We start from the raw sequence: 60,948 nt of genomic DNA on the forward strand, positions 1-60,948 counted from the left end.
CGGCTGGCTCTATGCAGCCATTCTCAAGCATAGAGCCAGCCGAAACTGTTGCTGTATCCACTTGTGAAATAAAAAATACTTATTCACCGGAGTGCTGCCCGCTTGCCTTCTTCCTTTGGACTTCTTGGGTCGTGGAGTCAGACCCACCGAGCCTGCACCCATTTTAGGATTTCAATCCGTCATCTCACTGTGCCGCCCTTCCCTGCTTGAGAATCTCAATGATAAAGAACATTTGAATCAGCCTCACATTTTCTTTCTTTTCATACTGTCTTTATTCACTCAAAACTTCCCAGATAACTTATATAATATAATCAAAACAATGTAAAACAGAATCACACTGCTAGGCTAAAAGTCTAAATGCCCAAGAGACAGTAAAAATCTTGTGTACAAAGAAAATGAAGAGTGTGAAATTTGTCTGCCATGCCAAATATCAAGGAATTGTATTCAAGGCTTTCAGTGTAGCTGTTCCTTAACCTTCAGCTGAACCAGCAGATCTTAAAAACATGGCTAGCCAAAACAAATTCCTATAGCAAATAAAATCTTATGAATTTTGATTTCATTTTGACAGACCAAAACTATTTGTACTATTCAACATGTTAACTTTTCCTAAATGGGCCAGGAAGAGGATTAAGCATGACAACATAACTTATGTCATTGCCTACTTGGAAGATAAGATTCTAGGTATTGCTCATATTCATCAGGCAGAAGTGATCAATAAATGACAACCTGTCTGGCAACATCTGAAGAGATACAACTGGCTGGAGGTGTAAAAATGTGATACAGAATAAGAAGTATTAGTATAGAGTTAATTCTTAGAGTGATTCTCCTTGTTTCCCCTGTTTGCGTGGTTTACCTGTGATTTGTGTACCTATGATTCTGGAACCAGTTTATCAGTTTTAACTCAATTCAGCTTTAGATGGGGTAAAAACTAGCTGCCATGTTAATGTCCCAAAAAGTACAACAAGCAAGAGTAGAAGTCCTTCTACTCACTCTCCAAATCAGCAGCATAGAAGACATTATAGAGCAGTAATTAGAATTGTTACTGTAGATCTGGGTTGAGAGGTTCTTTCTAGAAGCAGCAGTGTCCATGTCACTCTCTCTCTCTGTAGTTGATCCTTATAGTCATCCTTCTCCACTCTTCATTAGCTGTAATTTTTCCTTACAGCTAAAACATTCTGCTCCCTGTGATTTGTTTTTTTTTTACCAGCAGAGTTGATGACAAGAGGGGAGGGAGTACAAAACAATTACTCTTTAATTCCTTAGCACTTTGGACTTCCTGGTCATTAATATGAGCTCTGGGCTTTGATTGGTCCCTATATGCAATGAGTAAAAGACAGCTTATGTGTGAGGTAAGATGGATAGTATTCAAGAACATCCGAATGGGGTGCGTTGATCCTCTCCTCAAATTTTGGGACATGAAACAGGCGCTGGCTTGCTCGGAAAATTTTTCTTAAAAAAACTTTTTTATTTAAGCCACAAATGGCAATAAAACAATAAAAGGTTATTAAAATAAATAAACTGGAATAATGTGTTTCGCGCTAGGACAGTGGGACCGGGCAGCGGCTTAGAGTATCGTTACAGGCTTCAAAAGGAGTTGTGCCCTTGATGCACAACTCTTAGAGGTGAGTGGAATACCACAACATTGATATCCACATTACCAAGGGTAATACGCCATAAGAACGCTCTCTGTCTCCTCTTGTCTCCTCACCCTACTTCTATATCAGGTAAGGTGGATAGGGATACAGAGAAAGGGGAAGATTTATCAGCAATGCCTGGGGTAAAACTAGTCCAGTTGCCAATGGAAACCAATCAGAGATCAGCTGTCATTTTAAAAACAGCTGTGGGAAAATGAAAAATGAAACTTGCCAGAGACAGTCACTGAGAGAGACGGTCAAAGACAGAGAATGTCAGAGACAACCATAAGCTAAGGAACAGCACATAAATGGGTGAGTAACAAAATGCATCAAAGAACCATAAGCATACAACAAGAGAATGCAATGCAAATATATGGCAACAAGTAAACTTTATTAAACAAAATCAAATAATACGAATGAATATGAATGAAGAGACACAGTACAAATATGTGCTACACTTAAGCACAACAGCCCCCCAATGGGTAGTGGAACAAGGTCCCAAACCCAGGGGCAACCCACAACGACCCAGCAGCCTCCTTGTATTAACCCCTAATCCTGCAAAAATAAAGAAAGGTGTCCAAGCACAGCTGGATCAGCTGTGTGTGAGGAACCCCACACGTTACGTCACGTCTTTGTGACTTCCTCAGGGGTCTGAGGGTGCTGGTCCGTTGTGGTTTGCCCCTGGGTTTTGGACCTTGTTCCCTTACCCATTGGGGGGCTGTTGTGCTTAAGTGTAGCACATTTTAATTGCTTTTATTTTGTAATGTGTCTCTTCATTCATGTATTATTTGATTTTGTTTAATAAACTTTACTTGTTGCCATATATTTGCATCGCTTTCTCTTGTTGTATGCTTAATGTCAAAGACAGTCACTGAAAGAGACGGTTAGAGACAAAGATGGTCAGAGACAGTCATAAACTGTCACTTTAAGAAACAGTCAGAGACAGAGAAGGTCAGAGACAGAGACGGTCAGTGACAGTCAGAGGGGTTTAACCCCTTAAAGGACACCTGTCATCAGGTCTCTGCCACTAGTCCTGTCACTACTACCTGTTGGAGCAGCTCACAAGGATCCCATCCCAGCCTTTATCTAGTTATTTCATACATTATTCATTGTAAAATCATCTATTTTTTATCATGTAAATGAGGCTGGTCACATGATTAGAGGCAGTGATGTCACCCCTGTTACCCCTCCCCTCTCCTCCCCCTGCTCATGTCTGTGTGTAATGTATAGTAAAGCATGGCTAGTGTGTGTGTGCTGCATCTGCTGACATGCTGCATCCTCCTAATATACAGGTGAGAGACACAGACATCAGCTACACTGATCTACTACTCTGACATGTTCTGCTGTAACATGGCTGCCTGGAGCTGCTGTATCTCTCCTATACACATACACTCATGCACACACAGGCTGCAGGGGGCGTGGCCACCAGCACCAGGAAGCACATCATTATACAGCCTCACATCATTATACAGGCTGTCAGTCAAGCACTGGGGGTGTGGCTGTGCCTCCCACTCATGAATAGAGTGGACAGCTTGAATATGCTAATGCTTCATTGGACATTTCACAGGTCATTTGCATACAGCTTTATGACCTCATTGCTTAGGTTTACAGGCATGTAGAGGGACAATGAAGGGATAGAGGCAATGCTCTCTAATGGCAGTTTATGAAAATATATTTAGTTTAGGGGGGTTATTTTGCATGACGGGTTCTCTTTAAGGACGCAGGGTTTTTCCGCTCATTTCTCGCTCTCCAACTTCAAAAATCCAAAACTTTTTAATTTTTACGTGTACAGACCTGTGTGAGGGCTTATTTTGTGCGTAACAAATTTTACTTTCCCATAATGTTATTTATTTTAACATGCCGTGTACTGCGAAGCTGAAAAAAAATTCCAAATGTGGAAAAATTGAAAAAAAAACGTTCTTGTGGGCTCAGTTTTTTTCGACTTTGACTGTCCACTCAAAATAACACCTCAGCTTTATTCTTTGGTTCGGTGCGATCGCGGTGATACCAAATTTATATAGGTTTTATTGTGTTTTAATACATTTTCAAAAATGAAACGAATGTGTACAAAAAAGAAAAAAAAAATTTTGCCATCTTCTGACGCTAATAACTTTTTCAAACTTTGGTGCACGGAGATGTGTGAGGTGTCATTTTTTGCGAAATGAGGCGACGTTTTCATTGCTACCATTTTGAGGTCTGTGCGACATTTTGATAATTTTTTTTTCATTTTTTATGTGATGTAAAAAGGTGTAAAAGTCGCATTTCGGACATTTGGGCGCCATTTCCTGCCTCGGAGGTCACCGCCGGCCGTAATCGTTTTTATATTTTGATAGAGCGGGCATTTTGGGATGCGGTGATACCTAATATGTTTGTGATTTTTACTGTTTATTATGTTTTATATCAGTTCTAGGGAAAGGGGGGTGATTTGAATTTTTAATATTTTATTAATTTTTTTTATTTTTTAAACTTTTTTTTTTCTTTTTTTTCCACTATTTCTTAGACCATCTAGGGTACATTAACCCTAGATGGTCACATCGCCAGTGAGCCACTGGCTCATTGTAACGAATCTCCAGAAGCCATGTAGCCTCGTGTCAAAAGAAGACCCGAGACTACCATGGCAACCAATCGCCGCCCCCCGATGACTTTTAAATGCCGCCGGCGACTTTGCCGGCGGCAATGACAGGGCTAATAGCCGCGATCGGTGCAAGCACCGACCGCGGTTATTAGCGGTGGGGGTTTTCTGCAAAATGCAAAAACCCCCACCTTTGTATGAAGAGGACTCAGACCGTGAGCCCTCTTCATACACTCCTTATACCTCTGCTCCGTAGAGCTACGGCGCAGAGCGTTAAGGGGTTAAGAGAGTGAGATATGTATAAAATATTTTTTGTTAACTAAGATCAGTCACTTCCTATCCCGGGCAGCGCCGGAATCTACAGCTAGTATATAATAAATTGTGGGTGCTGTACATACTTTAATTTATTCAGCGGGTTATATATAGGATGTTTTATTTGTGTTGTTAGTTGTGTTGTTAGGGGTATATATTATTCAGGTGACATCATACCGTAATTGACTGTGGTATATATGGGTCTACAGTGCGGAAATGTGCTGCACGGCGCTAAAGACAACTGGTGGTTATTTCAGCAGTGATAAACCATAGGGAGGAGAAATTGTAAGGATCATATCGTGTAAAGGTACTAGATGCCACTGATCTCTTTGTCAATGAATTTGGTGACGTGAATATAGCAGGGGATCAGGGGGGTCTGTTGCCGGGAAGGGGGGAGCGCCACTTCCATTTTCTTTTCAGGCAGTAGAAAGGCTAGAATCGGCCCTGCCTGTGACCATAGAATTTACATCATTTTGGGCTGGCTGTCGTGAGAACACGATTAACAATAAAGCTTAATTGCAGACACCTCTGATAACTATATGGTGACCACTGGGGCATAGGGCTAAAGTTAAGTAAAGAGGTCAGGAGAGATACACAAAAGCATGTGTCAAGTAGCAAAAGAATGAATCTTTATTGATCATAAATAGAAATACATGAAAAAAACACACTGATTGGACAAAACAACAATAAAAGCACTTAAAAAAAAGGGGATACAGCCTAACTGAACCCCAATTACAAAGACACAAGGGGGGACAGTGGCACCTGATAATGCCAAAACACTATCGCCCCACACAAACCTGCTCTAGACACTGTCCAGTAGATGCTAGAGTAAATACAATACAGGAGGCAGAAAACAACCTAATGGCAGATAATCAGAGCAAGACCTAAGCCATACACCTCTAGATGACAAAAAAGGAATGAATATACTGCCATACCTGGTCAGGCAAGAGATACTAAGCCTGCAGTAGGTAAAGGAAAGCAATAATTACCATGGAGTCTGGACAGTGAGAAGAGACAGGGCCGCAAAGCGCCCCCACACGTATCGCTATGAACCGTGGCTTCCTCAGGGGTGCCCGACTAGTGCAGTGTCCACATATAAATACCTGTGTATGCTAACTAAGGCTGATCTACAGCTGTGTCATATCAAAGATGGCGGCGCCCATGTCGGCGTGTGTGCTTGAAAACCATGGAGAAGAATGACGACACATCACTTCCAGGATGGCTGGCTGGGGAAAACCGCGCATGCGCACTAGCGCATGATGACTTCGTAGCAGACGCAGCACAATATAAGGTACCATACGTGAGCTGGGACCATATCTAAATTACCGCTTTGCGCCGAATTGCCCCGGGTTTTTGGTGCATATGATCGGATTGTGGCGCATCGGCGCCGGCATGCACGTGACGGAAATCGGGGGCGTTGCCGTAGGAAAACCCGATGGATTCGGAAAAAACACCTTATTTAAAAAAATTAAAAATGGATGGTGAACTCCAGCGGACTCTGGCAGACTTCAGCGCAGCAGCGACACATGGTGGACATCGGGTGCACTACCTTAGTGAATCACCGGAAGACCCGAATCCTTGACTGAGAACGCGCCGTTGGATCGTGGACCGGTAAGTAAATCTGCCCCAATGTGCAATATAAAGTGCAAGTGCTGCTTTGTAGAGCTGTGCAAAAATGGGCCAATAAATAAAGTGCTAATTTACAAGAAATAACAATATTAAATTAATATAGAAATGCAAAAAAATGATAAAGAATAAATATATAAAATGAATAAAATATGTGTTGTCCATAGAACGACGATAATATACAATAATTCACTTACAGTAATAACCCATCGTGATCGTTTTGCTGTGGTGAACATAAACATAATGACTAACATAGAGAGAAATAGTGCACAAGGTGTCCATGGTGAGGCGACCCTGCAACTTCCATCCAGCAAAAAGATGCATAAGGAGGATGCAGCGGGGAAGCCCCACCACAGACACATCAAAAGCCACAAAGAAACTATCAATGGCGATGCAGAGAGTATACAGGCAGTCCCCGGGTTACATACAAGATAGGGTCTGTAGGTTTGTTCTTAAGTTGAATTTGTATGTAAGTCGGAACTATGTATTTTATCATTGTAATCCCAGACAGAACTTTTTTGGTCTCTGTGACAATTGGATTTTAAAAATGTTGGGTTGTCATAAGAATCAGGATTAACACTAAAGCTTCATTACAGACACCTGTGATAACTGTTACATCTGATTATTGTAGCCTAGGACTAAAGTACAATAAATTACCAATATCCAGGGGTCTGTTTGTAACTATGGGTCGTATGTAAGTCGAGTGTTCTTAAGTAGGGGACCGCCTGTATAACAAAACCAAAAAATGATAATAATAAAAATTGTAAACATAATTAACAACCCAAGAGAGATATGTCTCATGATTGTTCACATACGTCCACACACATACACACACACATGGGCCCATGTACCAACATACACACTTACATCCATGTACAATAAGATCTCAAAATACCAGCATACATATATGCCTACACTCTAGACATGCAAAATACATCAATACATCAATAAAGAGGTCAGAGGCTCACAGTAGCCAAAGAGGTCCCTTTGTAAGTTTGGGTTGTCTGCAAGTTGGGTGTACAGGCAGTCCCCGGGTTACATACAAGATAGGGTCTGTAGGTTTGTTCTTAAGTTGAATTTGTATGTAAGTCGGAACTGTATATTTTATCATTGTAATCCTAGCCAGAACTTTTTTGGTCTCTGTGACAATTGGATTTTAAAAATATTGGGTTGGCATAAGAATCAATATTAACACTAAAGCTTCATTACAGACACCTGTGATAACTGTTACAGCTGTTTATTGTAGCCTAGGACTAAAGTACAATAAATTATCAATATCCAGAGGGCCGTTTGTAACTAGGGGTTGTATGTAAGTCGAGTGTTCTTAAGTAGGGGACCGCCTATACTTTTTTTTGGGGACTGCATGTACTGATATATCAGTGTCTTCATTATTTCAGCACACGATTGGGTCAGATTTATCAAAATGTCTGCAAAAAAATTCTGTCAAACTTTGCACCAAAAACTGTCTGAAATGACCTGTCACACGTTTGTTTGTTAAGCGTTTTAGACTATTTTATCTTATTCTTTTACTAAGACATCACTGTATATGGCAGTGGTGGCGAACCTATGGCACGGGTGCCAGAGGTGGCACTCAGAGCCATTTCTGTGGGCACTCAGACCATCCCTCCAGGACAGAGTTCACTAAATAGGACCAAATCCACCTGCAGTCCCAGGCAACTTAAGAGATGCTGTTTTAAAGCAACATTTCATTTGCTGTTTGGAACTGCGGGAAAAATGAGAAGGCGTTGACAGAAGTGTAATGTGTCTGTAGGTCATCCTGCTGGACCCACTATTCTTTCTCTACAGAGGTACCCTGGAGAGAAGCTACAACGAAGGTCTGCATCTGTGTTCCTTCTTTCAACTGTATTGGTTACTGCTTAAAATGTTGTGCACTTCATGGTAAATAAGTGGATTTTGGATGTAGTTTGGGCACTCGGTCTCTAGAAGGTTCGCCATCACTGGTATATGGTATTCCTGTATGGTGACTATGTGCATTACCTCTGTACTATGATTATCCTTGTACTGTGACAATACTGTGTGTATTTTCTCTTTACTAAGGCATCAGTTTATATTTCCCTTACTGTGACATGAATGTATTCTCTGTGCTATGATTTCTCTGTTTAATATCCCTGTACGATAAGATCACTATCCATGTTATGTATGTACTATAACATCACCACAATGTTTATCTCTGTACTGTGACATCACATTTTATTATCCAAGTTTTGCTGCTCAACGGTCATGTTGCAACAGGGGTCCCATTCCAAATTTTGCAAGGGGCCTGATAGTTAATGGTAAGGTATATTCTTGAGGGTTTGGACTTGACAGTTCTCCCCAACATTTGCCTTCTGCATCAGCTCCATGTTGTCTCTGAAGAGATCAGCTTAGGTTGCAGAGAATGGATGTTTTCTCTACTGACATTTTACTCCTGCCAAATATTTTATCTGGCTAATGGGAGCGCAGAGTGACCTCAAGGCACAATTTAAGGTACACAAGGTTTTATTTCCACAGCTGCATCAAAAATAGACACAGTTATAGAACTAGATTTGCTTGGTTCTATCATGTAACATTTAAAGGGATATTTTCATCTTATCACGTGATGGTATAGTACAGATATCACTTCATGATATGCAGTAGTTCCAAACTCTGAGACGCTCACAAGCCATAGATTACAAAATACATAGTACTACAAGTCAGCTAAGCTGAGTCACTCCAGTGGAGGTAAAAGAAATAAGTAGGACCTACACCAATAATAAAATCATCAGTGTTATGACACACTAAGTAGAAAGAAATGCATGAAAGCAGCACTCCTGAAGGCGATATTGGTTATTGCCATGGTCAAGTGTACAAAATAGACATTTTAGACTCTAAAAAGAGCCATTTTTGTTGTTGAAACAGTGTATTTTGTACTTGGATTGCTACAGACTGACGAGCTAGGACTGCTTAAAGGCGTTCGCCCTCCCTCGGGACTCGTTCCAGCATTCACACAGTGCTTCTCCGCCATTTTCTTTTTGGCTGTTATGACACACTGTTATAAGCTGGTTCTGTTATGGAGAACTCTTTCTGGTTGATTCTGTTACGGGGCACATGTATAATAAGACAGCTTGTGTTATTGTGTTGTTTGTGTTAATTTTATGTTTTAAGTTAATTGTATTGTTGGGCACTGTTACAAAGGTTTGCTGTTGTGGGTCATTGTGTTAAGAGTGTTCTGTAAAGAAAGATTTGGATTTATTATAGGACATTTATAAGGTTGACTCACTTATAGGTAACACATAGATCCGAACACAGTGGTAATCTTCTTATGTTTGTTATCATGGCCTCCTTCCCCCTTAAATCAACTTTATGAGCATGAGGGGCAACCCTCACCCCTCTGCGATGTGGCTCTACATGGTGTTACACTGCTCCTTGGAACTGAGATTACGGCAGGAAGTGCTCACTACACAAATGCTGAGGGAGCAGGGGGGATGATGCGACAGTGTAACAGTCTGCAAAGCCACATCACAGAAGAGCTAATGTGGCCCCTCAGACCTGCTTGCAGAATGTTTTTGCTACACCTTCCATTAAAAAATCTCAAATGAAAAAGAACTGAACTTTCTTGTCTCGTAAAAGTACAGCCCAAACAGAATTCTGCACATGATACATTCTGTAACCATTCTGAAACAGTTGTAATTCAGCAGCTATTTCACAAAAACAGAAACCTGCTGTAATGTGTTGGTATCTGTTGCATTTTTCAGACAAGAGAGAAGCTCAACTTTTTAATTGCAAGAGTGGAATTCTGCACTAGAATACGCAGTATGTTGATTCTAAATGACTTACCCCTAAGAAGCCCAATATGGTAATTCAGTTGACTCTTAGTTCACTAGCCTCCATGCGATACAAATTAGGGGGCGTTCCAGTGCTCAGTCAGACCAAGCACTGTATTTAACAGTCTGTCGCACTCCCTATGTTAAAGGTGCACTGCAAAAAAGTTGGTGAACTCTGTCGGACCAGTGCAGCAAAGCGATAGATTCATGATTTCTGGCGCACGTTCTTAATGAATCTGTCACACCCAGCAATATACACGGGCAGAGCACTTTAGTGAAATTTCCAACAATCTTAGTAAATGTCCCCCATTATGTTTTATTTGTTGTTCATGGACCTGATGAAGCCTACACTAGTCAGGTATTGGCTGCAGCAGTCTCATAGTGTATATGATGAACATGACAATATGACTCCAGGACTAATAGCAGCACTACTAGAATGCAGGGCATCTGAAGAGTAAGGCAGATTTATCAAAAGCGTCTCAAACAAGATAGCATCTGATGCTAATTTATAAGCCTGGCACAGAATAAAGGCTCTTTCACATTGGCATTGGTGCTCAGCTTCAGTTGTGCATCCGTTGTGTTTTGTCTCTGTTGTGACATTGCTTTGAAAACATCACACCTGGTTTTTCAGCCTCATCAGTGAAAAAAAACAGATGTTTCATCTGTATTTTTTGCAGACCCATAGACTTCTATTGCCTACCGTGATACGCATAGATGACGAAATATAGGACACGTTTCATAATTGTTTTCCACAGTTTTCTGTTATGTTTTCTTTTGTTTGTATATGTACCTGTAAAGTGCTGTGGAATATGATGGTGTTACATAAATAAAGATTTTTGAAATATCTATAGCTTTTATTTCCTAGGCATCCCTTTTGTGATACAGGAATATTACATTGTTGGTGTCAGGCTCAGTGATAGTGGATTCTCTGTACCACCATGGGCGATGACGTAAGCCTACACCTTGTAAGCAGAGTCTAAGTGGTACTTTGGCTTCACCAGAGCATGCTGCAAAGCGTGTTGGACCTGCTGCCGCGTGTTACCACCAGGTCACTCCACAAGTGCTACTTTGTACGCAGTGGTGACCAAGGCAAAGTACAGAGTCGTAGAGCAAAAACGTAGTCAGTGAGAGGCAGGAGGTCAGGACAGGCAGCATTGGATTGTAGTCTGTAGCGGAGCAGAAGGTCAGGGCTGACAGCAGAGTCACTAGGTCCTTTAAATCTCGTAACGCCGGTGCGGCCTAGGTGGTGGGGACGTCCGCACCGGATCGTGGGAGACAACGCTGGAACACAGACAGGTGAGTGACCCTGCCACATGGTGGAGGGGGCACAGGGAGGCACACAGGAATGCCTGTGACCCAAGAGGAGGGTCGCAGGAGCACCCATGACAGTCGCTTTCCATAGCATTTACCCAAAGGCAGAAGAGATTACATAAATAGTGCTTAAACTGCTTAGTATTTTATTGAAAATTAGCAAATTTTTCTGTTTTAAATATTAGATATGATAGCGCATCATTACAGGATCACATTTTCCAAACAGCGTGTGTTCTTTGTAAAAGAGAAGCTATTGCCAGACATGAGAATTGTTTCCAAATTCTACAGGTGTTTTTGCTCTGCTTACTTCTCGATAACATATACTGAACATGTGCCATGAACTTACAAGATGAGGATGGGGCCCATACAAACATAAAACATAACCCCTTCTTGCCCTTCAATAGCACATCATAGTAGAGAATAGAGTCTTTCCATCAAAATAACTTAAAGAGAACTTGTCATGCAAATTAACCCACCCAAAATAAAGACTTCATTAAAAACTGTTTAAAAGTATTGCCTTATCCCATTAAGGACATCTATCACCATATTACTGGTGATAGAGTATCCTACTTAGACTGCTTGTTCGGTATAGAGGATGTTTTTTAGACATTTTCTTGCATCTTTATTAACGAAATACAGTAGTATTGCAGTATATAGTATTAGGAATTAGGCCCTTCAGGGTTAAAGTACCCTAGAGGGTCTGAAATAATGGTAAAAAAAAAGTTAAAAATCTCAAAAAAGTTTAAATCACCCCCTTTCCCTAGAACACATATCAAAATAAATAAACAGTTAAAATCATAAACATTATAATGGCAGTGGATGAGAATCGTCGCTCTCCTATTCACTGCTCCAGCTCCAGATCTTGTGTTCACAGGGGCGCTGGTGGACTCGACCTTGGCCACCGGCCAGTTGCGTTGCAGCACAGGAGACAGCGCTGACTGATTTCCTGTCTGTGATAGTGGTGTTTCCTAGAATCCATTTCAGAGTTTACGGCAAGTCTGCTCTACTCTAGTTTCTGCAGAACTTACGATGACATCACTTCCTGTAATGTAAGAGAACTGTTCACGTGACCTGAGCAACCAATCCTGTCCCTTCAGCAGGTATTTATTGGACCCTGCCCTTTCCTTCAATGCCTGAGGGTCAAGTACCTTTAGACTTGCCTGTAGTGCTCTGCTGATTTACTTTTTAAGCTGTATTGCCTCTTTCCCTGTACCTGTACTGCTGTACCTGTGCTCTCTTCAGTGCCTCTCTCTGGTAATGGGTTTGGAGGGCAGCTCTGCAGAGAGTTTCACAGTGGACATGCTTCTCTATCTACTGACTGGTATCCAAAACAAGCCCTCTCACCCACCAGGGGTTTATGTACTCCCTTGGTCAGGTGGTAGCACTTCTCCAATCAGCTTCCAGTTTGCTTTACAAGAACATAATTGAACAATATCATTATATGTTGTTAACTCTTGCCTTACCAGGCAGTGGCTACAGCTGCAATTGCTAAGTTGTCCAGTACTTAGAGACCTCCTAGAGAGGTGATCAGTCTCCTAACAGCTCCTGACATGGAGAGGGCACTATTCGCAACTACCACTTTGCCTATTCATTGGCAGGGGTGTTGTATAATCTTATATGCAACTCACCTGATATGAGTCCATCACACTACCTGAGTCCAATGAAGCTCTGCATATCCATGAGTTACGTGCACTGTTCTGCCTCCTTGTTCTTAATTGACAGGTCTCAAGGCTATGATATTCTTCTGCATGGAACATTGAAAAATAGCACATTGGGCAATTAAAGTCAAGTGACCAGAGTGACATAATCTCAGGTACTCTTACATCTGCAATATTTAACCCATGTATGTATCTGATCACATAAAATCACAGCAGCCTTTATGGAGGATGGGGAGGAGGGGAAGTCCAAGGAGGCTGCTATGATTTCATGTGATTAGATATATGCATGTTGTACAGATTGCTAATGTTAGGATGCTAAACAACCTGTGATGATGTCACCCTGGTCACATGACATGCTGAGAAGAGGAATGGGACATGAGGCCAAGTAGATAGGAGTGGCTGGTGGAGCTGGACAAGTCTTCTCTGATGCCAGGGAATATAATATAAAATTGACTTATGTGGATGCAAGGGAAACAATTTTTATTTAAAAGAAGGATATCAGTTAGGTTCTGATAAAGTCCTATCAACTAATATGTGGTGACATGTTCTCTTTCACTAATACAAAATTGTGTATCCAAAAAGGTGCCAAAACTAGAACTCCTAAATAGGCTGGGCCTAATTTTCTGGCTCTAATTTCTTAGTAGTTCAGAAAGCAATCTCCATCAGGTCAAATCAGCTTAGACCACGCCTGGCCTGGCTGCTAAAGTAGACAAGCACTTTATGTAGTCAAATTTCAGTCATCAAATAATGGGTGTGTTGTTTGCAGGTTGAGTTTAATTTTTTAATGGCACCATTTTAAGTTACATAAAAGTAATTAACTTGTATTCCTAGTTAATTAGGTGGAAATTGGAGAATAAAATTCAATTCTAAGGCTTTTTTATTGTATGAAATTGATGGTGTTCCCAAGGCAAACATGATAACTTTATTGTCCAAGTCAGTATAATAATATAGATATCAAATTTGTATAGTTTTTTTTAATGTCTTTTGTATGATGAAAACATTCCATGAATTTGTCTATCAAATGTTTAAAATAGTGGTGAACATGTATGAGCAAAATGGAGCTAAATATTTAATACTGCTGAAAATCTAGAAATGAATTAGCTTCTTTTGATATATAGATTTAAAAAAAAACTACTATGAGTATGAAAAGAACTACATAGTGTTCCGGGAGGACACCATCAAGATTTCTGAAGAAACAAAGAGTTCCTGAATTGGCACCCACAGTGCCCAGACCTCAAGCCAATGTAAGAGTTCCTGAGAGCCGGGTGACATCAACAGCTCTCAGAAGCTGTAGAATGGAAGGGAGTGGATTACATAACACGCAGGAGGCATGCATAATTGACATCAGCAAAAGCCATGGGTGACATGCCAGCAGCATCCTGCCTTAACTAGCATATTTAAACACATTTTTGCAGAATTTACAAAGTTTAATGACTAAACAGATAATATCTTTGCTTTAAATTGTGGTTTCCAAGTGGTAGATTTCCTTTAAACCTTCATTTGTGCTCTGATTCACTTTTGTCTCAACTACTATTATTCTTCTACATAGTATCCTATGCATTCTTTATGCAACAGCCAGCTTTTTAATGCACACCCTATATGGTTAATCCTGTCAAAATGTAATGTAAACTAATCACCCTCATCACCAAAGCTCTCCAAAGTGCTGCCATTCCTTTCCTCTCTCTACTTATCTCCAACTATCGCCCCTCCCCATTCTTTTGGATAAGCCAATTATTTAAGATTGGTCTCTCCTTTAATCTGAGTTTCCCACTCATGTATCCAGGACTTCTCCCAAGTTTCACCGATTCTCTGGAATACCCTACCCAGTGCTACCAGACTAACACACAAGTTTCTAAGTTCGAACATGCCCTGAAAACCCATTTCTTCAGGTAGACCAATCACATTCTCTAACTGCCTGCCACTTTAATTCTCTTTAACCCCTTCTCACACCTTAACGTAATCGTACGTCATGGGATGCGGGTCGTTTACGCACCTTAACGTACAATTTCATAATGGTGATTGCCTGGGCTCGGAAGCTGTGGGAGCTTGGTGGGTGACTCCAAATCCAGGCCTCCATTAGTTAATAAATTTGATTTCCTGTGATGATTTTTTTGTTGTCAGCACATTCATTATTTGAGTGTTCCCTTTATTTTTTACTTTTATGGTAAGGCAAACGGCCAGCAAAAAAAAGATAAAAACCATAAACCAGAATTAATGATTTTCTTAATCCCTCAAAGAAAGACTTAAAATCTCATCAATCAGCTATTGAATCCTCCTAAACGATGTGTCTGAAGAGTGGATCTCATCTCGCAAAAAATAAGACCCCATATGTCCAAATAAAAAAAAAAGTATGCAAATCTGCTCCGAATGGTACTCTATTCCATTCTATGCCTGTCTGTGTGCCCATTCACCATATCAACATACTCGGGAGAAATTGGATATCAAACTTTGTGGAGCATTTCATCATTTAATCCTTTCCGAATGGTTAATTTTTAGCCAAAATGAATGTATTGTCTTAAAAGAATACAGTTTGTAAATTCTACCTCTATTTTGTTTCAAGCCCTGTGAAACACCTAAAGGGTTAACAAACTTTTTTGTTGAGGGGTTTAGTTTCTATAATGGGCTAATTTACTGGGTCTTACTATTATTTAGGTCTCTCTATGCCTTCTATGAGCTATTTTGGTTAATTCGAACTAAATTCTATTCTATTTTTCCTAGAATTTAATATTAAATTGAAGCTGTACAAATCCCTGTACAGTGAACACCACCTAGAGGTGGTTGCTTACACTTTCCATCTTATATGACATGCCTCTTTAGTAAATTTACTCTGGTTGTGGATGGACTGGCAGTAATACTACTACAGCTGACACCTGCTGGTAGAAAAAAATCCCATAACAGCCAGTTAAACACTAAGATGCTACAAAAGGTTTCAGAGATAGACTACCGTCCTTTCTCAATTTTACATATAAGCAAACACAAAACATAATTACTATTACACAAGTGTCTGACCTATTAAAATACAAAAAAAATTATACTGCTTATTGGGAGGTGATTAAATGTGTAATTTAAGTCGTATATATCCAAAATTGTACCAATATAAAGTACAACTTGCCCTAACAGTAGGTTGTTATTGTTTTTACAAAAAAAAACAATTCAGGCTCACCTTAAACTTTCCTTCCATTTTTTAAAAACTCAATTTAGTAATTTTAATGGATCCTTTAAAAATACTTCTACTGCACAGAAAAAGCCCTGACACAAATGAAAATAACATGGGAAAAATATTAAATTCTAGCTCAAGAAACTACCAGGAATATTTGTCAGGCTAGAGGGATATTTCTTTTGTTTTAAAACTCCCATATTTTTATGGTCGTAGTGTTAAAGGTAATCTACCATTTGATTTCATGCATTATGAAGCAAACATACCTTGAGAATGCTGTAGCTACACCGATGCAGAATTATATCTTGTTTAATCCTCGTGGTTTTGCTGAAAAAACAATTATAACATTCTGGACCTTGGGAAAGCTGGGTTACCTCAGCCTGCCGTTGATAAACACATTACACAGTTTTTTGAACAGCCTAGACAGGAATAATCAACCTGAGCTGAATGACACATACACAGCAGCTGGAGCAGTGATTGATTACTTCTGCATCTCAGGGATAACACTATTATTACATAATTCTCTGGTGCAGTGCATAACTAATGTGACAGGAAAACCGCTGAGCCCAGGCAAAGAAGTGGTAGCTTCATTATCATAATTTTATAATTGTTTTTTTCAGCAAAACCACTCAGCACAGGGATTAACCAAGATATGTGTCTCCATCATTGTAGCTACACCATTCTTAAGGTATGTTTGGTTCATAATGCATGGTAGATTTTCTTTAGTGTCCTAAATGCAACTGCCTTCAAACAATAAGGCTGCACATGTGCTAAAAGTGAGACAGTTGGTGCCTCTCTGATAGGAGGTAACAGGTGGGTCCTCAAGACACTCCATTAGGATTGGTAACTTCATATAGAGATTTATCTTTAAAAACTCCATAAGCAGCAGCCTCTTTATAGATTGGTCAAAAAAGTGGGCAGTGTCTGGAGAAACAATATGATTGGCTATTCTGTTTTTTTGAACTACAATTCAATATTTCATAGTCCGTAGGCTTAATGCTGATTGGTTTAGGCGTCCGGGTCCATAATTCTGATTGGATGCTAGTTTATGTTTTAACATTAAGAATCCCATAGAGAGTTGGTATCTTTCCGATTGGTTGAAAAAAAAACTGTGTCCAGTTTAACACTTTAAGGACCTGGCCCTTTTTTGTTTTTTCATTTTCATTTTTCACTCCCCACAATCAAAAATCTATAACTTTTTTTTTTTACATGTAAAGAGCTCTGTGACAGCTTGTTTTCTGTGTAACAGATTGCACTTCATAGTGATGGCATCTATTCTTCCATGCCGTTTACTGGGAAGCAGGAAAAAAATTCCAAATGCTGTGAAATTGGTGAAAAAACACATTTGTGGCTCGGATTTTACAGCTTTCACTGTGCGCCCCAAATGACATGTCCACTTTATTCTTTGGGTCGGTGCGATCAAGGGGATAAAAATTTTGTAAAGGTTTTATAATGTTTTCATACATTTACAAAAATCAAAACCTCCCGTACAAAAATGTTTTTTTTAGATTAGACAAGATAGGGTCTGTAGGTTTGTTCTTAAGTTGAGTTTGTATCTAAGTCGGAACTGTATATTTTATCATTGTAATCCCAACCAGAACTTTTTTGGTCTCTGTGACAATTGGATTTTAAAAATGTTGGGTTGTCATAAGAATCAATATTAACACTAAAGCTTCATTACAGACACCTGTGATAATTGTTACAGCTGATCATTGTAGCCTAGGACTAAAGTACAATAAATTACCAATATCCAGGAGGTCCGTTTGTAACTATGGGTCGTATGTAAGTCGAGTGTTCTTAAGTAGGGGACCGCCTGTATATTGTACTACTACTGAATGGCAGTATATGGGTATTTTTATCCTCATATATTAGATACGCAAAGAGCACATAGAAATGAACGGGTTAAATCTAGACAGCCTTCTGGAAGAAGCCTTTGGAAGACCCAAGGCTGTCATGGCAACCGATCGCCGCTCCCCGATGACGTAGATTAAGTTTTAAGCCACCGGCAATGTGCGGTTAACACCTGCGTTCAGTACCACCGATCACGGGTGTACTTACTGGCTATAGAGAGAGCCCTGTCCATGCACCCGCAGCCGACCCGTGACGTGCTATTACGTCACGGGTCGTTAAGAGGTTAAAGAGAAGAGATTGGCTCCTTTATGTTAGGAGGTAGGACAATAACTTTTACTGGGTTTTTACAACTCTATAACAAACAGATTCAAGGATGAATAAATATATTCTTATAATTTCTTATCCTATTATTTAACAGTTGTTAAAAGGGGCTGGCCACTTAACCTCATGTTTTTGTAATGTGTGTGTATGTGTGTGGGGGCAGGATATTAGGTCATTTACTAACATACATCTATTAATACTTGTGCTCTGCTTTTTTGATCTGTAAAGTGATGCCTCCTGTCTTTTACCTCACCACCCAGACATTCCTGTCCATAATATGGTCGGAGATGGAGGGTCATGTGATCTCTGTAGCACTTGTTCATGGATGATTAGAGATCACATGACCCTCCATCTGCTCTCTAAGCAGACACATTATGATCCAACTAGTTCTGTGAGCCGAGTTAATTTACCTTCTGAACATTGTACTAGTACCTGACACATAGAAAGATGAGACAGATCAGAGATGATGAGATGCCTAATACACACAATGAGTCAGCTCTCCTACATACCTGCTATTCCACAACACACTAGATCAGCTGTGCCTCCCCAGATAAATCTGTTTGTGGCTTGTAGCCATCTTCTTGCTGCCGGCAGGAACGCAGCGTCTGTGAGCTCAGTCCTGGACGCACTGTTTCCCTGCTGCAAAGTAGAGGAGATGAGGGGCAATTTTTGCATACTTAAAATTTCACAATATTTTATATGTTGATTGGAACTTTAAACTAGCTGTAGATCCCGGTGCTGCCCAGGAGAGAAAATAACTGCTCTTGGCTATAACAAAATAGAATGGGTTAACAAAATGTATTTTATAAGTATCTATATCTCTCTCTGATTGTCTCAGTGTCTTTCTCCATCTCTTTCATTGTCTGTCTCTTTCAGTGCCAGTCAGTGACTGTCTCTTTCAGTGATTTTCTATGTCATTTTGTCTATGGGGAGATTTATTAGAAGTGTCTGAGAGCAGAACTTTTTGCACAGCTGTTTATAAAATTTAGCTAATCTCTGATTGGTTTCCATGGGCAACTGGAACAGTTTTTCCCCAGACACTTCTGCTAAATCTCCTCTATTTCTGCATCCCTATCCATATTACCTCACACATAAGCTTTATTATACTCATTGCCTATAGTAACCAATCAGAGCTCATATTAATGACCTGTGGCAGAATACCAACCAATCACGGTCAGTTTCTAACTGCCACAGCAGCAGCATACATACACTGGGGTTTATATATTATATTAAAAAAAGGAGGAATAAGAGTAACAGCACAGATTTATAGGAAAATATTCTCCAGAAAGGTTTCATAATTAAGATTATTTTCCAAACCATTTGTAAAAAAACATCCAGATAACATAGTTTTTTATTCTTATGCTCTGTATTTTTTTGTAAAGGAAGATAATGGCTGGAAATGCTGGAGCTCTGATTCCAGTACTGGATTACCTTTTAACACTTGTCAAGGTTTCATATGATGTCCTGTCTTTGAAAGGCACAAATCAACAGAGATTCTAATCTTTTAGAGATCAGCAATTTGAATACTCTTATTCACATCAAAGACGTCAAACAACAATGTGGAAATGTAACACTCATTACAAAGAAGCAATGATTAGGGTTTAAGGTAGATGAAAGTCTTGGTTTGGAAAATAGGGATTTTCATTTTACTGAAACGTGACCCTGGTGCTGGCACAAACAACAAAGAGATTGAACTGTATCTCCTATATTTAGCTGAAAGAGACTCACTTTCTGTTACACACTGCAAGGTCTGATGCTCTTAATTAGCCGCGTTGCAAGTTATGGAGACTTAGCGGAAGGTATTACATTTTTCTTAGACCTTTTCTAAGTATTTTACAAGGAAGTAATTACGAAAATGATTGAACTTTATCCATGGTGAAGAAATCTGGAATTATTTTGGTGCTGTTCATTTAGAGCTGAGCACTTTTTGTTTTAATAATCTATAATAAGCTAATATAAAGTGAAGATAAAGACTTTAACCCTATTGTATACTGTATAGTATTACTTGCTTGAGCAAACCAATCTACATGCATGATACAGTAGCATTAAAGTTAATGTGATTTGGAAAAAGTAATGTAGATGCATTTTTTTCCGTACAGAAACTGTTGCTCACTGTGGAAAATAAAATAGTGATCATGCTACCTTTCTTGTGTGTCCTCATGGAATTTTTGGTGTGTTTTTTTACATTGAAGTCTATCAGAGAGTGTCAGTTTTATCTTTTTGAAAACTAATAAAATACAATAACAAAAATAGTGAATACAAATACAAAAAGACTAAAAGCAGTGTTCCCATTTGAGAACATAGATATTATTGATAGTATTATGAAAAATTAAACAATGTTCCAATGGAGTTTCTGTATCAATTGCATCTAGATCTCTGCTTGCTTCTATAAGAAGCTTCTATGTTCAATTCTTGCAAATAAAAAAAACGGTCCCTTGTTATGTGATGTCACACAGGTGCACTGCTCATTATGACACCCTGCTCTGATTACTCTCTGTGATATAATGAGCCAGGCACCTGTGTGACATCACATGACCATGGACTGATTTGTATCCACTGGAAGTAAACATAGAGGGGGTGCATTTATCCCACACTGGCACTCATGCACTGATGTATGAAGTAAGCCTTGCCGGATAGATCAAGAGGCTTAGGCCTTTTGATGTAACATTTGGCTTGTATGGAAAGGTTGGTACAAAAAGGCCTATTCTTCCTGGAAAGAACATGGCAGCATAGCTAAGGTTTGCAAGGTTGTTTCTGAACAAACCTCAAGACTTGGATTGTTTTCAGGCCTTGTCTATTCAAAGGACATTACGAATATGTCTGCCCATATTGCAAAGCGCCATATTTATAAGAAAACTGAAAAACACCAAATAGCAGCAAAAGTACATCAATATGGTGGTGAAGGTATGATTTCAGGGCAACTTGAGAACGATCATGAACTCCTTTGTATACTAAAGTATTCTTTGATACAACAGGACAATGATACTATTTGCAAATCTACAGAATGCCTAGAAAAAACTGCCATATGTTAGCCCAATTGCAATGTCGTGGTGGGAGCTTAAGAATATCAGAAATAATATTAAGAAATAAATGCCCACAAAACTAAATGAAGTAATGCAATGTTGTAAAGAATAGTGGCCAAAATTCCAGGAAACTATAAGGCCCCTTCCACACTAGCGTTGCATTTCACGTCAGGGTGCAATGCGTGAAAAACTGACGTTTTTGTTCCATTTTTCCTTGGAGTCATTAGCATGTTTGCGTTTTTCACGCGCGTGTTGTTCGAGTTTTTTTGCGTTTTCGGTGCATTTTTCACGTGCGTTTTTTAAGTCAATTTGACATTTTCAAAGGGACCATGGTTCGGGAATAAAATGTTTTATTTAATTGAAAAAGAACGTCTTCTGATAAGATAGCAGATGTATGCAAACATCTACAATCTTTTCTTCACTGTTCCGCCCGTATATTATCTCCCGACAAGTTAGCAGATGTGAAGAACAGTGAAGAATAGAATAAAAACAGTGAACACAGGATCATTTAAGTGAAAAACACAGTGCAGAACACAGTGAAGAATAGATTACAGATGTTCGGCACATCTGCTTACTTGTTGGGAGATACGCGCGGAACGGTGCGAACAAAATAGCATGTGAAGAACAATATATATGTGTGAAGAACACATTGCAGATGTATGGAAACATCTGCAATGTGTTCTTTACACACATATATATTGTTCTTCACATGCTATTTTGTTTGCACCGTTCCGCGCGTATCTCCCAACAAGTAAGCAGATGTGCCGAACATCTGTAATCTATTCTTCACTGTGTTTTTCACTTAAATGATCCTGTGTTCACTGTTTTTATTCTATTCTTCACTGTTTTTTAAATTAAATGCGCAATCTCGAGCAGGGGAATTATTCATGTCACCGAGCAACCCATCCATTTAAAACGCATTGCACTTGCAATGCTTGCGAGTGCAATGCATTTTTGATGCGTCTCCATAGACTTGAATGGGGCAGGAATAACGCGCGTGAAACGCAAAAGTAGAGCATGCTGCGATTTTGATAAGCGTCAAAACAAACGCAAGCACGCACGTGCAAAACAACGCAAATGAGGAAAGGCCCATTGGAAACAATGGGACAGAGTGCAATGCAAAAAGAACTCGCGCGTGAAAAACGCTAGTGTGGAAGGGGCCTAACTCTTACTTTATTTTACCCGATTAGCTACTAGTAGCCACACAGCAATGTCAGTTTAAACTCCCCTAGATTTGGTTCTGTAGTACCTAGAAACATGCTTTTAGGTGTCATATTAAAGATAAGAATCTCTCAGATCACATCAGGCTTGTGGTTCTATTATTTACAGAAAGAAAAAGGCAGGAGCTGGATCTTTATCTGTAGATAGCATTTTCAACTATGTATTTAGCTGTCCATATATTGCCAGTTCTGTAACTCTCAGGACCACAAGTATTTAATATGACACTAGAGCATTTTTCTTGGTACTATAGATCCAAATATGGGGGCATCTGAAGTGCACCCAAATTATTTATGTCTGTAGGGGAGGACCCTATGATATTTTCTATAGAGGCGTTATCATCTATTTCAATCACATCTTTGATGTGAACGAGGTACCCATTGCAAAGAAAACCCATACAGAATTAGCAAGCATCAATATATTATTGAGCCTCCTGTCCAGAGGTTAAATTGTAGTATATTTTACTTATTACATTTATTGTACCAGAATGTCAAAATAAAAAATTATCAATAAATTTTTTACACAAGGTTGAAACAGTCGTTTTGTTGTTCATCTGAGAATGTATTTACCGGATTTTACCAAAGACTTGTTAAAGGGGTATTCCCATGAAGACAAGTTTCTTATATGTACTTAGGATAACAAAATAACACATTCTGTAATTCACTGTTATTAACAAAAATATAGGATTTCACAGATATAAGTCCAACCTGTCTCTATCAGTCCTGCTGTACACAATTTAAATTGCCCCTAGACACGACCCAGTAACTTCTGACTTAGGGTTGGGCCGCCATCTTGGATTTCTGTGTGAGAGTTGGAGATGAGATTTCTGTCTCTCTCTGGTTTGTGCCGGTAGCCACTCCCCCTGCACGGAGCTCAGACCCACACCCTGGGATTTTCCACTGAGCAGCCGAAGGAGTGATAGGAGCTAAAACAGCAATAACACTGAGTAAAATTGTAAAGTAAAGGGGTAAAATGATCTTTATTGTGTAAAAGGATTGAAATGTGAGAATTTTTTTTCGTGGGAAAACCCCTTTAAAGGTCCAGATGTTTTCTTTTATAATGACAGGATTTGTATAACCATAGGATTTAAAGATTTTATTACATTATTTCCTTTTTATGTATTTTGCAACAAATGCAGCCAGAAGGTCTGTATAAGGAGTATCAGAATCCGACTTTGTGTGGGGAATCCGGAAAAGGCGGCGTACAGCTGGAGAACGGAGAAACAGATTATGTACAAGACCCACAAGACTGGATGAAGCCCAGTACAATGCCATACTCTGCAAAAAAAATAACAAATACAGTGAAATTCTAGAAATTTGTAACATCAACCTAGGATACCTCAAGAAATCTTGTATTTGCATTGATTAATTTCTTATACATAGAAATAAAGGCTACATTACAAAACGTTCTTTAAGACTTTATTAATTCTTTTTCCAAGGGAATTTCAGCTTTTATAATTTAGAAAAATTTTTAATTTATAATTAATGGAAATCGGTCACCAGTTTCACTAATAAACCTAATTAATAAGTTTCCAAAGCACTACACTAACTTGTGCCAACACTGTTTTTAGCTAGTTCCTAGCCTTAGAAAATTAAGTTTGTAATCTTACCTGGCACCCTGCCTGAAGGAGCAGGGTGTCCTAAAGGCGTGTGCTATCATGCAAGGCAGTGTTTCTCTCAACTCATGTCTGCTGGCAAGTCCCTCCTCCCCCTCCCTTGGACTGATGAGTCATCAGCCTCACATGAATACAATATGCCCTTGGGACTCTATGCTCCTTCAGGCATGGCACAAGATAGGCTTATGAACTTCATTTTCTGTGGATAGGAACTATCCACAGAAAAACAGGGTAGCTAAAAACAGGGTGTAGTTATTATAGTGCTATGGGAACTTGTTATTAGGCCTATTAGTGAAAATCTGTAGACAGGTTCCCTTTAATATTATTAATCCCCATATTCACATGATAAGGAACAAACAGCCAAGATACCACTGTGATAAGAGGAACAGGATATAAAAAGCTCCCCTCATCCACTGTTTTAAGCCATTCTATAAGCTGATTCTATGTCAAAGTATTAACCTCTTAATGCCACAGCCAGTTTACAGAGATGTATGATGGCTTGTTAGTCGCAAGACAAATACCCTGTTTCCCCTAAAATAGGACATCCCCCAAAAATAAGACCTAGTAAAATTTTGTTAAATCTTAGAAATATAAGGCCTCCCCTGAAAATAAGACCTAGTGGCAGACATTGCTAAATCTCCCCCCGAGCCGTACATTAGTACAGGCGGTCCCCTACTTAACACTCGACTTACATACGACCCCTAGTTACAAACGGACCTCTGGATATTGGTAATTTATTGTACTTTAGCCCTATGCTAGAATAAAGAGCTGTAACAGATATCACAGGTGTCTGTAATGAAGCTTTAGTGTTACTCCTGGTTCTTATGTCAATCCAACATTTTTAAAATCCAATTGTCACAGAGACCAAAAAAGTACTGTCTGAGATTACAATGATAAAATATACAGTTCTGACTTACATACAAATTCAACTTAAGAACAAATCTACAGACCCTATCTTGTATGTAACCCGGGGACTGCCTGTATTAGTAGATCTTTTAAATGCTGCAATAGCTTGTGACATGAGGGAATAATTTCCGGAATAAAATCACTGACTGTTAGGGCGCGTTCACACGTTGTGTTTTGACCTGCGTTTTCATTGCGTTTGAAACGCATATACAACAGCTGAAGAGGGGCGATTTGCCTAATTACATCACTGTTAACATTTCCGTTTACAAAACGCATCATAAACGCGATGTTAACATTGCGTTTACAAACGTAAACGGTAATGTAATTAGGCAAATCACCTCATATCAGCTGTTGTATATGCGTTTCAAACGCAATTAAAAGGCGACCAAAACGCAACGTGTGAACGCACCCTTACAGGACAAATGTGCTACAAGAAGTAACATGGCCATGAAGTGGTAATTTAAGGAAACTCCCATTGCTAAGCAGAGCCAAAGATTCCACTGTTACAGGGTTTGTGGAGTTATAAGGATGTTTGAGAAGTTGATTTCTTGTTCACCAATAAATGTAAATTCTTGGAAAAATAAGACATCCCCTGAAAATAAGACCTAGAGCCTCTTTAAGAGCAAAAATTAATATAAGACGCTGTCTTATTTTCATGGAAACAGGGTAGTTTGGCCTGGTGACAGTATTTAATATTCGGTTTAATGTACTAAGAAGCAGGGAAAAAAATCCAGTAAATGTGCAGTTGTGCTATTTACACAGTTGCACCATTTTATTGGGGGCTTCATATTCACGGTTTTAACTTTGCACTCCAAATGACATCTCAACCAAATAGTCACGTCATCATCTCTGGTGCTGGAATTGGAAGCAGAGTCCGGAGTATTTACACTGGAGATCAAAATTAGAGAACACGGTCTGATCATTGGACTTTTTTGAGTTTTTCAGCACCAGGTAGCAGATTAACATCAATAACTTGTAGGTATCTGAAAGTGTTCTCTAATTTTGATCAGTTAATCTTTTACATATTTATTCTGTGCTCCACAAATTTGTTAAAAAATAAATAATGCACATATAAGTAATAAGCTCCAATATTATGATTTTTTTTCTAGAAAGCACAACCTACCATTGATAAAAATATAACTTTATAATTATGTGGTGAGGCCGCTCTGTTTCTATGGGCATGGATAGGGAGCCCATGTTTACCTGTGCAATAATAATGACACTTTCTAGGCGTATTGTGCAATAGAATTCATACACAGATTTATGTAGAAAATGCAACATGTTAGACACTTTTCCAAAATGTGCGCTAGAAAGGGCATGGCCTCAAATAAGTTAGGCTGGGAATAGGGATGGGTGGACGTGGCCAGCCACTTCACCCGGCCGTAAGCCAAACTCAGTAGAGCTTCCGTGTCCCTATAAACAAACAGAGGCATGGCGGGAAGAGATGGCGGTGCGGGAAGTCTGGAGCGACTTAGCAGGTGAGTACAGGTTTGTTTTTTAAAAATGCCTCACCAGCCTGCCCCCAGAATTTTACAAACACTCGGATAACCCCTTTTGAGAAATATGCCGGATTCTGTTGATCTTTTGCCTTTAGATTCTGTTGCACGCTTTACGGGCAGTGTAACAGAAAGCGCAGACGCAGACCTTGAATCCCAAAATCAATAAGTATTATGGCATAAAAGTGGCCTACAAAAGAAGGTGGCCCTCTGACACTTTTAAATAGCCACTTAAATATTGTGAGCTATATGATTCTTATGGAATGTCACACTATTCAAGCAATGCGATGGTATTATAACATGGTTGGATCTGATTAAAAACACATAAGACTTACCGAGGGAACACTGGCAGCAATAGGGATCATTAGAATAGAAATTCCTCTAACAAAGTTGGTTAGGTATTTCTGAAATCTAGACAGCTCCATAGACCGTAATGCAAACATCTGTTTGTGAGTGAAGATTTTAAAATTATCATTATGCATTATAAATTACAAACTGTATGTCAAGTGTTTAAAGGAAATGAAAAATGATCATCCAAACAGCTAGAGAGTATAATCAACCCAAAAGTTCTAAGCTCCCAACCCAAAATATTCTTAGAGAATTGTGGTTGAAGTTTTACAACCAGCTTTACTTAGGCGAAGCACAAAGTCGGGAAGGGGGAGGGGAGTGGCACTATATATTTTGTGGTGTGACAATGCCAGGTGGTTGCTGTGTGGAGACACTTTATGCTCATTGCACCATGACCAGGTATACAAGACCTCTATGGGGGCTGTGAACCAGCTGTAATTTGTGCCAATATGGTTGTAAGCATGGGGCCTTAGGCAAAAAATAAAAAAAAAATAGGGATATGCTTTTGTATTGATTTATTATAGTGTGCGCAGTGAGCTCCTGCATCATTTGAAAAACGGAGCGGATCATTACTACCAATATAGATTTTCCACTGGACAAAAGACAGTAATGTAAAAAATTTGCACTAAAAGTTTCTTATTTTATCCAGAACAAACACCCCTTTTCCCATGGATAGGGCCTAACTTGCTGATCAGTGCTGAGACCCCCGCAAATCGCAAGAACGAGGGGTCCAACTGACCCCTCACTGCTCCTCAGACTAATGGAGCAGACAGCCACGCATGACCGTTCTGCTCCATTGATCTATATGAAGCTGGCCGAATCCCGGATCCCTTGTTCTCGCGATCTGCGGCGGTCTCAGCACTGAGACCCCCACTGATCAGCAAGTTAGGTCCTAACCACGGCATAGGGCCTAACTTTGATTTGTGGGAAAACCCCTTTAAGTAGTGTGTGTAGTGTCTGGTATAGCAGTTTGCATGCAACAATACTAGAGGTAACCCATGGAGAAAAATGATGCAGGACATCTTCCACCAGGATGAAAGAATGTGAACCAAGCACACTGACATACTGGTGTGTGCCCCTCTAGCAGGATCTACTCTTCTTTTAGCTTCTAATGCCCTGATTTTTACAAAAAAATGAGCCCGAGGGGCTCACGGCTCCAAAGGTGTGAATGGAGCCTCGAGAACCTCAGGCTCATACTTCCCAGCCCGAGTCAAAAGCCTCTCACTAAGCCAAACTAGTTCCCTACTTTATGCTAAAAAGTTGCAAAGACATTGAATTGGTGCTGTCTACAGTTGGGACATCTGTTTCTTCTGGAATAGATATACTAGTTTGGCTTTAATCCCACATCATGTCATCAGGGTTCTTGAAAGTCACGCTTGATGTTAAAGGGGCTGCTTTACAAGGAAGCGAGAAGTCTCCACATGCCTGCAAGGTGGCCTTAATTGGCAAATTCTCTTACATCCCGATCCTAGTCTAACTCTGCACATTCTTACCTTGCATGCCAGAATCTCAAAACCAAGCCAACTATCTGTAATATACACCTGTATCTAGCTTAATTTTTCTCATAGTTGTCATGTCCCCTCCAGTGTATCCCATCTCCTTAGTAAATGAAGAAAAACAGTAGAAAGTTGATATATTTTCTCAGAAAACTGGTGTATGCACTAAAGTTGTAACTTTATGTAAGAAAACTGTCCTAGTGGCCAAGATAAGTCCCCACCAATGCTATGGTGTCTGATGCGGAATGATTAATCTGGGGTAGTTTAAAGGGAACCTGTCATCAGGATTTCATATTTTCACCTAATGATAATATTAGAAAGTCTATGGAAACCTATTTCCCAATCTGCTATTATCATTAACATTAATTATTCCATTCCATTTTAAAAGTATATAAAAGTATACCCGGCTCCCTGCAAGCAAACTGCATTGAGTGATGGGTATGTCTGTTAATAGGCTGTAATCCCTGTGAAATCATTATTACCTCCCCTCTACCCTGCCAGCTCCCTTCCTCTCTCAGCCCTCCCTCATGCAGCCATTAGCTGACCCCGTGCTCCAAGCAATTCTCAGCTCACGTCACTTCTTACATAGACACATAAATCGATGCAGTTTGCTGGCAGGGAACCAGGTATACATTTATATACTTTTAAAAGAGAGTGGAACCAATAATGCTATTAAAGCAGAGTGGAAATTACCCTGTTTCCCCTAAAATAAGACATCCCTCAAAAGTAAGACCTAGTACAATTTTGTTCAGGCTTAGAAATATACGGCCTTCCCTGAAAATAAGACCTAGTGGCAGCCATTGCAGCAGCTCCCCCCACGCCATACATTAGTATTAGGAAATATTTTAGATGCTGCAGAAGGTTGTGACATGGAGAAGAATTCATGGAAGTAAATTACTGGATGTTGTGCTGCAAATGTCATACCAGCAGCTTCCAGGACAAGAAGTGTCATTTATTGAAAGTGCTTTTACTAAACATGAGAGTTTGGGTCCAGGTGAAAAAAATGTAATCCTGATGATAGGTTCCCTTGAAAACTTGTCTAGTCTAACCTTGCACCTCTGATTTATTGGCTTAGTTTATGCCAGAAAAATTCCTCAAAACTTTTACGTATCTGCTTACAATTTTTGGCACAAAAAAAAGGGTCATGACCACATCCCACAAAATCATTACATAAAAGCAAACCCCTTTTGATGTTGTTTGAAAAAAAAATGAACATACCCCTGCATTTTACACAATTATGTGGCCCATGTAAACAGATTTTCTCTGTAAACCAATTTATAAATCTGTCCCAGTAATGTGTTAATCGTACCTCTACAAGAAGCAAGTTGATGGAACCCAAAAATACTGGAAGAATCCAAGTGGAATCTGGCATTGTGAGGTCCGGGAACCACAGTGCTCCGCCATTCTGCAGCTGCTTGTGAACCAACTCATCTGTAAAGAAGGTTTAATAGTGAAATAAAAAGAATGGTAATATAGGCTATATCTCTAATGAAGAAGAAAAGAAAACTGGAGCATAAGGAGAAGTGTCATGTCATGTGTGACATTCAATATCCACACTGTGGAAGGGACCTAGCTGATATTTATGGCATATCCTGTCAATAAGAGAATGGCACTACCATTTTCATGAACAGTTCTCTTGGCTATAGTTTTATAGTTGTCATGCCAACAACACTTAACTTCATTGTATACTCAGAGAAGAAGGAAGACATAATTTAACTGAACACTTCAGTAGTATTGTTATATGGTCAGTGAGGGGTCTGAACATCTGGACTATCATCAATCTCTCTATGGTCTCTATTACACAGGGTTTCTAGTAACTTCTACTACTAATGGCCTTACAATAGGATAGGACAGTAGCAATTTATGGGATGGGGTGTAACTGCAGTCCCTCGCTGATCAGCTGAATGCAAAGGTGCCAGCGCAACCCCACAATCAGAGCAGGAAGCAGACATATCTGTTCATATATATATGTCAGATGGCATAACCGCAGCAAATTTCTAATGGAAGTGAGTACATTGGTGAATACACTATGGTTATATGTATGGAGAGATCATTAATAGTTAAAGTACCCAGAATACCCCTTTATTTTTTACTACTTTATTAATTTGGCCGCATGAGGGAGACCTTCCCTCCTGTGAAATAGCAAGGGTATAAAACACACAGAAACCATTGCATAGTACAAAACACCACCTGGTGGTCACAAAGCCAACTGCAGTGTAATAAACTTCAAATGAATGCACAAAAAGTAGCAAGAGCCAAGAATCAACTAGATACTTTGTATACAGTTTCATACTTCACTTACAATACCTCAATGATAAGCATATCATTTTTGTTTCTTGGTTTTGTATTGTTTTTCAGTTTTTAAGATGCGGTTTAGAGACTACACACAAGCCAATAGACTGCTGTTCCAATTTTTATTCTCTACTTTTATTGTAATAACTTAGAAAACCATTTCTACAAATAATAAAGAAATTGTATTTGTTGATTTTAGAAGGGAGCTGCACTGTGGAGGGACCGTGATAATTCCCCCAGAGGCCTTCTGGTTCATAATTTTATAAGTTGATTTTAGAATAAGAAAATTACCACAGGCATGGTGCCTGGATCTATGAGCAAGTGTCCCGAGTTTATCATGTTTGATTTTTAATGGTAGATTTCCTTTAAATCTCCATTCTGCAGTGCGGTGTGTACACACATGTACTACCATATTTTACCGCGCACGGGAAAAAGAGAGCATACTCCATCAATGCTCGGACGAGCATGCGGCAGTGTGAAAGAGGCCTTCACCCATACTTAAGAAGTCATCTATAGAACTGTCTACTCACCTGAACCACTCTGCTCTGCCGCATATGGATCTGTCATCTGCCTTTGGCAATTCCATCCAACTCAAAACTCTATCATCTGTTGGCATAATTGACCTGGCTCTTTTGTGGATCTGCTCTTTCCTCTCCAACTGATCATTTAGGATATCTCAGTTGGCATCTCACAGGGCCCTATGAAAAGCCCCCTCCACTTCTCCGTCCTTGGACTCTTTAACAGATATTTACATCAGTATGCCGGTGAAGGGTGTATGGGCTGGGCAATCTCCATACAGGATTATACAGCTGACACCTGTATAAGAATTTCCAGCAACTACTTAAAATCTGTATCCATATAGAGATGAGATTTTTGATTTTAGATGTGCTCCACACTGCATTTTCGTTTCAGCAATTTTCAAAAGGAAAAAAAAAAAATATTTGCACTTCTGATTTGCAGCAAGCTGATAGCAGCGTTTTGCTCTTTGGCCCCTTGTAAATGTAAGGTATGTATCATTAACCTATAACAAAGTACAGTGTACACACTACTAACATTACCACATTCCTACATGTAGAGACAATAAGCACATAAGGAATTATGTGTTTCCCTAAAGCCAAGTTGGTGAACTGTGCCTACTATGCAGTGGTTTAGTAGTTTTAACCCTTAACCTCACACACGTTATTGTACGACTATATACAAATTAAGGGCTCATCCATATGAACGGATGAAGGAGAGTGGAGGAGTGAGGGCTCTTCACCCCTTCCCTCTCTATAGAAAGGATATCACTTGGTGCTGTAATGTTGCAAAATATAGGACATCTCAATCTCCCTATTTTTTCATGCATGGTCACACTGCGATGAGATGGCGTGTGCTCACCACACAGTGACCGAATGCCATAGATGTCTATGGGGACCGTAATCCGGCAAAATGTTTGTGTGCGTGAGACGTAAAGTGTATTCATAATCAACAGGCCTACAACACATAAATGCATATATTGACGTATAGTCATTATCAAACATAGGGGCATATGGAGATTACCTGTACTGGAACCACTTGTATTATAGCTGAAATTCCTCAGAGCCAGAGAAACAAAGATCCACATTGGTATTTGGATCCACATGATCAGACTGGCCTTAAATGGATGACAATTATCTCGCACATAGAGCTCTGATATTAACCTTTTCATGTTTTTACGGAAATGAAATCTGTATTAATTGGAGAGAAATCAGAAAAATTAGAAGTTTTCACAAATTTATATGTTATTCAAATGAAATCTACCACCGAAATAAAGCATGATAAATTAGGGACACTGTGATTGTAGTAATCTTCTTATACAGGCGGTCACCTACTTAAGAACACCCGACTTACAGATGACCCCTAGTTACAAACGGATATTATTATCATTATGGGCACCAGGTGGTATAAAAATTTCAAATAACGTCACCTCAGTTCCATCATCTCAGGAGTGACATTGCATCGACAGCATGCACCAACTACAGCCGGCCCAGCCTGCCCCCAGCAGTATACAGCCGGCCCAGCCTGCCCCCAGGAGTATACAGCCGCCCCAGCCTGCCCCCAGCAGTATACAGCCGCCCCAGCCTGCCCCCAGCAGTATACAGCCGCCCCAGCCTGCCCCCAGCAGTATACAGCCGCCCCAGCCTGCCCCCAGCAGTATACAGCCGCCCCAGCCTGCCCCCAGCAGTATACAGCCGCCCCAGCCTGTCCCCAGTAGTATACAACCGCCCCAGCCTGTCCCCAGTAGTATACAACCGCCCCAGCCTGCCCCCAGTAGTATACAGCCACCCCAGCATTTAAAAAAAATAAAAAATAAAATAAACTTATATACTCACCCTCCGGTGGCCCCGATGCACAGTGCTGCTCGTCTTCTGGCTTCCGCGCCTATCTTCTTTCTTCTGTAACATCCTGCAGGGCGCCGGCACCGCACTCTCCTGGCCGGCAGGCGCATAGTATGACGCGCCGCTGTTGACGTCATACTATGCGCCGCCTGGGAGAAAAACATGGCGGCGCCCTGCAGGATGTTACAGAAGAAAGAAGATAGGCGCGGAAGCCAGAAGACAAGCCGTGCTGACATTGGGGGAGCAGCGCTGCGCATCAGGGCCACCGGAGGGTGAGTATATAAGTTTATTATTTTTTAAGTGCATTGACATTTGTATTGACTCATGTATAAGCCGAAGGGACGCTTTTTCAGCACATTTTTTGTGCTGAAAAACTCGGCTTATACACGAGTATATACGGTATATAATAACAGAAGCTGGCTTTGATGAGTAGTTCTTTGTTATTTTTACACTATTGTGCCCTAATAAAATTTCCTATCGCCGACAATCCCTTTAATAACAGTACGCAATTCAAGTAAACTAGAGAAGTTGCAGTTATTAATTGAATAACTTTCTGTAGAAGAAAGGGGTAAATAATGTGAAAAAGAAAAAAAAAATAATCAGAAAATTACGGTAAATCAGAGATTTATTTCAGAGTATGATCCCGATTTCAAGTGCAAGCCATGACATTATCATATTCTATGTCATGCTTTTATATGCTGAGCAAACACTTTCAGACTTTTACAGCTGGTTATTAGAAAACCTCATGAGACATGAGAAGGCTGAACTGGTCAAAAGCTTTGACCCCAGTGTTATCATCACTGTCCCATAATAGCGCAGGTGAAGATTTATGCAAACAGCCGCAAAGTCCTAGTCCTCTGGGAGGATCAGAAGGGGTCAGTGGGATAAATGTTATTATCAACACTGTGGATGAATGCAATGGTCCAGAATATACACTCTTTTAGAGAAGAACCAGAGATAGAAGGTTACATTCTCTGGTTCTGGCATTTAAAGCTGTGACTTTAGAGTTCATCCTGTTCTGTTCCAAAGTAATCATAATAGGATGTTTGAGAGGACAAGGTAAATGCAAGCGGTTTATTCTATGAAGCTACTCTTCTCCTAGCTTGCTTTAAAAGCTTATACTTTTACAGCTACAGAATATGGCTATAACCTAGCAACCATAAATACTGTAGAAAGCTTAATTAGAAACTTACTTCGCAACTTTGTCACTCCAGCCATGCTGCTTCCCGTATACGGCCACCTCATACCGCAGTTCCTTTGCTAAGTTTTGGATTTCTGGTTGTAATTTTTCCACCTAGCTGAAGATAAAGCAAACAATAAGGTGCAAGAATACAGAATCATGTATGATGTAGGTATAAACTTCCTCATCAGTGGCGAAGTCACTGAAAGGTAAAGAGAAAACTACAACTTTCTATAGTGTTAACCTTATGGATAATGTGAAAAACACAGACAATCAGCCAACAATCTGCTCACATGGATAAATTGTACAGTGCAAGCAGGCTACAAGTAATGGCCACTGTATACAAACATATGCACCCAGTGGACCCCTATGTGGATCCAATGCCACTGATTTCACATGGGAGTCCTTGCATCATACAGAAATATGATTCAAGACTCCATGTTTGCTGGGCAAACATGAGCACCATCACTATAACAGTTCTTATAGTACTCGCGCTGCAATTCGAGCAGAAGACAGCCCTTGTATCAACTCTTGCAAGGACTCCCATCCTATGCAACGTGTGCAGTTCGTGGAATCGTACCAACAAACAGGTATAAGTTTGGTATAAGAATTTCTCCTGGATCCACCGATGTTTGGGTCAGTAACAGAATGGAGCAGATTTATCAAGCTGTCTAAAAGTAAGAATATTCTTAGTTGCCCATAACAACCAATCATAGCTCAGGTTTTATTTTACCAGTGCTCATGAATATTTCAAAGGGAAGCTGTAACTGGTTGCCATGGGCAACTAAGAACATTCTTACTTTTAGACCGCTTAATAAATCTGCCCCCATATGTCCTTGATGTACTAGATGCCAAGACCAAAGTGGCAAAATGTAATCCTTTATTGGTTACTATTCATCATGGCTCCTTTATCCACAATAAAGGAAGATAAAAAGGTTAAAATGTGTGTCTTGGCAGAGACCTGTATTTAAGGGGACACCGTCACCAGCTTTTACACCACTTAACTATCAGCACTCTCAGAACCATAGTTCTAGCTGCTATAGAGGCCAAGATGGGGGCGTCAGGAGGGTCACCCTCTCCTTCAGCTGCTAAAGCAACTCTTCTCAGCTGATTTGCCTATAATTTTGAAGGTAATCTTTTGCTGGTAAATTAACAAGTTTTAGTGGGCGATCACACGTCGAGTTTAACGCATGAAGAGAGATTTGCCTAATTAAACAGCTGTTAACACTTGCATTTACAAAAAACAACTATCAACAAATGCGTTTGTTAACGCATGCGTTAACATTTGTGTTTTGTAAATGCAGGTGTTAACAGCTGTGTTAACAAATCTCTCTTCAGCATGCGTTAAATGCGACATGCGACCGCACCCTCAGCCCAAAGAAAGGGAATGCTAGAAGGCCATTTCATATCCAACCCAAGGTTGCTAGTAGTTTAGTGGTGCAAAAGCTGACTACCTTCTCTTTAAAGCATTGCTTTTCATTGTATACCTGATAAAGGCACTGGTTCAGAGCCATATTGTGAAGTAACCAACACCAGAGGGGACTTTTTATTTCCTGAGCACTTGGTCAGTGTGAGCGTCTGACTGTCAGGACAACCGCTGAAACTCTGCTAACAAACAGACAAAGCTCCTTTACAATGCTGCCTGTAGACCAGTTTTCTGGGGAAACTACGGCCCTTTTCATGCTTGTCAGTCAAAGACATTAGTTCAGCCAGCATCCAGGAGGTATGGCAGGTTGAATGTTATGGAATCTTAAGCGTTTTGTCAAAACAGTTCAAGTTCTGTGTTCACATCTTGTTTTTACTCTCTATTATACGTCTAAGGTATCCTTACGATTAAGGGCTGCAACATATCTCACTGTCTGCTTTTACAGTTGGATACGTGGTCTGATTTGGCTCTTCCTCCTTATAGGGGAGAGGCAAACATTAACAGCAGGCGGTGATCTGCTGCAGCCGTTGTTGAGGGCGCGTTCACACGTTGTGTTTTGGTTGCGTTTTCATTGCGTTTGAAACGCATATACAACAGCTGATGAGAGGTGATTTGCCTAATTACATTGCCGTTTACGTTTGTAAACGCAATGTTAACGCATGTGTTAATAAAACGCGTGCGTGTGCATAGCAGTGATGTAATTAGGCAAATCACCTCTCCTCAGCTGTTGTATATGCGTTTCAGACGCAATGAAAACGCAGGTCAAAACGCAACATGTGAACGCGCCCTCAGGGTGTCTCCTGTTTGACGTAACTTTCTATATATATGTAGATTTACGTAATTGATGGTGCACCCATGGCATACATTCAGAGGAGGCTGGGGATATAGTGGCATCCATCACTAGAGGTTATACTGGACTCCACTAAATGTATATTTTTTACAGCAGAAAGAAGGATTAAATAGCACAGATTACTACATTTTTCTTTTTGCAGTATATCCATCAGTTGATGACCATCTGACAGTATATATCTGTGAGCACATCCAAATAACATGTCCAAATAACAATATTCAATTCTGTAACACAAATGCTGAAAATTAAACTAATTCAGTAAAAAATAAAATCACGTATAAAGCACCAGACTACGCACCTTGCCTAGAACGTGCATCTGATATACTGACAGAGGGAGGGTGACAGCCGTCCTCAGTGCTATTGTTGTGCACATTATATTCAACCACCATGGTAACCCTGTGACTTCTTGTATAGACATCAGCACCTTCTCAGCCAAATGAACTGGAGCAGAATCAGCCATTTTTGCAAAGATGCCATAATCAGTGTTTACTTGCCCCGTAGAAGCAGCAGAAAGAGAAGCTGCAGAAGCAAAAGTCCTATGTTTGGGAAAATTGGGCACACATGAAATCAGCAAAGGGCTCTTGCATTTACCAGTGTGATATCTGTGGCTAGAATGTAAGGTTTGCACTGGATTGTTGAGTCCTTGTTGATGTTTTTGGAAATTGGTGATTCCGAAGGACCTTGCATTTTGGCATCTCTTTAATAACCATATTTTAGAAGTACAATGTTCACTGGTTCTCGTCCCGACTCTCACAATCTTTATGTTTTTAAAAAACATTTCTTTAAGTCTAAAAAAATAAACAATATATAATCAGACTTATTGATACATTTAAACAAATCTTCACAAAGTTGCAGAATTTGTGTGTCTTTCCAGAGCATTAAAGGGATATTCCCACCAAGAGAAGATTCTTAAATATACTTAGGATAACAAAATAAGACCTTCTCTAATTCACTGTTATTAACAAAAATACAGCATTTCACAGATATAGGTCCAACCTGTCTCTATCAGTCCTGCTGTACACAATTTTGGTTGCCCCTTTTTTTGTGCAACCTTTTGTGCGTCTTTTTGCAGTTTGAGGCTTTTTTTTTTAGGCGTTAAATCAAGCACTGCACCAAAGTTGACTGCCTCAAGGATTTAATGCAGTTGCAGTATTTATCTTTGTAGCCCAGATGTTTGTTCAACTTGTGAGACTTCTGGGCTCTGAAATTGTCCCATTCTTGCACCTAATAGGTCCCAAAACAGAGCATGCTAGGCCCAGACTTACTTTTGGGAGCTACTATTTGGGACTAAAAAGTTGCACACCAAGAAAAGTCCCAAAAGTGAGGCTAAACAAGCAACTCATCACAGGTATCACAAAGGAGAAAAACTTAAAGGGAACACGTCACCACATTTTTCACAAATACAGGTAGAGCCAGGTTCCTAGTAACTATCGGACACCCTTCTTTTAGCTAAAAATTGTTTCCCTCAGATCCCCATAAAATCAGAGTTATGATGTTGCCTGGTATCTATGAATCTTTGGAGCGAGTCGAGGGCGTGGCCTAATGTCATGTGACCAGGGTGACATCATCACAGGTGCTTCAGCTACTTAAAATGAGCAAACTGTACCCGATTTACATATCTGACCACATAAAACAAACAGTCTCAGCAACCTGCATGGACTTCTACTCCTCTCCATGCAGGATGCTGTGATTTCATGAGATATATGCTTGGTGTAAAGTTTTCTAATGCTAAAAACCTAAAGGACCTTCGATGATGTCACCCTGGTCACATGACATTACAGTTACATAAAGAGATACGATGGAGAGGAGCTGCTGGATTCATCCCGAGGAGGCCACGCCCACCTCGACTCGCTATTGACATGCTTAGATACCATGCTTAAAAAAGTTGAATATATGGGAATCTCAGAGGAACAATTTTTATCTAAAATTGTTAGTTAGTTACTAGGGCTCTATGTGAACCTGCCACTAGGTGTAATTGTGAAAAATGTGGCGACAGGTTCCCTTTAAGATACTTTGCAATGAGTGAGTAGGCCAACTTCTGGAAACTTGAAAAAGCAGCAGCTGAAAAACTATGATATATGTGCCCCACTGACTTGCCAATAGATAATATCTTTGTTCCGGGGAGGCACAGCAGCTCTGACATCCTATGTTGTATATAAGATATAGCCAAGCTGTGTACGTTACGGCTGCGATAGTAGTCTTGTGTCATATGCATCTCATGGATCTTCTCTGATCTATCTCATCTTTATTTTTGTGTGTCAGATACTAGTGAATGCTCAGAAGCTAAATGAAAGTGTATATAAACCAGTTCCCTGAAATACAACCACTATGTCAGCACACAGGGATCATAATGTGTCTGCTGACACCCCGCCCACACTCTGGAATCTTAAACTGACCATCACTGAGTGATGGGAGCTAAAATAGCAAAAAAAGAAATTTTGTAAACATCACTAGTGGATAACAATTTTCTTTTAAGAGCAAACCCCTTTATAGCTAGTTTCAGTGGAATGCAACCATTTCTAATGGCCGGACATAGGGCACTTAAAACATCATTCATTAATCTCCACTACACATCCTTGTATTATAGAGCAGAACTTTGGGGCAGATTTATCAAGCTGTCTAAAAGTCAGAATGTTCTTGTTGCCCATGGTGACCAATTACAGCTCAGCTTTCATTTTACCAGTGATCATGAATATTTTAAAGGGGAGCTGTTGGACAATTAAGAACATTCTGACTTTCAGACAGCTTGAGAAATCTTCCTCATTGTGTGAGAGGCCCTTATATGTTGCACTAGAAAGTTGCATTTTCTAGTATATGGACTTTTTTTTTTGGGGGGGGGGCACTTATACAAAAAAAAGGTGGAGGTGCTGGAGCACAGGGTGGGACAGGCCATAGACATTTAATTCTAGCGCACAATCACTGTGCTGGATTTAATAAGAAGCTGGAACTTCTTAGTAAATTCGACATGCACAGTCTTGATACACCAACACCCACTTTTACTTTAGAGTCGATTCAGACCCTGTGCTTGGTCAGTGACACCACAGACCCTGTGTTAGCCGGATTTCACAGTGCACACGACAGGACTTTGTGCATCATGATGATATATGATACTCCCATGATAACCATCCGCGCTGTGCACTTTTGCTTATCATATACACTGGCAGTGTGGTCGCTCCATGATTCAAGTATCTGAAAGTGTTTACAAGTGTAAATGTATGTAATTTGTAAGTCTGCACGATTATGACTGCATTTCTAGTGCTGTGAATGACAACATACACTATTCTGGATGTGTCTCATGTTGCTTCTGTACAGAATGTATCTGAGAGCAGGCTACATAGCACAGGGTTATCCTACCACAGCATCAGCGAGAAACAAAAAGGAGCGGACACAGACACTTACTAGTAAGGCGCCCATTCAGACTACTGCAATAACGCACAACAACCGGCAGGTGGCGCTGGAGTTACCCGTGACCTTTCATGACGTATACTAGAAGCGTCTCGCGGTCACCTTTGCTTTTCCAGCTCTATGATCACGGGAGGTTCCCAGTTCCAACAAGAATTGACGGCGCATAGAATTTGCGAAACGCAGATGGCGCTTTCCAGTGACGACAACACGTCATTTCCTGTCATGACGTCTTGTGTATAATATATGTCGTGCGCGCAGTTATTTTTGCAATGCACGGCTGCTATGCACCTGTATACATAGGCGTTGGGGGAGTGATGGTGGTTGGGTGAATGATACAATGTGAAACTGGGTTCATATTTGGCCATTTATATATATTGTAAAGAAATCATGAGGATAACTTTTGTTTCAATAAGGAAAGTTCAGCATGCAGGAAAAAAAACGAATAACCACAAAAATTGCTATCAAAGTCTGCTCCATAGAGTGTGATACTTAGGACTTCACATCCATTTTCTCAGTGATTTTCATGGATAGTGATACTTCCAGAATAGAAAGTAATCCTAGCACCCATTTAGATATGATGCCAAGTGATAACTTTATTCATAAAAAGAAAATACAAATTCTGTGATGTTTCTGCCAACAATAGGCTTTTGTCAAACACTACAAAGTATAAATTGATACATAGATGAAGTGACGTAAGACAAAAGTGAAAATAGTGCATATATGGAGCAATGAGTTCATATCCTGAGTTCAGGGTAGCTAAAGTAACAGTTAGTGATGGGAATTCCGGCTCTTCTTTGTGAGCTGGCTCTTCAGGCTCTTCTGGCTCCTGAACGGCTCCCTATTAAAAATATAATAGGGAGCTGCAGGCCAGTCAGTTACCGAACAACACACCACTTTTAACCTGATTTTATCTGGTTAAAGGGGCGTGGTGAGCCGGTTAAGGGCAGAGCTTAGTGAGCCATCGGCTCACTGATGGGAGCCAGCTCACATTGTTCTCGAACATGCCAGCTCTTTGTGCCGGCTCATTTGCGAACGACCCATCACAGTGTTATATTATCTAAGTCAGTGTTATACTGGATAATGCATAGGGACTATAGCATAAAGCAAGAAATCAACCTGCATAGCATACAAAAATTGGCAAAGAAGCTATGTCCGACAACTTCTGTACATTATTTATTTATTATCATGTGAACATAAGTGTATCTATGGTTATAGCTCAAATTTTCTTAATATTCATTCAAGTGGGCAACTTGCTGTATGGTATAGTCCCTATGTATTATCCAGTATAAAACTGACTTAGATCATATAGCACTGTTAGTTTGGGTACCCTGAGGATATGATCTTCAATTTTGTCATATATGTCACTTCATCCAAGTTATACTTTGTTTGACAAAGGCCTACGATTGGCCGAAACATCACTGAATTTTGATAGTTTTCATATGAATAAAGTTATAACTTGGCGTCATATCTAAAGGAGTGCTTTCTATTCTGGTTGTATTAGGGTTTGGAACCCTAATCTTACTTAGCACCCACTTTTTGAAGTGCGACTGTGCAAATTGGACTAGTATAGTGATACAATATTTTCTGTGTGTGTAGTACACCTTCAGTGCTGTCACAGATACTAATCCCAGGAACTGAGTCAGGAGATTCTAACCAAGAGCTGCAGCTTCCACAATTTGGACACTGTTGCACCTCAACTATCCCAGCCTGCATCTACCATCAGGCAGGTGCACCATTCCTGCAGACCTCTCTCCATGACCACTCTAGTACCAGAATCCAATGTTAATCTTGTTTGGGTCCTTGCCTGCTGTTTGGAGTTCAATAAAGAGCTGTAAGTTGATTGCACAACGTTGCCTCTGTCTGATCCCTGGATAACGTTGCTTACCACCACGGGCTCCCCCATCCATCACCCAGGGATTCATTCTACAAACACTCAGTGGTTGTCCCAAGGAGAAACCATTGCACCAGCCTCTCCCTCCTTATTTCTTGCACACACCACCTGCTGGAGATCTGCTAGGCTTTAGCATAGCCCTCCGGGCCCCATACCAAGCACCGTGACATCAGTGTGCCCTAGGCTGCAATCGCCACTCCAGGCTCCAAGAAAAGGCTAGACCCGGGTGGGGGATGTTGCATATGCTCTATATTTTCTTTTTACGTCTTGCTCACAGTACAGTGGGTAATACGGCCATTCATATGGATGACAATAGAAAACTACATTCGTGTGCATGAGGCTTTAGATCAGTTGCCCACAAGCAGGTTTCTGCATGTATCACAAGGCTGAACTGAAATGCTGAGTTCAGTCCAATTATATCAGGTTCAGCCAAGAAATCCCTTCACCGGTTGGAGTGGGGTTTCTTTGGCAAACTTGCTCCTGGGCAACTGACCTTAAAGGGGTTTTCCCATGAAAGTAATTTTAATCCCCTAGTGATGTTTTCACAATAACGATAATTTTTAACCCCTTACTTCTCAGGAAAAAAAGAGGTCAGACAGATCAGAGATGATGAGATGCATATAACACACGACACACTGTTCCTCTGCTACATATCAGATATAAAACACACAGTCCCCTACTATAAAGATCTTATCTTGCTTGTAGATTTAGTCTCCTCACTGCTGCTTGCAATCAGGAAGTTTGTAGGTGTGAGCTCATCTTGGACTGCAGGGGGGGGGGGGGGGTAATCGGTAATTAGTCACCGGTAATTTTGTTTCTCAAACCACGACAGCACCCAACCAGAGAGTGGGTCCACCTACGGGGACATGAAACCCATGTCTTTAAAAGGCTCAGCCCCTTCTTTGCCTTCAGTAGATTACACTTGTTAGTACTGTTACTACTTAGTACTGGCAAGAGGCTCCATTTCCACCATATACGCCACATTTTTTTCTTCTGCGACACCCATGAAGAAAGATAGAAAAAAGAGTGAGAACTATTACTAAAAGGGTTGGTAAGCCCAGGTGCTGTTGTGGTTTGAGGAAACAAAATTACCAGTAAGTAATTACTCATTTCCCCCTCTCACCACCACAACACCAAACCAGAGAGAATATCATAGATTTAGGAGCGTGATCACCGAAGACAGAACTCTACGTCCAAAAGACAGTTTGTGCACTCCCGCCACATCTATGCTATAGTGCTTATATAAGGGGAGAGGCCCAGGTTGCAGCCTGGCAAATTTGGTTTATAGACACTTCCCTTAATTCTGACCAAGAGGATGAGACTGCCCTAGTCGAATGAGATTTAAGAGCTTTGGGCACAGGCAAATCTGCTGCCTTATACGCTGAAATAATAGCCAACTCAATAGCCGAAACTGATGCTTTCTTGCCCTTATTCCTGCCTGCAAAAAAGACAAACAAATTGTCTGAATTTCTCTATTCAGAGGTTTTGGCCAGATAAATTTCTATAGCCCTTTTTACAACTAAATTGTGGAACTCTGACTCCATGTCTGAAGATGGCTTGTCACAAAACGAGGGGAGTCTAATCTGAGAACAAAGAAACTTAGAGGCCACTTTAGAAAGAAAAGCTGGGTCCGTGACCAGGACCACCCTATCCTTCAAAATTTTTGTAAATGGAACCCTACACGATAGAGCTGAGATTTCTCCTACCCCAATGGCTGAGATGATTGCAAACAGGAATACAACTTTAATGGTTAACCACTTTACCGAACAGGACTCTAAGGGCTTGAAAGGTTCTCTAATGAGATAGTTCAGGACTATGTAGAGGTCCCAGGGGGGGTCTAATTCGAGCCTTAATGATTCTGTATATCCAGGGATGGGAGGCTAGAGGATTTTGAAATAAGGAGCTAAGAGCAGACACCTGTACTTTGAGGGTAGCTGGTTTGAGTCCCTTATTTGTCCCCGCCCTGTAGAAAATTCAGAATTATGCCTAAATCTTGGTGGTAAAAATCTATGTCAGGAGATTCATGAAACCTGAAAAAAAGCCTTTAAGACTGTAAAGTAAATCTGAAATGTCACTAGATGTCTGCTGTTCTGTAATGTAGTAATAACTTTATCTGAAAGCCATTTCTAGGTTAGAATTTGCCTTTCATGTTCCAGGCCTTCAGATGGAGACTTTTTTTTTTATCTGCGGGTCGAAGACTAGAAGCTGAGATAGGTGGTCTGGGGTCTCCGGAAGGATCCATGGGCCCGGGACTGATAATTTCTGTATCACTAAGAACCAGGCCTGTTTAGGCCAGAAGGGGGCTATCAATATTACTCTGGCCTGGTATTTACTTATCTTCCTCAGGACTCTTGGAAGGAATGTTAGGGGAGGAAAGGCATATGAGAGGCTAATGTTCCACATACTTGAAAACGCATCGAGACGCCTAAGCTGCTCTCTTGAGTTCACGGAGCAAAATTCTCTGACCAGTCATCCAGGTACGGTACAAAAATTCCTTGCTGTCTTCTTACATAAGAGGTCACTTCCGTGATTAGCTTTGTGAATACTCTTGGGACGACAGTCACTCCGAAGTTTAAAGCCTGGAATTGTAGATGCGTCCGGATGCCTTCCTGAAACACTGCCACCCTCAGGTATTTCTGGGAATCCTGATGTATCGGCACATGGTAATAGGCATCAGTCAGATTTATGGATGCCATGAAACAGTCCTGATAGAGGAGATTTACGGTGGACTTCAGGGATTCCATCTTGAATTTGTCTTATTAAAAAAGTGTTCAGCGGCTTTAGATTTATAATGGTCCATTGAGACCCCTCCTGGTTTTCTACAAAGTTGACAAGAATCCTGTTCCTTGATCTCGTAAAGGAACTTTTTTTTCAAACATTTTTCTGTAGGACGATCTTTACTTCGGATTCTACCACTTGTGTCTGCAGGCTTGATGTTCTTGTTATCTTAAAGCCTAGTGCAGGCGGAGATCTGAAACATAGCTTCAATCTATTCTCAATCCCTGAGAGACAGTTGTTGTTTGAGATCTTTTTCCACTCTTCCAAGAACAAGGATAGTCAGCCCCCAACCCCCCCCTTCACTGGGCTCCAGGTGTCATTGCTGACCTGATCGCTTTCTTGAGTTTGGAAGCCTGGAAGAGGATGAAGCCTTTGGTGCTTCTTGAACCTTTCCATCCTCCTGGTGCTGCGTTGGATTAAATCTTCTGGAAGGATGAAAATTCTTACTCTGTGACACAGAACCAGGGAAGCTTTTGTTTTCATCGGATGCCTTTTCCAAGATTTTAACTTTGAAAGGATCCAAACAGAAAATCTCCATCACAAGGAATATTACACAGGTGGTTCTTTGAGGTAAAATCTCTCGACCAATTCTTCATCCATAAGACCCTACGAGCGGAGTTTGATAACGCCAATGATCTAGCGGACAACCTGAGATCATCTACTGATGCATCCGCCAAGAATGCAAGGCCTTCTGAGCCGTTGTGACATCCAAAATCAATTGCTCTATAGGTTTGCCATCTCTCAATTAATAACGATCTTGATACAGAAAAGTAGCTGCAATGTTAGGTTTAAATGTCCCAGCGCTGAAAACTGTCAACTTTCTTTTCCATGAAGTCCTTAAAGGGGACCTACCACCACGATTCTACCTCTAAAGGTAGAACGGGTGGTAGGTGGATGAATGGGGCGTAAGGATAGCCCTTTTTGGGCTAATCCTTACGTCCCGGCTATCCTTTTGTAAACTTTAATCAGTTGATATGCTAATTTATTTAAGCGGCTACTGGGGCGTGGAGTAGCCGGACATGAGGCTACTAGTCGCGGCTACTCCACGCCCCAGTAGCCTTGTTCCTCCGCCTACCATGTAATCTTCGGCGCGCAGCACCTCGTAGCTGCGCGCCCTCGTCCGAGCACCCGGCGTCTGCGCATGCGCAGTAGCGCTGACCTCGGAGCTACGGCCGCGCACCCGTAGGCCTGCGTCCTGCGCATGCGCAGAACGCAGGATATTCGCACGAGGGCCGAAGATTACCCGGTAGGCGGAGGAACAAGGCTACTGGGGCGTGGAGTAGCCGCGACTAGTAGCCTCATGTCCGGCTACTCCACGCCCCAGTAGCCGCTTAAATAAATTAGCATATCAACTGATTAAAGTTTACAAAAGGATAGCCGGGACGTAAGGATTAGCCCAAAAAGGGCTATCCTTACGTCCCATTTATCCACCTACCACCCGTTCTACCTTTATAGGTAGAATCGTGGTGGTAGGTCCCCTTTAAGCACACCTGAGACTTCCCCCAAGGGCAAATCTTCTGGACACCTTAGAGATCGCAACATCTACTTTAGACGCCCTATCCCAGCACACTGTATCCTTCCCTACTTTCTTTTCATAGCTCTAGGAATAAAAATTTTCTTTTCTGGCTTTTGTCATTCTGAGCTAATTAATTTTTTTCTACGAGCCCCTGGAACATGACATCTCTTACAAAACGATGTTCCTTTTCATTTTCCAATTCCATAGTTTCCCTGACCAACTAAGTGGTTAGTATCCTCTGCCGGGAATAAGGGTTTTCCTTATCTTCTTTAAATGAATCTGACCCAATTTCTCCTGATTCTGAATTACCCAACCATCTAGAAGTCCCCAGAGAGACAGGGGATCTAACTGATTTCCTTACAGCTTTAAATGAATTGCATACCTCTTGCTGTATAAAAGAATGCATGGTCTCAAATAGGGCTGACTGATCCTAAGAAATCATATGTTGTATACAGGATTCACAAGATGGCTTAGGATATGAGGCAGGAAGACTATCCCCACAGATTTTACATTCACGTTTTTTTGTCTTACTTGTGGATTTCACACTATTCCCTCTAAAAATAATCCCTCATTAGAGACCATCAGAACCAGTTTAACACCTTGCCGAGCGAGGACGAACTATATCGTCCTCGCGCGGCAGGGGGTGTATGGAGAGAGCTCACGAGCTGAGCTCTCTCCATACACAGCGGGTAATGGCTGTATAAAACAGCCAACACCCGCATGTCACTGCCGCTGTCGGTGCTGGCACCGATCGCGGCAGTTAACCTGTTAAGCGACGCGGTTCGACCGCGGCACATAACATACCGTTATATGGGCGCCACCCCAGCATTTAAAAAAAATAAAAAATAAAATAAACTTATATACTCACCCTCCGGTGGCCCCGATGCACAGTGCTGCTCGTCTTCTGGCTTCCGCGCCTATCTTCTTTCTTCTGTAACATCCTGCAGGGCGCCGGCACCGCACTCTCCTGGCCGGCAGGCGCATAGTATGACGCGCCGCTGTTGACGTCATACTATGCGCCGCCTGGGAGAAAAACATGGCGGCGCCCTGCAGGATGTTACAGAAGAAAGAAGATAGGCGCGGAAGCCAGAAGACAAGCCGTGCTGACATTGGGGGAGCAGCGCTGCGCATCAGGGCCACCGGAGGGTGAGTATATAAGTTTATTATTTTTTAAGTGCATTGACATTTGTATTGACTCATGTATAAGCCGAAGGGACGCTTTTTCAGCACATTTTTTGTGCTGAAAAACTCGGCTTATACACGAGTATATACGGTATATAATAACAGAAGCTGGCTTTGATGAGTAGTTCTTTGTTATTTTTACACTATTGTGCCCTAATAAAATTTCCTATCGCCGACAATCCCTTTAATAACAGTACGCAATTCAAGTAAACTAGAGAAGTTGCAGTTATTAATTGAATAACTTTCTGTAGAAGAAAGGGGTAAATAATGTGAAAAAGAAAAAAAAAATAATCAGAAAATTACGGTAAATCAGAGATTTATTTCAGAGTATGATCCCGATTTCAAGTGCAAGCCATGACATTATCATATTCTATGTCATGCTTTTATATGCTGAGCAAACACTTTCAGACTTTTACAGCTGGTTATTAGAAAACCTCATGAGACATGAGAAGGCTGAACTGGTCAAAAGCTTTGACCCCAGTGTTATCATCACTGTCCCATAATAGCGCAGGTGAAGATTTATGCAAACAGCCGCAAAGTCCTAGTCCTCTGGGAGGATCAGAAGGGGTCAGTGGGATAAATGTTATTATCAACACTGTGGATGAATGCAATGGTCCAGAATATACACTCTTTTAGAGAAGAACCAGAGATAGAAGGTTACATTCTCTGGTTCTGGCATTTAAAGCTGTGACTTTAGAGTTCATCCTGTTCTGTTCCAAAGTAATCATAATAGGATGTTTGAGAGGACAAGGTAAATGCAAGCGGTTTATTCTATGAAGCTACTCTTCTCCTAGCTTGCTTTAAAAGCTTATACTTTTACAGCTACAGAATATGGCTATAACCTAGCAACCATAAATACTGTAGAAAGCTTAATTAGAAACTTACTTCGCAACTTTGTCACTCCAGCCATGCTGCTTCCCGTATACGGCCACCTCATACCGCAGTTCCTTTGCTAAGTTTTGGATTTCTGGTTGTAATTTTTCCACCTAGCTGAAGATAAAGCAAACAATAAGGTGCAAGAATACAGAATCATGTATGATGTAGGTATAAACTTCCTCATCAGTGGCGAAGTCACTGAAAGGTAAAGAGAAAACTACAACTTTCTATAGTGTTAACCTTATGGATAATGTGAAAAACACAGACAATCAGCCAACAATCTGCTCACATGGATAAATTGTACAGTGCAAGCAGGCTACAAGTAATGGCCACTGTATACAAACATATGCACCCAGTGGACCCCTATGTGGATCCAATGCCACTGATTTCACATGGGAGTCCTTGCATCATACAGAAATATGATTCAAGACTCCATGTTTGCTGGGCAAACATGAGCACCATCACTATAACAGTTCTTATAGTACTCGCGCTGCAATTCGAGCAGAAGACAGCCCTTGTATCAACTCTTGCAAGGACTCCCATCCTATGCAACGTGTGCAGTTCGTGGAATCGTACCAACAAACAGGTATAAGTTTGGTATAAGAATTTCTCCTGGATCCACCGATGTTTGGGTCAGTAACAGAATGGAGCAGATTTATCAAGCTGTCTAAAAGTAAGAATATTCTTAGTTGCCCATAACAACCAATCATAGCTCAGGTTTTATTTTACCAGTGCTCATGAATATTTCAAAGGGAAGCTGTAACTGGTTGCCATGGGCAACTAAGAACATTCTTACTTTTAGACCGCTTAATAAATCTGCCCCCATATGTCCTTGATGTACTAGATGCCAAGACCAAAGTGGCAAAATGTAATCCTTTATTGGTTACTATTCATCATGGCTCCTTTATCCACAATAAAGGAAGATAAAAAGGTTAAAATGTGTGTCTTGGCAGAGACCTGTATTTAAGGGGACACCGTCACCAGCTTTTACACCACTTAACTATCAGCACTCTCAGAACCATAGTTCTAGCTGCTATAGAGGCCAAGATGGGGGCGTCAGGAGGGTCACCCTCTCCTTCAGCTGCTAAAGCAACTCTTCTCAGCTGATTTGCCTATAATTTTGAAGGTAATCTTTTGCTGGTAAATTAACAAGTTTTAGTGGGCGATCACACGTCGAGTTTAACGCATGAAGAGAGATTTGCCTAATTAAACAGCTGTTAACACTTGCATTTACAAAAAACAACTATCAACAAATGCGTTTGTTAACGCATGCGTTAACATTTGTGTTTTGTAAATGCAGGTGTTAACAGCTGTGTTAACAAATCTCTCTTCAGCATGCGTTAAATGCGACATGCGACCGCACCCTCAGCCCAAAGAAAGGGAATGCTAGAAGGCCATTTCATATCCAACCCAAGGTTGCTAGTAGTTTAGTGGTGCAAAAGCTGACTACCTTCTCTTTAAAGCATTGCTTTTCATTGTATACCTGATAAAGGCACTGGTTCAGAGCCATATTGTGAAGTAACCAACACCAGAGGGGACTTTTTATTTCCTGAGCACTTGGTCAGTGTGAGCGTCTGACTGTCAGGACAACCGCTGAAACTCTGCTAACAAACAGACAAAGCTCCTTTACAATGCTGCCTGTAGACCAGTTTTCTGGGGAAACTACGGCCCTTTTCATGCTTGTCAGTCAAAGACATTAGTTCAGCCAGCATCCAGGAGGTATGGCAGGTTGAATGTTATGGAATCTTAAGCGTTTTGTCAAAACAGTTCAAGTTCTGTGTTCACATCTTGTTTTTACTCTCTATTATACGTCTAAGGTATCCTTACGATTAAGGGCTGCAACATATCTCACTGTCTGCTTTTACAGTTGGATACGTGGTCTGATTTGGCTCTTCCTCCTTATAGGGGAGAGGCAAACATTAACAGCAGGCGGTGATCTGCTGCAGCCGTTGTTGAGGGCGCGTTCACACGTTGTGTTTTGGTTGCGTTTTCATTGCGTTTGAAACGCATATACAACAGCTGATGAGAGGTGATTTGCCTAATTACATTGCCGTTTACGTTTGTAAACGCAATGTTAACGCATGTGTTAATAAAACGCGTGCGTGTGCATAGCAGTGATGTAATTAGGCAAATCACCTCTCCTCAGCTGTTGTATATGCGTTTCAGACGCAATGAAAACGCAGGTCAAAACGCAACATGTGAACGCGCCCTCAGGGTGTCTCCTGTTTGACGTAACTTTCTATATATATGTAGATTTACGTAATTGATGGTGCACCCATGGCATACATTCAGAGGAGGCTGGGGATATAGTGGCATCCATCACTAGAGGTTATACTGGACTCCACTAAATGTATATTTTTTACAGCAGAAAGAAGGATTAAATAGCACAGATTACTACATTTTTCTTTTTGCAGTATATCCATCAGTTGATGACCATCTGACAGTATATATCTGTGAGCACATCCAAATAACATGTCCAAATAACAATATTCAATTCTGTAACACAAATGCTGAAAATTAAACTAATTCAGTAAAAAATAAAATCACGTATAAAGCACCAGACTACGCACCTTGCCTAGAACGTGCATCTGATATACTGACAGAGGGAGGGTGACAGCCGTCCTCAGTGCTATTGTTGTGCACATTATATTCAACCACCATGGTAACCCTGTGACTTCTTGTATAGACATCAGCACCTTCTCAGCCAAATGAACTGGAGCAGAATCAGCCATTTTTGCAAAGATGCCATAATCAGTGTTTACTTGCCCCGTAGAAGCAGCAGAAAGAGAAGCTGCAGAAGCAAAAGTCCTATGTTTGGGAAAATTGGGCACACATGAAATCAGCAAAGGGCTCTTGCATTTACCAGTGTGATATCTGTGGCTAGAATGTAAGGTTTGCACTGGATTGTTGAGTCCTTGTTGATGTTTTTGGAAATTGGTGATTCCGAAGGACCTTGCATTTTGGCATCTCTTTAATAACCATATTTTAGAAGTACAATGTTCACTGGTTCTCGTCCCGACTCTCACAATCTTTATGTTTTTAAAAAACATTTCTTTAAGTCTAAAAAAATAAACAATATATAATCAGACTTATTGATACATTTAAACAAATCTTCACAAAGTTGCAGAATTTGTGTGTCTTTCCAGAGCATTAAAGGGATATTCCCACCAAGAGAAGATTCTTAAATATACTTAGGATAACAAAATAAGACCTTCTCTAATTCACTGTTATTAACAAAAATACAGCATTTCACAGATATAGGTCCAACCTGTCTCTATCAGTCCTGCTGTACACAATTTTGGTTGCCCCTTTTTTTGTGCAACCTTTTGTGCGTCTTTTTGCAGTTTGAGGCTTTTTTTTTTAGGCGTTAAATCAAGCACTGCACCAAAGTTGACTGCCTCAAGGATTTAATGCAGTTGCAGTATTTATCTTTGTAGCCCAGATGTTTGTTCAACTTGTGAGACTTCTGGGCTCTGAAATTGTCCCATTCTTGCACCTAATAGGTCCCAAAACAGAGCATGCTAGGCCCAGACTTACTTTTGGGAGCTACTATTTGGGACTAAAAAGTTGCACACCAAGAAAAGTCCCAAAAGTGAGGCTAAACAAGCAACTCATCACAGGTATCACAAAGGAGAAAAACTTAAAGGGAACACGTCACCACATTTTTCACAAATACAGGTAGAGCCAGGTTCCTAGTAACTATCGGACACCCTTCTTTTAGCTAAAAATTGTTTCCCTCAGATCCCCATAAAATCAGAGTTATGATGTTGCCTGGTATCTATGAATCTTTGGAGCGAGTCGAGGGCGTGGCCTAATGTCATGTGACCAGGGTGACATCATCACAGGTGCTTCAGCTACTTAAAATGAGCAAACTGTACCCGATTTACATATCTGACCACATAAAACAAACAGTCTCAGCAACCTGCATGGACTTCTACTCCTCTCCATGCAGGATGCTGTGATTTCATGAGATATATGCTTGGTGTAAAGTTTTCTAATGCTAAAAACCTAAAGGACCTTCGATGATGTCACCCTGGTCACATGACATTACAGTTACATAAAGAGATACGATGGAGAGGAGCTGCTGGATTCATCCCGAGGAGGCCACGCCCACCTCGACTCGCTATTGACATGCTTAGATACCATGCTTAAAAAAGTTGAATATATGGGAATCTCAGAGGAACAATTTTTATCTAAAATTGTTAGTTAGTTACTAGGGCTCTATGTGAACCTGCCACTAGGTGTAATTGTGAAAAATGTGGCGACAGGTTCCCTTTAAGATACTTTGCAATGAGTGAGTAGGCCAACTTCTGGAAACTTGAAAAAGCAGCAGCTGAAAAACTATGATATATGTGCCCCACTGACTTGCCAATAGATAATATCTTTGTTCCGGGGAGGCACAGCAGCTCTGACATCCTATGTTGTATATAAGATATAGCCAAGCTGTGTACGTTACGGCTGCGATAGTAGTCTTGTGTCATATGCATCTCATGGATCTTCTCTGATCTATCTCATCTTTATTTTTGTGTGTCAGATACTAGTGAATGCTCAGAAGCTAAATGAAAGTGTATATAAACCAGTTCCCTGAAATACAACCACTATGTCAGCACACAGGGATCATAATGTGTCTGCTGACACCCCGCCCACACTCTGGAATCTTAAACTGACCATCACTGAGTGATGGGAGCTAAAATAGCAAAAAAAGAAATTTTGTAAACATCACTAGTGGATAACAATTTTCTTTTAAGAGCAAACCCCTTTATAGCTAGTTTCAGTGGAATGCAACCATTTCTAATGGCCGGACATAGGGCACTTAAAACATCATTCATTAATCTCCACTACACATCCTTGTATTATAGAGCAGAACTTTGGGGCAGATTTATCAAGCTGTCTAAAAGTCAGAATGTTCTTGTTGCCCATGGTGACCAATTACAGCTCAGCTTTCATTTTACCAGTGATCATGAATATTTTAAAGGGGAGCTGTTGGACAATTAAGAACATTCTGACTTTCAGACAGCTTGAGAAATCTTCCTCATTGTGTGAGAGGCCCTTATATGTTGCACTAGAAAGTTGCATTTTCTAGTATATGGACTTTTTTTTTTGGGGGGGGGGCACTTATACAAAAAAAAGGTGGAGGTGCTGGAGCACAGGGTGGGACAGGCCATAGACATTTAATTCTAGCGCACAATCACTGTGCTGGATTTAATAAGAAGCTGGAACTTCTTAGTAAATTCGACATGCACAGTCTTGATACACCAACACCCACTTTTACTTTAGAGTCGATTCAGACCCTGTGCTTGGTCAGTGACACCACAGACCCTGTGTTAGCCGGATTTCACAGTGCACACGACAGGACTTTGTGCATCATGATGATATATGATACTCCCATGATAACCATCCGCGCTGTGCACTTTTGCTTATCATATACACTGGCAGTGTGGTCGCTCCATGATTCAAGTATCTGAAAGTGTTTACAAGTGTAAATGTATGTAATTTGTAAGTCTGCACGATTATGACTGCATTTCTAGTGCTGTGAATGACAACATACACTATTCTGGATGTGTCTCATGTTGCTTCTGTACAGAATGTATCTGAGAGCAGGCTACATAGCACAGGGTTATCCTACCACAGCATCAGCGAGAAACAAAAAGGAGCGGACACAGACACTTACTAGTAAGGCGCCCATTCAGACTACTGCAATAACGCACAACAACCGGCAGGTGGCGCTGGAGTTACCCGTGACCTTTCATGACGTATACTAGAAGCGTCTCGCGGTCACCTTTGCTTTTCCAGCTCTATGATCACGGGAGGTTCCCAGTTCCAACAAGAATTGACGGCGCATAGAATTTGCGAAACGCAGATGGCGCTTTCCAGTGACGACAACACGTCATTTCCTGTCATGACGTCTTGTGTATAATATATGTCGTGCGCGCAGTTATTTTTGCAATGCACGGCTGCTATGCACCTGTATACATAGGCGTTGGGGGAGTGATGGTGGTTGGGTGAATGATACAATGTGAAACTGGGTTCATATTTGGCCATTTATATATATTGTAAAGAAATCATGAGGATAACTTTTGTTTCAATAAGGAAAGTTCAGCATGCAGGAAAAAAAAACGAATAACCACAAAAATTGCTATCAAAGTCTGCTCCATAGAGTGTGATACTTAGGACTTCACATCCATTTTCTCAGTGATTTTCATGGATAGTGATACTTCCAGAATAGAAAGTAATCCTAGCACCCATTTAGATATGATGCCAAGTGATAACTTTATTCATAAAAAGAAAATACAAATTCTGTGATGTTTCTGCCAACAATAGGCTTTTGTCAAACACTACAAAGTATAAATTGATACATAGATGAAGTGACGTAAGACAAAAGTGAAAATAGTGCATATATGGAGCAATGAGTTCATATCCTGAGTTCAGGGTAGCTAAAGTAACAGTTAGTGATGGGAATTCCGGCTCTTCTTTGTGAGCTGGCTCTTCAGGCTCTTCTGGCTCCTGAACGGCTCCCTATTAAAAATATAATAGGGAGCTGCAGGCCAGTCAGTTACCGAACAACACACCACTTTTAACCTGATTTTATCTGGTTAAAGGGGCGTGGTGAGCCGGTTAAGGGCAGAGCTTAGTGAGCCATCGGCTCACTGATGGGAGCCAGCTCACATTGTTCTCGAACATGCCAGCTCTTTGTGCCGGCTCATTTGCGAACGACCCATCACAGTGTTATATTATCTAAGTCAGTGTTATACTGGATAATGCATAGGGACTATAGCATAAAGCAAGAAATCAACCTGCATAGCATACAAAAATTGGCAAAGAAGCTATGTCCGACAACTTCTGTACATTATTTATTTATTATCATGTGAACATAAGTGTATCTATGGTTATAGCTCAAATTTTCTTAATATTCATTCAAGTGGGCAACTTGCTGTATGGTATAGTCCCTATGTATTATCCAGTATAAAACTGACTTAGATCATATAGCACTGTTAGTTTGGGTACCCTGAGGATATGATCTTCAATTTTGTCATATATGTCACTTCATCCAAGTTATACTTTGTTTGACAAAGGCCTACGATTGGCCGAAACATCACTGAATTTTGATAGTTTTCATATGAATAAAGTTATAACTTGGCGTCATATCTAAAGGAGTGCTTTCTATTCTGGTTGTATTAGGGTTTGGAACCCTAATCTTACTTAGCACCCACTTTTTGAAGTGCGACTGTGCAAATTGGACTAGTATAGTGATACAATATTTTCTGTGTGTGTAGTACACCTTCAGTGCTGTCACAGATACTAATCCCAGGAACTGAGTCAGGAGATTCTAACCAAGAGCTGCAGCTTCCACAATTTGGACACTGTTGCACCTCAACTATCCCAGCCTGCATCTACCATCAGGCAGGTGCACCATTCCTGCAGACCTCTCTCCATGACCACTCTAGTACCAGAATCCAATGTTAATCTTGTTTGGGTCCTTGCCTGCTGTTTGGAGTTCAATAAAGAGCTGTAAGTTGATTGCACAACGTTGCCTCTGTCTGATCCCTGGATAACGTTGCTTACCACCACGGGCTCCCCCATCCATCACCCAGGGATTCATTCTACAAACACTCAGTGGTTGTCCCAAGGAGAAACCATTGCACCAGCCTCTCCCTCCTTATTTCTTGCACACACCACCTGCTGGAGATCTGCTAGGCTTTAGCATAGCCCTCCGGGCCCCATACCAAGCACCGTGACATCAGTGTGCCCTAGGCTGCAATCGCCACTCCAGGCTCCAAGAAAAGGCTAGACCCGGGTGGGGGATGTTGCATATGCTCTATATTTTCTTTTTACGTCTTGCTCACAGTACAGTGGGTAATACGGCCATTCATATGGATGACAATAGAAAACTACATTCGTGTGCATGAGGCTTTAGATCAGTTGCCCACAAGCAGGTTTCTGCATGTATCACAAGGCTGAACTGAAATGCTGAGTTCAGTCCAATTATATCAGGTTCAGCCAAGAAATCCCTTCACCGGTTGGAGTGGGGTTTCTTTGGCAAACTTGCTCCTGGGCAACTGACCTTAAAGGGGTTTTCCCATGAAAGTAATTTTAATCCCCTAGTGATGTTTTCACAATAACGATAATTTTTAACCCCTTACTTCTCAGGAAAAAAAGAGGTCAGACAGATCAGAGATGATGAGATGCATATAACACACGACACACTGTTCCTCTGCTACATATCAGATATAAAACACACAGTCCCCTACTATAAAGATCTTATCTTGCTTGTAGATTTAGTCTCCTCACTGCTGCTTGCAATCAGGAAGTTTGTAGGTGTGAGCTCATCTTGGACTGCAGGGGGGGGGGGGGGGTAATCGGTAATTAGTCACCGGTAATTTTGTTTCTCAAACCACGACAGCACCCAACCAGAGAGTGGGTCCACCTACGGGGACATGAAACCCATGTCTTTAAAAGGCTCAGCCCCTTCTTTGCCTTCAGTAGATTACACTTGTTAGTACTGTTACTACTTAGTACTGGCAAGAGGCTCCATTTCCACCATATACGCCACATTTTTTTCTTCTGCGACACCCATGAAGAAAGATAGAAAAAAGAGTGAGAACTATTACTAAAAGGGTTGGTAAGCCCAGGTGCTGTTGTGGTTTGAGGAAACAAAATTACCAGTAAGTAATTACTCATTTCCCCCTCTCACCACCACAACACCAAACCAGAGAGAATATCATAGATTTAGGAGCGTGATCACCGAAGACAGAACTCTACGTCCAAAAGACAGTTTGTGCACTCCCGCCACATCTATGCTATAGTGCTTATATAAGGGGAGAGGCCCAGGTTGCAGCCTGGCAAATTTGGTTTATAGACACTTCCCTTAATTCTGACCAAGAGGATGAGACTGCCCTAGTCGAATGAGATTTAAGAGCTTTGGGCACAGGCAAATCTGCTGCCTTATACGCTGAAATAATAGCCAACTCAATAGCCGAAACTGATGCTTTCTTGCCCTTATTCCTGCCTGCAAAAAAGACAAACAAATTGTCTGAATTTCTCTATTCAGAGGTTTTGGCCAGATAAATTTCTATAGCCCTTTTTACAACTAAATTGTGGAACTCTGACTCCATGTCTGAAGATGGCTTGTCACAAAACGAGGGGAGTCTAATCTGAGAACAAAGAAACTTAGAGGCCACTTTAGAAAGAAAAGCTGGGTCCGTGACCAGGACCACCCTATCCTTCAAAATTTTTGTAAATGGAACCCTACACGATAGAGCTGAGATTTCTCCTACCCCAATGGCTGAGATGATTGCAAACAGGAATACAACTTTAATGGTTAACCACTTTACCGAACAGGACTCTAAGGGCTTGAAAGGTTCTCTAATGAGATAGTTCAGGACTATGTAGAGGTCCCAGGGGGGGTCTAATTCGAGCCTTAATGATTCTGTATATCCAGGGATGGGAGGCTAGAGGATTTTGAAATAAGGAGCTAAGAGCAGACACCTGTACTTTGAGGGTAGCTGGTTTGAGTCCCTTATTTGTCCCCGCCCTGTAGAAAATTCAGAATTATGCCTAAATCTTGGTGGTAAAAATCTATGTCAGGAGATTCATGAAACCTGAAAAAAAGCCTTTAAGACTGTAAAGTAAATCTGAAATGTCACTAGATGTCTGCTGTTCTGTAATGTAGTAATAACTTTATCTGAAAGCCATTTCTAGGTTAGAATTTGCCTTTCATGTTCCAGGCCTTCAGATGGAGACTTTTTTTTTTATCTGCGGGTCGAAGACTAGAAGCTGAGATAGGTGGTCTGGGGTCTCCGGAAGGATCCATGGGCCCGGGACTGATAATTTCTGTATCACTAAGAACCAGGCCTGTTTAGGCCAGAAGGGGGCTATCAATATTACTCTGGCCTGGTATTTACTTATCTTCCTCAGGACTCTTGGAAGGAATGTTAGGGGAGGAAAGGCATATGAGAGGCTAATGTTCCACATACTTGAAAACGCATCGAGACGCCTAAGCTGCTCTCTTGAGTTCACGGAGCAAAATTCTCTGACCAGTCATCCAGGTACGGTACAAAAATTCCTTGCTGTCTTCTTACATAAGAGGTCACTTCCGTGATTAGCTTTGTGAATACTCTTGGGACGACAGTCACTCCGAAGTTTAAAGCCTGGAATTGTAGATGCGTCCGGATGCCTTCCTGAAACACTGCCACCCTCAGGTATTTCTGGGAATCCTGATGTATCGGCACATGGTAATAGGCATCAGTCAGATTTATGGATGCCATGAAACAGTCCTGATAGAGGAGATTTACGGTGGACTTCAGGGATTCCATCTTGAATTTGTCTTATTAAAAAAGTGTTCAGCGGCTTTAGATTTATAATGGTCCATTGAGACCCCTCCTGGTTTTCTACAAAGTTGACAAGAATCCTGTTCCTTGATCTCGTAAAGGAACTTTTTTTTCAAACATTTTTCTGTAGGACGATCTTTACTTCGGATTCTACCACTTGTGTCTGCAGGCTTGATGTTCTTGTTATCTTAAAGCCTAGTGCAGGCGGAGATCTGAAACATAGCTTCAATCTATTCTCAATCCCTGAGAGACAGTTGTTGTTTGAGATCTTTTTCCACTCTTCCAAGAACAAGGATAGTCAGCCCCCAACCCCCCCCTTCACTGGGCTCCAGGTGTCATTGCTGACCTGATCGCTTTCTTGAGTTTGGAAGCCTGGAAGAGGATGAAGCCTTTGGTGCTTCTTGAACCTTTCCATCCTCCTGGTGCTGCGTTGGATTAAATCTTCTGGAAGGATGAAAATTCTTACTCTGTGACACAGAACCAGGGAAGCTTTTGTTTTCATCGGATGCCTTTTCCAAGATTTTAACTTTGAAAGGATCCAAACAGAAAATCTCCATCACAAGGAATATTACACAGGTGGTTCTTTGAGGTAAAATCTCTCGACCAATTCTTCATCCATAAGACCCTACGAGCGGAGTTTGATAACGCCAATGATCTAGCGGACAACCTGAGATCATCTACTGATGCATCCGCCAAGAATGCAAGGCCTTCTGAGCCGTTGTGACATCCAAAATCAATTGCTCTATAGGTTTGCCATCTCTCAATTAATAACGATCTTGATACAGAAAAGTAGCTGCAATGTTAGGTTTAAATGTCCCAGCGCTGAAAACTGTCAACTTTCTTTTCCATGAAGTCCTTAAAGGGGACCTACCACCACGATTCTACCTCTAAAGGTAGAACGGGTGGTAGGTGGATGAATGGGGCGTAAGGATAGCCCTTTTTGGGCTAATCCTTACGTCCCGGCTATCCTTTTGTAAACTTTAATCAGTTGATATGCTAATTTATTTAAGCGGCTACTGGGGCGTGGAGTAGCCGGACATGAGGCTACTAGTCGCGGCTACTCCACGCCCCAGTAGCCTTGTTCCTCCGCCTACCATGTAATCTTCGGCGCGCAGCACCTCGTAGCTGCGCGCCCTCGTCCGAGCACCCGGCGTCTGCGCATGCGCAGTAGCGCTGACCTCGGAGCTACGGCCGCGCACCCGTAGGCCTGCGTCCTGCGCATGCGCAGAACGCAGGATATTCGCACGAGGGCCGAAGATTACCCGGTAGGCGGAGGAACAAGGCTACTGGGGCGTGGAGTAGCCGCGACTAGTAGCCTCATGTCCGGCTACTCCACGCCCCAGTAGCCGCTTAAATAAATTAGCATATCAACTGATTAAAGTTTACAAAAGGATAGCCGGGACGTAAGGATTAGCCCAAAAAGGGCTATCCTTACGTCCCATTTATCCACCTACCACCCGTTCTACCTTTATAGGTAGAATCGTGGTGGTAGGTCCCCTTTAAGCACACCTGAGACTTCCCCCAAGGGCAAATCTTCTGGACACCTTAGAGATCGCAACATCTACTTTAGACGCCCTATCCCAGCACACTGTATCCTTCCCTACTTTCTTTTCATAGCTCTAGGAATAAAAATTTTCTTTTCTGGCTTTTGTCATTCTGAGCTAATTAATTTTTTTCTACGAGCCCCTGGAACATGACATCTCTTACAAAACGATGTTCCTTTTCATTTTCCAATTCCATAGTTTCCCTGACCAACTAAGTGGTTAGTATCCTCTGCCGGGAATAAGGGTTTTCCTTATCTTCTTTAAATGAATCTGACCCAATTTCTCCTGATTCTGAATTACCCAACCATCTAGAAGTCCCCAGAGAGACAGGGGATCTAACTGATTTCCTTACAGCTTTAAATGAATTGCATACCTCTTGCTGTATAAAAGAATGCATGGTCTCAAATAGGGCTGACTGATCCTAAGAAATCATATGTTGTATACAGGATTCACAAGATGGCTTAGGATATGAGGCAGGAAGACTATCCCCACAGATTTTACATTCACGTTTTTTTGTCTTACTTGTGGATTTCACACTATTCCCTCTAAAAATAATCCCTCATTAGAGACCATCAGAACCAGTTTAACACCTTGCCGAGCGAGGACGAACTATATCGTCCTCGCGCGGCAGGGGGTGTATGGAGAGAGCTCACGAGCTGAGCTCTCTCCATACACAGCGGGTAATGGCTGTATAAAACAGCCAACACCCGCATGTCACTGCCGCTGTCGGTGCTGGCACCGATCGCGGCAGTTAACCTGTTAAGCGACGCGGTTCGACCGCGGCACATAACATACCGTTATATGGGCGCCGCCATCTTGGATGGACGATCGACGCCCCTGGAATGTCATCAGAGGGCGGCAATTGGTTGCTATGGCAGCCTAGAGTCTCATTGAGACTCGTAGGCTTGCCATGTGCAATGATTTATAATAGCCAGCAGAGAGCAGGCTATTAAAAATCATTGTAAAATTGCTATAT

At 41.1% G+C, this 60,948-nt stretch overlaps 1 protein-coding gene and 2 long non-coding RNA genes across 5 annotated transcripts; all 3 read right to left on the reverse strand.

Annotated features, from left to right (window-relative positions):
* Window positions 1-11,692: 11,692 nt before the first annotated feature.
* On the reverse strand, window positions 11,693-21,476 carry LOC140070679 (uncharacterized). Its single transcript, XR_011848972.1, has 3 exons — window positions 18,755-21,476; window positions 12,887-13,002; window positions 11,693-12,300 (listed from the first exon to the last, which is right to left on the reverse strand). It is a non-coding gene; the product is annotated as an uncharacterized lncRNA (long non-coding RNA).
* A 1,962-nt stretch (window positions 21,477-23,438) lies between these two features.
* Window positions 23,439-40,052, reverse strand: COX18 (cytochrome c oxidase assembly factor COX18). Of its 2 annotated transcripts, XM_072117424.1 has the most exons (7): window positions 39,852-40,052; window positions 36,751-37,240; window positions 34,190-34,290; window positions 32,179-32,345; window positions 29,657-29,778; window positions 26,839-26,946; window positions 23,439-23,763 (listed from the first exon to the last, which is right to left on the reverse strand). In XM_072117424.1, the coding sequence occupies exons 2-7, from the start codon at window positions 37,228-37,230 to the stop codon at window positions 23,590-23,592; spliced, it is 1,152 nt and encodes a 383-aa protein (XP_071973525.1). In that variant the 5' UTR covers window positions 37,231-37,240; window positions 39,852-40,052; the 3' UTR covers window positions 23,439-23,589. The 2 variants fall into 2 exon arrangements, with proteins under 2 accessions (XP_071973525.1, XP_071973534.1); XM_072117433.1 differs by lacking the exon at window positions 39,852-40,052 and having other exon boundaries at window positions 34,190-34,294; window positions 36,751-36,886.
* Window positions 40,053-48,092: 8,040 nt separating this feature from the next.
* Window positions 48,093-53,975, reverse strand: LOC140103140 (uncharacterized). 2 transcript variants are annotated; one of them, XR_011850119.1, is made up of 3 exons: window positions 53,772-53,975; window positions 50,671-51,160; window positions 48,093-48,214 (listed from the first exon to the last, which is right to left on the reverse strand). It is a non-coding gene; the product is annotated as an uncharacterized lncRNA (long non-coding RNA). The 2 variants fall into 2 exon arrangements; XR_011850118.1 differs by having other exon boundaries at window positions 48,110-48,210; window positions 53,772-53,974.
* Between the last annotated feature and the right edge of the window lie 6,973 nt (window positions 53,976-60,948).

The sequence above is a fragment of the Engystomops pustulosus genome, chromosome 1 (assembly GCF_040894005.1).
Source record: "Engystomops pustulosus chromosome 1, aEngPut4.maternal, whole genome shotgun sequence".
Taxonomy (NCBI): domain Eukaryota; kingdom Metazoa; phylum Chordata; class Amphibia; order Anura; family Leptodactylidae; genus Engystomops; species Engystomops pustulosus.

Bases quoted from the DNA above. Each gene is read 5' to 3' on its own strand.
- COX18 (XM_072117424.1), bottom strand. From the start codon at position 37,230: ATGTTTTTTAAAAACATAAAGATTGTGAGAGTCGGGACGAGAACCAGT. The intron at 34,291-36,750 runs GTGCGTAGTCTG...ATCTTCAGCTAG, and splicing joins AGATGCACGTTCTAGGCAAG to GTGGAAAAATTACAACCAGA. The intron at 26,947-29,656 runs GTACGATTAACA...ACTCACAAACAG, and splicing joins TCAACTTGCTTCTTGTAGAG to ATGTTTGCATTACGGTCTAT.